This window comes from Lytechinus pictus, chromosome 5 (assembly GCF_037042905.1).
Source record: "Lytechinus pictus isolate F3 Inbred chromosome 5, Lp3.0, whole genome shotgun sequence".
NCBI classification, from domain to species: domain Eukaryota; kingdom Metazoa; phylum Echinodermata; class Echinoidea; order Temnopleuroida; family Toxopneustidae; genus Lytechinus; species Lytechinus pictus.
In genome coordinates, this window is record NC_087249.1 from 21,697,432 (window position 1) to 21,769,520 (window position 72,089).

At 37.2% G+C, this 72,089-nt stretch overlaps 3 protein-coding genes across 4 annotated transcripts in view; 2 read left to right on the forward strand and 1 right to left on the reverse strand.

Annotated features, from left to right (window-relative positions):
• LOC129262278 (stimulated by retinoic acid gene 6 protein-like) overlaps window positions 1–2,376 on the reverse strand; it is a 24,653-nt gene extending 22,277 nt beyond the window's left edge. The window contains exon 1 of one of the 2 annotated variants that reach the window (XM_064100020.1): window positions 2,089–2,376. The gene's annotated coding sequence lies outside the window, so the exon portion shown is untranslated. The remainder of the gene's footprint in view (window positions 1–2,088) is intronic. The other variant, XM_064100021.1, reaches the window with a different exon arrangement.
• Window positions 2,377–12,227: 9,851 nt separating this feature from the next.
• Window positions 12,228–19,956, forward strand: LOC129261669 (methyltransferase-like protein 27). Its single transcript, XM_054899720.2, has 5 exons — window positions 12,228–12,389; window positions 14,537–14,659; window positions 15,884–16,022; window positions 18,741–18,833; window positions 19,766–19,956. Exons 1-5 carry the CDS (start codon window positions 12,228–12,230, stop codon window positions 19,954–19,956), a joined length of 708 nt encoding a protein of 235 aa, XP_054755695.2.
• Window positions 19,957–23,949: 3,993 nt separating this feature from the next.
• On the forward strand, window positions 23,950–45,748 carry LOC129260397 (methyltransferase-like protein 27). Its single transcript, XM_054898381.2, has 6 exons — window positions 23,950–24,107; window positions 30,351–30,517; window positions 32,505–32,627; window positions 38,736–38,874; window positions 39,728–39,820; window positions 44,396–45,748. The coding sequence occupies exons 2-6, from the start codon at window positions 30,362–30,364 to the stop codon at window positions 44,584–44,586; spliced, it is 702 nt and encodes a 233-aa protein (XP_054754356.2). The 5' UTR covers window positions 23,950–24,107; window positions 30,351–30,361; the 3' UTR covers window positions 44,587–45,748.
• Window positions 45,749–72,089: the final 26,341 nt, after the last annotated feature.

Genomic DNA, 72,089 nt, shown 5'->3' on the forward strand with positions numbered 1-72,089 from the left:
GCATTATGGGGTCTGAACTTTGAAATCTACTAAGAATCCGTGGGTATACTGTCTACACTATAACCAGATCGCAAAACCAATTTCGAACCGACTCACTGGGACTCACTGTAAACCGTCAACAAGCTTATTGTTCAATATTTGAAGTGCCCGTTAATTAATATCGAAATAATTAGTAAATTCTTATTACTGCGCATGCGAGGTTAAGAAAGAGTACTTTTAATAATGTCTTCGACTTTAAAAGCTTGCTCATTAAATAAAACATGTGACGTTTTATGAAAGAGTAAAATTCAAATATGGTTAGAAAACTATGCTGTCGCATTTTCGGTTTCATGTTTTTTTTCTGTTCAGAGAGAAGGTCTAACGTGTAAAACCATTCTCGACTTTTCTTAAGAATGGTATTTTAGTAGTAGTAGTCACTGGCCAATCCAGGGGGGGGGGGGCACAGCCGGCCCATGCCGCTCCCCTTGAGAGGCACAATTAAAGTTGTAATGTAAAAAATGCCGCTAAAACAGAAGTGTGCCCCCCCCCCTTTGAAAGTGAAGACCTTTTTTTTTGCTTGTCGATTTTTGGTGTGGACGAAATACCCTTCATTTTCTATTAAAACCCCTTTTTTTGTCAATTTTTTTCTCGGGAAAATGTGCCCCCTTTTTAGGGGAAATCCTGGATACGCCCCTGTTAGTAGCAGTAGTAGTAGTAGTGGTAGTAGTAGTAGAAGAAGAAATAGTAGAAGTAGTAGTAGTAGTAGTAGTAGTAGTAGTAGTAGTAGTAGTAGTAGTAGTAGCAGCAGCAGCAGTAGTAGTAGTAGTAGTAGTAGTAGTAGTAGTAGTAGTAGTAGTAGTAATAGTAGTAGTAGTACACTCTAAAAAATATTGGGTAAAAGTGCTCCATGACGGTAATTATGTGTCCAACGAACATTGGGCATTTTTATTTATCCAGTGTGATGAATATTTTGCCCATTCTAAAGTAATTGCTGCTTATTTTTTTAAACCTTACTGGACAATATGCTTCCTGCATTGGGTAAAATACTGCAAATTGGTTGGACACAATTACCCTCGTGGTGGTAAAATTTGACCCAATATTTTTTTACAGTGTAATAGTAGTAGCAGTATAGTAGTAGCAGCAGCAGCAGCAGCAGCAGCAGCAGCAGTAGTAGTAGTAGCAGCAGTAGTAGTAGCAGCAGTAGTAGCAGTAGTAGTAGCAGCAGCAGCAGTAGTAGCAGTAGTCAGTTACACAGTACTAACTATAAATGTGACCTTCAAAGGCCATTATGAAAATAATATATTAATCTGATGAATCTAAGTGTACATATTGGCCCGTATTCTGAAGTCAGGTTTAACTTAGACCACGGTCTAACTCTGTACTGAAATTCACCCCTCACCTTTCTTTGTTTTTAGGCAGCAACCACACGTAACACCAATTTCATTCCCAATCTGAAACGATGATTTATATTTTATTGTTCAGTTAAAAAAAAAGTTGTAAGTAATCAACCTTTGATTGGCCAATTAATGTAGGATTGTCCATTTTTTAAATATTTTCTTAAAAAATAGAATAATTTATTTGATAGTGTGCTAAGATGCAAACATAAAAATTGACCTGCTGATCACCCTTTTTATCATTCTGATCAATACTTAGTCTATAGGGAAATCGTTCGACCGATTTCGATCTAATTATTTAAAGTGAGAACTGCATGCACGGCCTACAATATAGGCTATTATATGGGGAGGGAATACATCCCCGTTTGGATACAGGGTGGGCAAGTTCCCCGCCAAGTTAACTTTTAAAATCTACTCTTATCAAAATTGCCACAAAATTTCTCATAATGTGCTACAATATCGCTGAATTTTAATTTGAAATAAGAACAGTAATCTCGTTTACCAAGGTGGTTTCGTTCCCTTATGACGTATTTGTTGTGTCCCTTAGAAAAGGATGTGACCTGAATAGTTAAATCATAACATATTGCTGCTGAAGCTTAAATGGGTCTGACAGAAGATTGTTACTATCGGGCTACATGAATCAAACAACACTTCTAATTCCATTGCCAATTTCTTCGAGAATATAAAGTAGAGATCATTCATAATCATTACTTACCGTTTTGTTACGGATAAAAGATCTTTAAAAAAACCGTGACTCTTCTACTTGAGTAGGTCCAATATAGAAATAAGAAATTCTGGCAAAATGGTCACATTGGAAAGACACATACTTAATCTACGTATCTATTAAACAAGGACATGATATCTGTTCCCAAGGGTATGCGCGTGTTAATCTGTATGAATAAGTTAATGAATAACTGAAACAAAACAACTATTTTTTTAATCCTCTGTTTTCGAAATGTTGTAGAGGTCCACGAGTTGGGCTCTATTATGTAATAAAGGTAATGTGTTTTCTCGCACTACATGTAGTTCCGAGTAGTACGTTAAAACTGCCTTTTGCAAACAAAGTGTCTGACGTCAAAGTTGATGAAAGCCTACAGCAGTGCTTCATGTGCCCTTTTTTTCTAGGGGCATGACATGGCGTAGGGCATCTTGGGCAGAACTTCTAAACGTCGCGCAGACGAGCAAAAACTTTGACATGCAAATCTGATTTTGTAATGTATCCCCCTACCCCATAAAAACAATAATTTCATATTTCACCACTTTTCCTATTCCCCTTTTTTCATCTTTTTCTATTGATCATTGAACTTTGGAGGTAAGGGCAAGTGCCCCCCCTCCCATTTATCTATACACTAGGAGGGGAAGGCTGAAGGCGGGGTAGGTTGAGCCACACCCTAAGCTGATTATGAATGAGTCAGACTTTGCGATGGTGCGATATATTGATGACCCATTGCATATCACCTAACCCCACCACACCGATTTCAACGTTGAAACAAAAATAATTTTTCAGAGAAAAATAAAAATTTCAGTCAAAAAAGTATTTTTTTTTAAAGTGTGAAATAGAAAAGCGCCTTTTACCCACATAAATGCATCTTTAAACATAATAAAGGCATAAGAACAATATTGTTAGTCCACGTATGGATCCTCATCAGGAGAGGCGATCCGGGGGGGGGCACAGTGCCCCCCCCCCCACTTTTTGAAGCACTTAAAAAGTGCCCTTTTTACGCAAGAAAAATGCCCCTTACGAACGTGTACTGTGCGTCCCTTTCACCTGACGGGGACCAATTTATTGTACATGTTAACAAGTGCCCCTTTGAAACAAGAAAACAATATTTTCATTTGTATATATTAATACAAAACTTGTAGATAAGCAGATCGAGGCGTACAGATGGGGGGCTCTTGCCCCCTCCCCAAATTTCTCAATACCAATATAAAAAAAGAGAAAAGAATGAAATATGATATCGTTTTTTTAACATTAAAGTTGTCAAAATCTATAACAAAATAGGATTTTCGTTATAAAAAATGTCAACATTTTTGCTCGCTCGCTTCTCTAGCGCACATCTTCTTATAACTTTACGTGATACGACATATCTACCCCCCACAAAATTTTTGCCCCATTACACCACTGTAGATAAGTCATTTTTTCTTTGTTTTAAGAAAGTACCCTTTTCAAAAGAAAAGGTGCCCCTTTTTCCTGTGCTCTCCCCTTTCAACTTTGCTCCGCCGCCCCTGATTCTTGTCATAGTCTTTCACATGATGGATGCATTAGAAAATAGAAATGTGTTGATGTGAAAATATCACATTAAGTTCGGACTGGGGTTGGTTGAGCCAGCCAACATGGGGCAAGTTGAGCCGTGGTAATTCATAATTATGTATATTTTAAAAATCTTGAAAAGCCATTGATATGCAGGCAGAAAGAACCAAATTTCACAAGAAAGTTGTTTTACTTTTAGAGGATGTTAGTATTCATAGAGAATTAGCAAGTGAAAAGACTTTAAATACAAAATTGTCATGCTGGTTGTTGTCCCAGACCTTTGTACATATTTTTGTGGCTCAACTTACCCCATGGGTGGAGCAAGTTGAGCCATTTGACATCTTTTTTTTTCAAAGGCGACAGCGACTTTCAGTGTGGGGGCCAAGAGTTGAATTTTAAGGCAAGGTACTTATTTTTTACAAGATGAATCATATGAGTTCTAACATTAAAAAAATGGCTCAACTTACCCCGCATTCCCCTATAGCCTAGTATGTCCTATATAGGGTTCATAGTTCCGGCTATATGGTATTTGATGGAGCGAGTATTTCACTCCTGCTACACGATTTCATGCATTTCATAGCCAATGTGCGGACAATTTTAGGATTTTCATGAGTAATTTGCATATTTTGGCGGCCATATTGGATTTTGCCTATTTGCGGACAATGCTCAAGGTTACACGAGTGGCATCATCCAGATTCGTAATCAGCACCCTCGAATTAACAAGAAACCATCAAAAATATTGTATATATAAAAAAAACACGGTTTGGTCAAGTTTCTATGGGGCCTATCCTGGGCTATAAATGAACTCAGATTCAATATCGAAATACGTGCATGTGCACATTATGCATGACTAAACACATAAACATGATTACATGGATAAAAGGCTTTAATCTTTGACACAAACCAGACTATTATCAATAAATGCGGAGACAAGCGAAAGGTAAGTTCTTTCATTTCATGATTCTATATCTGTATTGCAATATAACGTTATCAGCATCAATAACCTGAGATACTGCTGAATTTATAAGGGGTAATGCTAGAAACTGTGCGAAAACTTTAATTAAATTACCAGGTATGATATTTATCCATGTTTGCATGGAGGGGATCCAGCCCTTCTTGATTTTCACCTCGCAGCATAAATTTTATTCAGCCCGGAAACGCAAAAATTTTATTGCACATGGCATGAAAGCAAGAAAACTTTTGCAATTAGACAGTGGACATCATCCGTAAAAAAAAATCAGAAAAGGGTGTGTTTTTTCGCGGGCAGGCGCGTAACACGAATTGAGTGTAAAAAACGCTCAACATGAGAAAAAAACCTAAATCACGATGATCTAAAACGTGACTAGAGTATGTAATTTGCAAATCTGGAACATTTACACACAAAAATTATTGTTTAAGAGTGTGCAAATCTGAGAGTTTCTGCACAAAATCTGCGTTTTTAGAGTCCCTTTGAATCCCCGTCAGTTTAGTAACATTTTAAAACACCCACTGAGGCCAATAGGCGTTTCTGCATGCTGTTTATTAAAGCCGCTTTTATTTTCTAGAAAACATTTGGATAGGAAATAGTAGGCTTTACTTTATCAACTATTTAGATAAAAGTGGCTTTAGCAGCATCACCTTTTTGCCTGAGTGGGGGCTCTAAAATGGCAAATTTTCCAGTAAAAAGCAACATAGGCGAAAGAGGGTGGGTGATGTCGGCAGCCCCCACGCCCAGAGGGGTAGATTTCAATGTGCCAGGCTCCTTTATATGCAGCTGGTAGAACAAAGCGTGCCTTTTCCTCTCCAAGTGATTTCATAACATTAAAAATGATTTATGCCTTAACTGGGGCTCAAAAATAACGAATTTTCCAACAGGCAAATAAGTGGGTTGATTTTGGCATCCCCGAGGGGGGGCTACGATCTACCGGTGCTTCTTTATTATGTAGCTGATAGTTAAAGCCTACTCTTTCCTCTCCAAGTGAGTATGAGAAAATAAAGACACAGTCACTTATGTTGAGTTACGTCCGCCGCGGATAGATACGGATTAGTGGACGCGACATGGACGCAACCATCTGCAGTCATTTGCAGGGTCGTAAGTTTGGTGTAGACGAAGCTCTTCGTAGTGAGACGGCGCCAACCCTGCGAAATTTTGAAATGTTCACAATTTCGCAGGGATCGAGTCGCCACGCGGGTGCTGACTTCCGCAAGTCACCGCAAATGAACGTAACAATCCGGAAATATACGTAAATTTCCGTCAATTCGCGTTCATTTGCGTCCACCGCAAGTATTCGCAATAACCCGCACGTACTCGTATCCAAACACTTACGACCGTTTGAAATTGAATTGAAATTGAAATTGAATTGAATTGTTTACGGACAAGTACGGATGCTGCGGACAATCGCGTCCGTTTACGAAAGGGAGCCCCAAACTACTCGTTCTGTCTTCTTCTAGCCCTACCACCTTGCTTCTTCACTCTAAAAAATATTGGGTAAAAATGCTCCGTGAGGGTAATTATGTGTCCAACCAAAATTTGGCATTTCTTTTGGGCATTTTTACTCATCCAGTTGGATGAAAATTTTGCCCATTCTAAAGTAATTGAAAATCGGATTTTCAAACACATTTCGATCCGACAGATGCAACAAAGTATTAATGAAATTTATACAAAAGTTTTATGAATTTATTTATTTATGTGTGTTTTATATACATCTTCATACCTGAAAACATGTGCCTCGACACTTCTGAAGTCAATTTGGAAAATCTTGCATTCATTCCTTCTTGTTCTTCTTGTTCTTCTTCTTCTTCTCCTCCTCCTTCTTCTTCTTCTGTATTTTTTCTGACAAAGATGAGGGACATTTATCTCCAACCCGAAATTCGTAATGATATACCTCTCCCGATTATTACACATGATATAATGTAGCTAAAATGCTCGACAATTTTTTCAAATTGGTAAGGAGCCCACCTCGGATATAGCGTATAATGGGATGGGAGATTAAGAAATACTGTGAGGTGCCTTAATACATGCATACCTTTACAATTTACATTTACTATATTCGATACCACAAAATGAGAATAAACATTGCACCCAATAAAATTCAGCGCGATATAATAGGCCAAGTAGTGGCCTACATTTCTCTTTCTGTAAGTGAACTTTATTATAAATTTCCAATCATGCACATATTCATGAAAGAAGATATTTATTGAATAAACCTGTCCTTTGTATTACATTCAATCGAATCCTAAAAAATGAGGCCTTTCTTCTTTTCCACCCCTTTTCAAGCTTTGCAAACATGAACTATAGCAGCTGCGCATTTTATTTTAAGTGAGTTGTTTTCAAGAGTTTGAAAACGTTATAGGAAAAGAGTGTGTGTTTTGGTGTTTTTTTTAATTGTGCTCGTAATGTAAAACCAGTCAGACTGCAGGTCCCAAGAAAGTGGCTTCTTTCATCCAAGTGATATTCATGACTTGAGATGTTTTGCATATTTAATGAGCTTGATGCGGACCAAAACACCTCTTTTCATTCAGTCATTGCTGCTCTAATTATGCATCGAATTTCATGAATTTGGTACCATTGTAAAGAAGAAGAATCATTCTTTTAGGTCATGTGTTTGGATTTATTCAAAGATTTTGTAATATAGGTCAAAATTTTGATCTAAAATATGCTACAAAATAAATATTTTCACCTGACAAAAGCTGCTATTTTCACACTTTATTTTTGTTTGAGCCCAAATGATTTTTATATCATGATAAAGCTGAATATGTATGCTTTGAAATGATATAGGTTTCAAAATAAGAATTGGTTTAATCGGGTCAAGATCACACTTTTCATTTGCCAAGTACATAAAGCAGCTTGAAAACAAGTATACTGCACTCTGATTGGTCAAAAAGACCACACAATGGCAAATTCCAACGGTTCCAGTGCCTGGGTTCGTGGGAAGGTCACACTTCCCACGTGGTAATCTCCTCAAATACCCCGCGCCTGTTGTTCTGTGAACCTTATCCAGCCAATCAGAACTCTGGATTTCATGCAAGTACAAAATTTCAGAAATCTCGTCTTGTACCTTGGTGGGAAAAGTGTGATCTTGACCCGATTAAAAGGTGCCGCATATCAAGAGTGGCATTGTGAGAAAGTACAGAAGTTCAGCTTTATGGTGATATAGATATCATTGAGGCTCAAAATAAAAAGTTTTGCACAATTTGCAAAAGAAAACAGAGGAAGAAAATTCAGTTTTGAGGCACAATTTCAGGCCAGAAATTTACTTATTTAACAAAATATTGTATACAAAATAAATGACCAATATGAAAGAGTAACTTTTACTCTATCTGATGGTGCAATAATATTTCATTTAACTTGAGGTTAAAACAGGTAAATTCTTAGAGAAAGAAAATCTCACGAATCACGAGATTTTGCAAGGAGGAGGATTCAGCCACGAGATGATTTGGATGAATCTGGCCTTTTTGCTCATTAGCATAGGGACCTGCGGTCTGACTGAAACTGTTTTCCATGGGCCAGTTCGTAGTTCCACTCTGCGCATGATCAGAGGAAGGTCATCGGTAGTATAAAGTGGCATGGTGGTCTAAAGGCCCCCTCAAACCTAACCGAATTGCCTGAAATATGCCTTGCGATGGCCGGCGAAAGGCATTTTTTACAAAATCGTTTTCAATGGTAACTGATAGTAAATCATAATTATTTACCCTTCGTGTTTGGGTTCGCACATCTTCTGAACTAACAGTTGCGATTATTCAGATTCGCGCGGAAATTTTGAACATGTTAAAAATTTCCTGACGAATTGAAAAATCGTTGGTCATCTGTTTGAGTTCGCATCTCTTATTTAGTCTGCGGTAATCGTTCGTTTATCATGTTTATCGTTCGTGTATTATTGTCGCGCACAGTGGCGTAACTACGGGGGGCATGGGGGGCACGTGCCCCCCCCCCAATCGGCTGACCAAAAAAAAAAAAAACGGGGAAAAGGAGAAAAAAGAGGGAGAAAGTAAGAGAAACGTAGTGGGAAAGAAGAAATTATTATTCATTATAATGTTATATTATAATTATGTTATGTTATATTACATAAAAAACATTTTTATCATAACTTTATGAAACATAATTTGCCCAGGGCCTATGTCTTCATTGTTCCTGGTGCTCGCATTGTCTGTTTAACGAGATATATAATCCTGTTGTACTAAAACCTCCCTTTGTCAATAGACACCAAATATATTTCCTCGCACTGCGAGTTATTATTGTTTTATGAAGTGACATATGCTTCTTTTTCATGACTACTTAAAGTGCTTGCCCCATGTTAAGGCCTTAATATAAAACATTTCCTGTTCGTGATTACGTTCGCATTAGTGGATTGGTGAGATATGTCTGCTCTCCATAAATTCATAAAACCAGTCCTTAAAAATAATGTCCCTTTTTCTGAATATCAAAAATTTTCAGCTCGTGCTTCACGCTCGCATCATTTGGTTAGTGAAATACGTATGGTCTTTGTGAATTTCTACAAATAAGTCTTACAATGCCCCCACTTCAAGTCTGAATCATCTAAATTTTCAGCTCGCGCTTCGCGCTCGAAATATTTGATTAGTGAGATGCGTATGATAATCATGATTACAATTACTTCTGGCCAAAAGTGCTTCATGTGTTCAGCTGTAATTCTAATTAAATCAGCAAGCGTTTGACACTCGCATTACATGACTTTGGTGAGATATGTATACTCTTCATGTATTCCTTAAAAATTGTCCTTAAAATATTCCTGTTTGGGGTCAATATATACAAACATTTCAGCTCGCACTTTGCGCTCGCATCATTTGGTTAGTGGAATAAGTATGGTTTCGTGATTCCTACAAACAAGCCTTAAAATGCCCCTCTTCAGGTCCGAATTTCCTAAATTTTCAGCTCGCGCTTCGCGCTCGCAATATTTGCGATGCGTATTTCGATTACAATGTCTACAAGTGCTTCATGTGTTTAAATGCAATTCTAACAAAATCAGCAAGCTCTTGGTACTCGCTTTAGATAAATATGGTGAGATATGTATACTCTTAATTGATTCCTAAATTATAGTCCTTAAAATCTCCCTGTTTGGGGTCAATATATACAAAAAATTCAGCTCGCGCTTCAGCTCGCGAGAGAGGTACGTATCATGATTACAAAAAATTGATTATAATGTCCCTTGTTAGGTCTGAATATCAAAAATTTTCAGCTCGCGCTTCGCGCTCGCATTATTTGATCAGTGAAATACATATCCGTCAAATGGCATTATCCTGAAAATTAGGTCAGAATACCTGGCAACTGAGCGCGCTCACCAAGTGACCAAGTGACTGGTCGCGCATATTCCCTCATCGCGCTTTTGCCAAAGTGGACCGATCTCGAAAGAACCCTTAACCATGTTAACGAAGCAACACGATGACACAAACGTACAAGAACGCCCGATCTATTCCCTCGTCTTCGTTTCTAATCGCTCGCCATATAATAATTACGATTATTATGTTTTATGTATCATTCATGTATACTAAGATTGGGTGCCTTTCACTTTGTACATTTTATTCATGGCACGGCCCCAATGGGATTGTCATTTTTCTTCAAGCAATCTGCTTATGATGACAATCCTTCTCCTGCAAATTGTGAATATCATATAATAATTTGGTAGTTAATCATTTTTGTCTGGAATTATTTTTTTTAGTACACTTTTTTTTATGATTCATGCCAAAAATGCTAACATATTATGTTTATTATGTTATGGAAAATGTATTATACAAATGTTCCATGGATGCAGAAGAAAACAATAGATCAAATCAAATGCAAATCAGACTCTGTATCTGTTTGGGTTTTTTACCGTGTGAAAATAAAATTTATCTATCTATCTATATCAAACAACTGCTCACTGTTCGTTCGTCCTATAGGGTTATATCAACCCTTCGCTCGCCTTCGGCTGCAATTTACTCAAAGAGGTGAACCGAAAAATCGATATCCTTCGCATGTCATATTTATCCTTAGCTTACCGTTCGTTGATAAAATTTGACAATAGTTACTGATCGCATGATTTGACGGAATTTTTTTTTTGAATTCGTTAGATTCGCGTGCATTTGTTCACTTTCCCATTCGTCGCCCTTCGTCCGCCTACATTCGGTCAGGTGTGTAGGGGCTTTCAGATTTAATGAGATAAGCACCAACTTTGATGTCTTGATTATTCATAGAGTCTTTTGACTTGTGTTTTCCATTTACATCCACAAACAAACAACAATACGTCCATGAACGACTGCAACAGATACCTTCATAAAGTGTTCATTGATGTGCTCTTCTAGTCATTCAATTTCTTCATCCTGCTATGTAAGGCAAGCTTACGTGATATCTTGCTTTGATATCTGCCCATTATATCGGAAGAAATAAAAGGTAATTTGACCAAAATTGTCCATGAAGTAACTACGAACTGGTTTATTCAGTGGTTTTATACGAAGAAATAAAGGGTAGTCGAGCAAATTGAGGTGTACTGGAATACCAAAAAATATGAGTGCCAAGAAAAAAAATGTTTAAGTTATTATACCATTATGCGCCCGCTCTGTAAAACATAGGGCGAAAGTTGCTGAAAATGTACTTTTAACCCTATCAGAACATTTAAACTTTTTTTTTTGGGGGGGGAGGGGGTAGGAAAGAAAGTCTGCATGCCTTCAATTCCCTTTTCAATTGTTATAACTTGTGTTTACATGCGTACTTCACCTCTTTTGCTTCTCCTTTTCTTATTCCTCTTCTTCTTCTCCTTTTCTTCTTCTTTTTCTCCTTTTCTTCTTCCTCTTCTTCCTCTTTTCTTCTCCATCTTTTCTTCCTCTTCCTATTTTCTTCTCCTTTTTATTCTTCTTCTTCCTCTTCTTTTCCCCTCCTCTTCTTCACTTCTTCATCACCTCCTCCTCCTCGTCCCGCTCATCCCCTTTGTCGTCCCCTTTCTCCCCCTTTGTCTCTTAAATATTTTTAATGTAGCGATATGAATTTATGCATGAAATATATAGAATGTTCATTAAAGTGTTTACTAATACAATTTTTATGATGGCTATAAAAAATGTTAATTTTTTTTTCTCTCTCTTCCATCCTTTATCCCGTCTCTCTCGACTTTCTCAATCTACATTTCATTTTTATTCCTATCTCTTCCTTGTTTCCTCCCTCTTTCTCTCTTTTATCAATCTCGTTGGGTTATCTAATTGGTTTCCATTATTCACGTAGTCCAATCATCAAACCCCCACAGTTATGTAATTTCATTTTCAGATTATAAAATGGCCCTCTCAGCCTCTGCAGCTGCTCAATATCTATAATGAGGATCAAATTTTATGTTGCAATGCGATTATGGTCACTCCCCCAAAAGAAGGAGGACGATTCGTTTGCATGACCGTTGTTCTATGATGATTATCATAATGTAGACTGAAAATCCGTCTGTTTCGGATGACTTTTCAAAATATTTTCTGATTTTATTTCTCCTCTGTATGGAGGGTGTGATGACGTGAAGCCAGACGAAGTCTCAGCGGAAGATATCCTAACCGAATTGGAGTGATTTTTCGGTCGAAAATAAATCTAAACAAATGTTACTATATATTTTCTGTTTAATTTCATATCCTATATAGGATCGAACATTTTTGCAACCATGATGAATGGGATTGAGAATAAGATGGAGAACAGCGAAGGAGATAGTGCATCAACATCAGTCACTTTAAAATGGGCTACTGATATATTATGTGCATCACGCAATGTAGCCAATATTGAAGCACTCGAGAATATGTACGATGATATGGCCGACAAATATAACGAGGTGAGAAAAACGCACAAATATATGACTGGGGACTTCCGTGTAGCCCCCCCCCCCCCATCCCTCGATGGGACATGAAATAAACCATAAAAAATGATAATGTTGTGAAAGAAAACCTGCTATACTATATCTAATCTCGACCCCCTACCCGATGTTAACTTATACTGTTATAGGTTCGCGTATGCTCGTTCTAGGCATATCCCTTTGCATACACCCCTATCATGCCTATCTCATGGTTGTCAAAATAAAAGTTTTTGCAGTTTTCAGCAGCTTCTTTTTGCCAAAATAAAAGTTCAGAACCCTGTTATTTCGCAGGCTTTCCATGCCTTGGACAACAACCCCCCATAAAGTCTCATTCCAACTTTCTATCCAAGCCCTATACGGCAATGTCTGTTTACAAAGGGCGGTCACTTTGTCAAAAATAATGTTATCATCCACAAGAATGTTAATGGAATACGCCTTCATATACATAACGGTTATCTAGTACAATAGGCTTTTACATACAAAAAAAAATCATGATTGATCGCATCTTCCCGTCGCTTCCAATTCCACAGCTGGTGCCGGTGTTCAGATCATGTTGAGCCGGCAAGAAAAGTTTTGTTAGGCGCTCCTGACTAAACCCGGCGTTTCGGTCTTACCCATGGCCCTGGGAAGCGAGGGTGCTTTTTGCAGGGGGTGATGCGTGCATGTATAATTCTCCATAGGCAGCACCCCCAGGAGTTCTGATAGATGTGGCAAATTGGGAAAAATATAGGGAAAATTACGTACATTTTGTAGTGAAAACCTTTTCTTTTTGGGGGTCAAATTTCTTGGCACCTAAATGGCCCTTTTTTGTCCTTGTCAAATTTACTTCAGCACCCCCAGCAAAAAAAAAAAAAACCCGTTCCCAGTATAATTGGTATAATAATTGCTCTGAATGGTGGCACCGATTACTTATCACCGGCGCGCAGGTGCCGAAATCAATATTGGCGCTTATAGATTTTAACCCGTGCCGGTGTTTGAACTGAGTAGCGCCGGTAAGTATTCATTCACCTGTGTTAAAATCAAGAGGCTTTGATTATTCATCGGCTTGAGATGCAAGCAGCGCCGATTTTTCTTGACCGGCGCCAAATTGATATAAGTGGCGCATATTATTTTTTATTATTATTATTATTAATAATAATGATAATAGTCAATTCTTGTATAGCGCATAATACATTATGAATAACGTCTCTATGCGCTTCCAAAGGACTTGGATATTATTACCCCGGCTTTAGCTAGGCTATACCTAGGCGCTCCAGCATTCAAGGAATTTCTTCCTACCGAGTACCCATTCACCTCACCTGGGTTGAGTGCAGCACAATGTGGACACATTTCTTGTTGGTAGGAAATTACGCCATGGCTGGGATTCGAACCCACGACCCTCTGTCTCAAAGTCAGAAGACTAATCCACTGGGCCACAACGCTCCACATAATCGGTCACGATTTAGGAGAATTATGATGATTATAATTTTTTTTAGCTTTTGGAGGAGGAACGCCCCCCCCCCCGAACTCTGAAAAAAAAATGAAATGTTAAATCAACTTTTCAAAGGTTGGAGGAGTAAAAACCTTTTCTAAATTTTGCATTGACCACTACAATGGTTCAACCCAACACTTAAAATGTGGATTCAGCTTTATGCAAGGTTGTATATAACGTTTGGAAAAGGTTGCCACTACTCCGACCTTCCAGATGTTGCTTTAACATTTAATTAATAATGGTAATGATAATAAAAATGACAATTGAAATAATATCAATAATAATAAAGATGGCAATATAATGATGATAATTATAGGATGGTGAGACTGGTGAGGAGGATAATGTTGACAATGATGATGATGGTGATGATGATGATGATGTTGATGATGATAAAGATGATGGTGATGATGATAATGATGATGATGATGGTGATGATGATGATGATGGTGATGATGATGATGATGATGATGATGGTGATGGTGATGATGATGATGATGATGATGAAGAAATTAATGACATGGATATACAGCAAGGATGATAATAATAATAATAATAATGATGATGATGATGATGATAAAGGAAACATGATGGATTTTTTTTCTTTTTGTATTATCGTTCTGGAATCTACTGATGAATGCTCAACAATGAAATTCAGATGACTAAGGTATTGAAATACGATGGAAATAGGCTGACTGCTAACACCCTTATCAGTCTGCTACCGAATCGAGACATAAGAGTACTCGACGTAGGATGCGGAAATGGCCTGTTTGGAAAAGAGGTCAGTTTTCATTTGTGCTTGTAGTCACATAAGTACGCATGGTGTCAGGCCGCTCACGCGCTTCACCTTAATATACAGACAAATAATGCGAAGATATCACGGAGGCTGACACAACATGAATCTTAATACCTGCAGAGAATTCTTGCGTTTGCTTTTCCTTGGGCGTGCATGTTGCTTTTTCTCTCTCGATATGTAAGGTTCCTGTCGTGTTTCGTTCGGGAATTTTTGCTCAACGACGTACGGAGGATTCAAGAACAAAGTAAATGCCGTCAAACGACAAAGAATGGGTGGAAGGTCTTTGTCAAAATTGGTGTAAAAGGGAACAGCAGTTTCGTCCTGGTTTCAGAGTAGATGAAAATTGCAAAATGTATCATTTGTCCAAAATGGCGGACTATTTAAACTGCTGTTTCCATTCACCGGTTTTCAACAAGGACTCCTGAGTTATTTTGTCTTGGCTAGGCCAACGCAGAAATCTTAAAAGCTGGACCACCGCTGCGGTGATTAAACGTTGCACAAACTTTGGTAGAGCGGTTGTATGCGTTTTACAAGCGTACACGGTATTGCTAAAACGATGTCGGGCGTTGAAGCAGCGATCCATTTCGGTGATGAACTTTGGTTTGGAGTTGGTATGGAGGTGTCACCGCTAGGCCAACGCTCGCTACCGTTAAACCAACGCAAAAGCAGCGCCGGCTATAGAGGCGAACCGCTGAGGTAACGCCCGTGTTTTCGATTTTTTTTTCATTTTCCGCGGTGACGAACGTTGTCGAAATTTGACCCCCTCTCCCTACCGTTGAAGGACCGCCCTATGAAAGTTCTGACGGTGTGACCACTACTTAATATACGTTGCATGCGAGAGAATTTGCATTAAGAATATACATTCAGCGTTCTAGGGGACGTTCCCGTTCTGAATCTTTAGTTCTCTATAATAAGTCAAATGCTATTTTCCACGATATCTAGTACATGACAATGACAATGACAATGATTTTATTTCTTTGACGGCCCCTCCTGGGGGCATAGAAGAAATATAACAACTTACAACAATGGCAATAATAGGCATAAGAAAAAAATACCAAGGTAACAAGAATCAAACATGATGATAATAAACATATGTACAATACAAGAGCAGTAATAGAAATAGAAACGGGATTTTGTCAAGCCATAGCGAATTTGACGGAATCTCTCTCTCTCTCTCTTTCTGTCCTCTTGTCTCTACAACCGTTGTAGCTTTTTGATAAAGGATACCGCGATATACACGGTGTAGACATGTCGACTAGATTTCTCAAGGTTCTTGAAAAGAAACAGATATACACCAAGCTTGTGAAAGCGAGATTTGATCCAACCACACCTCTTGAATATACAGATGGTAAGTGTTTGATGTAGCAATTAATTTATGAACGAAACGGAGTACTTAATAATATAAATGACATCATTTGAGTACAACAGAACAATACATGATTTCTCCAGAAACCGAAGAAGTCAAACCAAGACAGTCATTCTATTTCAGACATATTTTGAAAAGTAAAGAAACAAGAAATATTGTGGATCTTCTTGAAAAACATTCACATACGTTGGAATATTGCTTGCAGATTTTCCTCACCTTTCAACAATACTGTATGTATCCCATATGTTGATTAGAAAGTTATATGAAATAAAATTTAATTCCAACCTGATACTGGAGATGAAGATTTCATTTTCAGGGTAAGAAAGGAGGATTTACTCTCTGCAGAACAAATTCTAAATACGGGTATCCCACAGGGTTTTGCATTTTCGCCAATGCTTTTTACACTTTTTATAAGTAATACAGATAACCAGACCACAGTAACACAGAACACAGAAAACCTGGAAACTATGGAGATGACACTACGAATCAAAATGGATTTGTGTTCAGAAATTAGGGGGGGGCGCCTGGCATGGTATTGGTTCAGCATTGTATGTTTGCTGTTCGACATCAGTGTTGTCAATGTGAAAGATGTGTGTGGTTTGATGAATTATGTTGTGTATTTTAGTGATGTGGTGCGTGGTGGTCTTTTTTTTTTTGGGGGGGGGGTGTGCATGGTGTTTGTATAATATTATATATTATATATATATATATATATATATATATATATATATATATATATATATATATATATATATCTTGCTATCTATTGATTCCCCTTTCTTGTTTTATTTCTTTCTTTCTTTCCTTCTTTCTCTTGTCCTTCCTTTTGTTTTTTATCTATTTTCTCTTACCGGTACTTCTTTCTCCCTAGCTGTCCTCTATTTTTGCCCTCCCCCTTCTCTGTCTTTTTTCTTGTTTTTCTTTTCTCTGTTTTCTCGATCTCTTCTCTTTGTCTCCCGGCTTTGTCTTGTTTTCTTTGTTGCTCCTTCCCCCTTTACCCCCTTTTCTTCCTTTCTTTCTTTCATTCATTCTTTTTTACTCTCTCCCCTCCCCCCTCTCTTTCTCTTCCTTTTGTACTGTTGCGATTCGCGTTTTACCCATTAGCGCGTTGCCTTTTACGCTTTGCGGTTTGCGCACTGCATTTCTTGATGCTTCTTGACTAATAAATACCGTGTTTACACTTAATCGGCTTTTGCATCGGCTTTTTCATAGGGTGTAAACGCGATTAACTTGCATCGGCTCGCGGTTCAAAACCGGCAATTTTGCACCACCAAAGGAGTAGATTTAGAACCGCGAGCCGATGCAGAATCGGCTTTTTTACTACGTGTAAACAGAAAGCCGATTCTGCATCGGCAATTGGTGCGCATTTTCATTTACTTTACCATTGTGACGTAATTGTAAGCGCACGGATCCAGCGTTGTCTTTATTATGACGTATATTGTTGGTGTGTGTATCATTTCAGGTTTTTGCATCGGCTCGCGGTTCTGAACCGCGAGCTGTAACAGCGTGTAAACGCAGTGCAAGATAAACCACTAAGCCGATTCAGAATCGGCTTTTGGTTCTGAACCAAAAGCCGATTAAATGTAAACACGGTAATGTGATCGGCTTTTGCATCGGCTCGCGGTTCTGAACCGCGAGCCGATGCAGAATCGGCTTTTTTACTACGTGTAAACAGAAAGCCGATTCTGCATCGGCAATTGGCGCGCATTTCATTTACTTTACCATTATTACCGTGTTTACACTTAATCGGCATTTTACTACGTGTAAACAGAAAGCCGATTCTGCATCGGCAATTGGCAATTGGCGCGCATTTCATTTACTTTATTATTACCGTGTTTACACTTAATCGGCATTTGAATCGGCTCGCGGTTCTGAACCGCGAGCCGATTCAGCATCGGCTTTTTCATAGCGTGTAAACGCGAGTAACTTGAATCGGCTCGCGGTTCAGAACCGGCAATTTGCACCACCAAAGTAGTAGGTTCTGAACCGCGAGCCGATGCAGAATCGGCTTTTTTACTACGTGTAAACAGAAAGCCGATTCTGCATCGGCAATTTGTGCGCATTTCATTTACTTTACCATTGTGACGTAATTGTAAGCGCACTGATCCAGCGTTGTCTTTATTAATATGACGTATATTGTTGGTGTGCGTATCATTTCAGGTTTTTGCATCGGCTCGCGGTTCTGAACCGCGAGCTGAAACAACGTGTAAACGCAAACCAAAAGCCGATTCTGCATCGGCTCGCGGTTCTGAACCAAAAGCCGATCACATGTAAACACGGTAAAATTCATCATTTCCTGATGAAGCTCTATGGGCGAACATTTGATCTAATTTTTTTCTATCCTACGGTTGTTTTATTCACCTTGCATTTTGTTTTATATAATATGTATTTAAATAATATATTTTTGTATATTAACAGCAAGAATATAATATTTATGACAATGTTGATTAATTTTTCCTTATGCATGACAATAACTATCAAATACCTGATTATCTGAAAACCAAAAATTTGGTAAAAATCGTTTCTTCGTTTTCTTCTTCCTCCCCATTTTCTTCTTCCCGTCCCTTTTTTTTTTTCGCCGTCTCATTTCTTATACTTTCTTTCTACCTCCTCTTCTTAAAATTGACTCCTCCCTACCACCATACTTCTTGAAATCCGTAATCTCATCTTACTTCATTGCAATTTTCTTGTTATTTTCAGGTTATTTTGATGTGATAGTTAGTTGTGGTGTTTTTCTACCTGCCCATCTCACTCACACCTGTCTACCAGAGATTTTCCGTCTTCTTAAACCTGGTAATTTCAATCTACTTTATTTTAAAATCTTGCATTTTTAAGTGGTTCTTTTTTAAAAGAAATTATGAATTGCACCATACCTCCTCTTCTTAAAATTGACTCCTCCCTACCACCATACTTCTTGAAATCCGTAATCTCATCTTACTTCATTGCAATTTTCTTGTTATTTTCAGGTTATTTTGATGTGATAGTTAGTTGTGGTGTTTTTCTACCTGCCCATCTCACTCACACCTGTCTACCAGAGATTTTCCGTCTTCTTAAACCTGGTAATTTCAATCTACTTTATTTTAAAATCTTGCATTTTTAAGTGGTTCTTTTTTAAAAGAAATTATGAATTGCACCATACAGATCTGAAAAAAGGAAGAAAGAACTTTGTTATTTAAGTTTTACACAGAGACTTTGTGTTATCTTGTCCCTTTTCTTTATTTTCCAATTTAGATTTTGGCTCATTCCATTCTACCTTAATTTCCCGCCTTTGTTTGCCTTGTCATCTTTAATTTATTTCCCTGTCTTACTAATCATGCTAATGTAAACTTGTATATCGGGGAGAATTGTTCTTTCTCATATGATCTTCTTTCCTTCTTTCCCCCGTTTTTTTTTCCCGGTGAACTCCGCCAGAGAGGCAGCTTCCCCCTGCCCCCCCCCCCCCCCCCGCCTGCTACGCCACTGACGTTTAGGTGGATGATCGGAATCCCAAGCATGTTCTGCAACAGCAGAGCTATCACGGCGATGTTCCTCCATGCGTTCCCCAACAGGTCTATACCAGCCTCACCAATGTAGACTTTGTCGCAGGTCGAGCATGGGATCTTATATCTTATTCTGGGACGCACTGCATTATGCACAAGAGTTGCCAAAGCTGTTGTACATGTATATTTCTAACATTATATTATATTGTTTAACATCCTTAGAATCACGCTCGATTTTATTTTCAGGTGGAGTTTTTATCATCACTACCAGGAAGAACGTTTTTGATGAAGAGATTGGGGGCGTCAAACTAAAGTCTACCTTTGCTGATCTGACAGACAAGGGTAAACTCCAGAAGATATCTCACAAGGAGATAGAGTATCTCACTGATAGTGAAAAAGAAGTTCCGGGCTTGATATTAACCTACAAAATGTTGTGAAAAGGTTTTTTTTTCATGAACATTTGTCGATTTCTAAAAAAGAGAAGATTTAAGGTCGTAAAGCATGGCCCTGGGAACGATTTTTTAAGTGGTGATGCTGATGTAAATTTGAAAAGCAAAAAATACAAATAAGGGTTATGATACAAAATGGAGGTCAAATTGGTCCAGAGAAATTTGAAAAAAACGTTTTTAATAAAATATGGAAGTCAAGTTGGTCTCCAGAAATTTGAAAAGGAAAGAAAAAGGGGGTTTTACTACAAAATGAAGGTCATTTTACACTTTTACACATCTTACATTATCTTCCTGGGGGTATGTGCTGCCTGTGGAGAATAATACACGCAGCACCCCCAAGGATAGTTTTTAGGGGTGCTTTAGCACCACCATGACCACCAGCACCCCCACTTCCCAGGGCCATGTCGTAAAGTATATACAGTCCACAAACGAGTAAGCTAGTTGATTATTATGATAATGGTATTATATTATATGCATTTACAGAGTGCCGCGGCCATAATTACACGTAGTATTATATAAATACCCAATTTGTAACCCTGCTGAACTGCCATATTGACTCTAAAAGCAGTCAACGAATAAAAAGTTTTGTTTATACAGATATATAGAGAGAGAGAGGGGGGGGGGAGAGGGGATAACGGTAAAAAAAAACTGGGTATGTTTTGTTATTTTTGTTTTTCATTTGGGATAGTACACATTGAAATAAAATTAAGATTGCCTTGATAATTCGACAAATTTCTTTAATTTACATAATTCACTTGCACTCACGTGATTATAGATTAACGAACAGCAGAAATTTAGCTAGTAAGACTTTTTGTAAAATAGTATTTCTAACATGTCTATAGGGGTTTGTGAGAAATCGTGATAATTCACAATCGTTTGGAGTTTTGAGGATTATTAATGTTCAGGTAACGATAATTGTTTGCGATTGTGAGGATATTTATAATGGATGAAACGATCGACACCGTGTTACATGTACTCCATATTTTAGCAGTTTATTCTTCAGTAAATAAATAAAAGATATTTTGTCTGGATCTCAGTATTTCATCCATGGGTATCGAACGGGGGGGGGGGGGTAATATATCAGCCAAATGTTTCAGATGGAGGATGGCCTGTGGTATCATCCCCCAATATCTTACGACAGAGCATAGGAGAAGTAGAAAGTAATGATTTCCTTGGTGATGGTAGCGATGATTACCTTTTATACGTATATTCACCGTCACATTTTTTCTTTCGTATCTGTCCTGATTATTGTTATTGAATTGAACCATACCTTCGGAACCTGTTAAAAATAGAGGAATGGAGAAAGAAAAATAGTCAAGGATGAAAAGGAATAAAATGCTTAAGTTCATATTCTTATTGATGACATAATGTTTTCAAAATTTACCCCATCCCGCCACCAATCGCAATGGGTGTGTCCCGTATATTACCCCACCCCGATGGCAATGGGTGTGTCCCGTTTATTTCACTAACAATTGAAATATTTTTTTTCAGTATTTTCTTTTCAGCTTTATGATGTAAAATAATAGGAATGGAACATAAAAATTGAGGATTGAAATTTTAGAAAGAAAGTTTGAAAGGGGGGAAATATGAAAATCGACATATGTACTTCAAATTGACAATTTTAGGATACTAGATGAAAATATCGGCCCGCGCTTCGCGCTCCTATCAGTCCGTACGGGTTACCCAGTCTTCTTGTAATACAACAAAAAAGTCCACCCCAGAAAAATGTTAATTTGAATATATAAAGAAAAATCAAACGAGCATAACACTGAAAATTTCATCAAAATCGGATGTAAAATAAGAAAGTTATGGCATTTTCAAGTTTCGCTTGATTTCACAAAACAGTTACATGCACATACTGGTCGGTATCAAATGAGGAGACTGATGACGTCATTCACTCACTATTTATTTTGTATTTAATTATATGAAATATTCTAATTTTCTCCTCATTGGCATGTGAAACAACAATTAATACCTCCCTAAACATATGAAATAAGCATGTTTTAATACTATAAGGTTCTTACTGTAAAACCTGAAAAAAAATGAAATATTGTATAATTCAAACAATAAAGAACAGAAGATATAGTGAGTGAGGGACATCATCAACTGTCTCATTTTGCATGTCACTGAGTTGTGCATATCACTGCTTTGTGAGAAATACGCAAAAATTTAAAATGTCATAACTTTTTTTATGATTTTACATCCAATTTTGATGAAATTTTAAGCGTTGTGCTAGTTTGATTTTTCTCTATTTATTCAAATCAACATTTTTCAGGGGTGGATTTGTCCTTTAAATGACACCAAAAAGCAACCTCCGTATCTGGCTGGTACATACTAGTGATTCCGACTACAATGCGATCGTTTGCATTCCTTTCAAGAGAGTACAATAGTCTAAACCATATGCATTCTGGCATCGCCTTTGTTGGTGTGACAAACACGTATGAAATGTGCGTAGTGATGCAAGGTATGGGTATACGAGGGCAAAGGGCGTTTTCTACATGTATATTTTAATGAAATCTCTTGGAAAAGTTGGAGGAAGCATTGCTCTGCATGTTGCATGCAATTACGTTCGGGCACCTTAAAACACTGTTCCGTAAGAGCCTGTCGAGCGTATACCCCATCCATATCTATAGTTTCACTATAAAAATATCGTGTTATTTGGAGCCCCCAATGTGGCAAAATGGTGTTTCGGCTATGCAAAAAAAATAATCTTAAAACCATTTGGAGGCAAAAGGGTAAAAAATACGATGTGGAATCGCACATGTATATTCCTCAATGAAGTACTATGATAAAAACTCGGCGTTGGCAGTATAGCCTCCTAGCCTCTCGAAAAAAATTGTTCATTATAGAATGTTAGAACATCATAATCTGTTTTTTAAAGTCTACTTGACAATAAAAATGAAAAAGAAAATAGTTGGTTTCTAATCTATGTGGGTTTCGTTCTGAGAAATGTTATCAAATTAGGACAATGCAATTAGAGGACAATCACAAAAACAAAGCAAAACATCTGGGGCCCATATGGGTTTTATCTGGGCTGACTGGGGCCCATATGCCCCACATGAATACCATATAGGACCCAATATGGTCGATTTAAATAGATATTATCCCAGACACACCAATATGGGCCCCATAGGGGTCCCATATATGTTATTGCAGGCAATTCTGAGCAGAAGGCTTCCCAGAGAAACACATGTGGGCTTCACATGGGCCATATATGTGCTGTTCTGGGCAAGCTGAATAGAAATCATCCCATAACAACACATTTTGGCCTCACTTGGGCCCTATATTTGTTGTTCTGGGCAATATCATGAGTCACTAAATGAAGTCATTAACAGATGTCTTTTCAGGTCAGTACAAAGTCCTTTTTCGTGATAATAAAAGCTGCTGTGAATTTGTAATTTTCATGTCTAAATAATTATATAGGCCTACATGAAATGTAAAATAAAAACGATCTCACGCTTTGTGCTCGTAATATTGATGTAGGTCTTATGATTATGTTTGTAAGAATAAAGCTAAGATGTAATTAAAACTTAAGTCTTTAGGAGTTATAGGACTACCCCTGAAAAACCAGCAACAAAAATTAACTTTAAGTGGCCGATCGGGGGAAATGTGGATTAAATGTTTCTTCCTGCCTGCCCTTCCCCTATTGGCAAAAACTACATCAGCCTATGCATAGTTTATGTTCTCTTAAAGTAATAAAAAGAATTGTCACCAGTCTCTATCTATTCAACATACCATTTCAAGGGAAATGATGCCTTATCGACAGCAATTAGCGCCAAAATTGACCAAAAAATGAGTTTTACATCTAACAGTCATAACTTTCTTATTTTACATCCGATTTTGATGAATTTTTTAGCGTTTTGCTCGTTGGATTTTTTTTCTATTTATTCAAATCATCATTTTTCTGGGGTGGACTTGACCTTTAATAGTTAGAAGCAGACGACATAATGTTATTTAAGTCAACAAAGCGGGAACTCAACATCACATCACACAGTACAGTACATGCACCTGTGACACAAACCATTCTCCACTACAACCCCCGGCGAGAACAGACGTGCGTGCAAAAGTGAAAGGAGATCTCACCTCTAGGACCCTCCACACTATAAGGCTTATAATCAAGACACATGCACCTGTGATAGGTAAGCGATCAGGTGATTTACTTCATTTAATTATTCTATTTCATATTCCAATAAAATTTTATCATCATGTTTTCATCATTGATCTCACCCATTCAATGAACAAGGTTATGATATAACCTTGTTCTCAGTTATATCTCCATGTGTGGCAAAATAAGGATGGCAATGTTTGGCTTATTTTCTCTTTTTCTTTGGGACAAATGCTTGATTTTTTTCACTGACAGTTTTCATTACAGCTATTCGTCATACAACTTGGCCCTTAAGTAAATTTGATTCTTTGAATTATTTTTTTCTTAATTAAAAATAAAGATTAAAAAATGAAAATTTTCTTGCCATATTATTTTCCACCAATAGAGGGCGTACACAAAAATATGCACAAAATTCAAATTTTTGAGCGCTCTAGTGAATACAAAAATTATTCCCAAGTTACTTATGAAAATAAATTGCAACTGTATGGAAATTAGTAATTTTGGTCACAAAAATGATATTTTAATGATTTTTTAAAGTGTGTACTCTGTACAGCATTGGCATGCCATAGTCCTACCTATAGATTCCCCACAGGCAGGGTGGTTGCAATGAACAAGTGATTGATCTGAGATACTGCAAAATTTCGAAGGGGTAAAAGAACTAGGAACTGCCTTAAAACGTTATTTTATTCATCTTTGCATGGAGTGTGTCCGCGCTTCTTGAGTTTTGCCTCGCAGAATATATTATTATACAAAGAATTGACCATATGCCATGGAGGCCAAAACAAAAAGAAGGAGTGTAATTATGTCAGCTAGGCATGCATGTGTTTCATTGGCGTTCTTGCAGATTGTAGACAATCCTACCTTACAAACTACTACAGACTTTCTGACCAGATACGACAGGAAATATGCTTTTTGTAATGATATAATGGTGTCGATCCTCAGAAAGTTCTGTTCATATGGGGGGATAATACCAATACAAAGCGCCATCCTGATGAATAGAAAGCGTGAGCGGATCGACACCCATGAATTACTTTTCGCTGCCTCTGGTCGGATATTATCAGCAGACACATTGACAACATAAATGTCGAAATTTTCATTGAACCATGGAGCTCCATAATTGACCTATGATTTGAAAGTATTCTACTTGGCGCGTGTGGGCGCCAATTCTGAGATTTTTGTCTCACCTGCATAGCAGAGTGAGACCATATAGGCGCCGCTTTTCCGACGGCGGCGGTGGCGACGGCGGCGGCGTCAACACCAAATCTTAACCGAAGGTTAAGTTTTTTGAAATGACAGCATAACTTAGAAAGTATAAGGTTAATCAAGTATTACTGAACATCCTGCCAGAGTTTCATGTCACATGACCAAGGTCAAAGGTCATTTAGGGTCAATGAACTTTGGCCAAATTGGGGGTATTTGTTGAATTACCATCATAACTTTGAAAGTATATTGGTCTAGTTCATAAAACTTGGACATTACAGTAATCAAGTATCACTGAACATCCTGTCCGCATTTCAGGTCACATGACCAAGGTCAAAGGTCAATGAACTTTGGCCATAATGGGGGCATTTGTTGAATTACCATCATTACTCTGTAAGTATATTGGTCTAGTTCATAAAACTTGGACATAAGAGTCGTCAAGTATCACTGAACATCTCATGCGAGTTTCAAGTCACATGACAAAAGTCAAAGGTCATTGAACTTTGGCCATTTTAGAGGTAATTATTAGATTGCTGTCATAACTTTCAAAGTTTATAGATATTGGCCCGAATTCTCGAAGGGTGGCTAAATTAGCCCACGGGTGATAGTTAGCCCAGTGGGCTAAGTTAGCACGGGCTAAGTTAGCCACCCTTTGAGAATTCGGGCCATTGTGTATAAAATGTGGATGTAGGGGTAATCAAGTATCACTGACAAGTTTTAGGTCACATTATCAAGGTCAAATGTCAATGAACGTAGTATTGTATCATATGAATGGTGTTTTTTGTGAATAATTATTAAAAGGTTGTTTTTCAAAGTCAGCACTGCTGCTATATTGAATCGCGTGATGCAGGTGAGACCGCCAAGGTCAAATGTCAATGAACGTAGTATTGTATCATATGAATGGTGTTTTTTGTGAATAATTATTAAAAGGTTGTTTTTCAAAGTCAGCACTGCTGCTATATTGAATCGCGTGATGCAGGTGAGACCGCCAGAGGCATTCCACTTGTTTACATTTTGAAACTGTTATCATACAATTTATTTCGCCCAATTTCAGGATATAATAAGGCTGAGAGATGGACATTTTGTGATTAAAAAAATGAAAATGTTAGCAATTATCTAATTTTAATACAGGGCAACTCATGAGTATGTGACCAAGTCTTTCTCATATCATTTTGAGTAGTTCAGAAAACATTATTATAATAATTCTTCTTACTTTGACGAACAAGATTAGTCAATAAAGATTTAAAATCAATATACCTTTTCCGATTAATCTCATTTATATTTTTGGTATATGCATAATAAAGTTTATGCTTTGTATGAATGGTTTTCAGCAGGAGTGGTGTAATTCATGGTTTCCTACATTTATTCTTGCCACTCCATTCAAATGAAGGAAAATATTCATTATACAACTTTGAAAAAACGTCACTAAAATAATTAAAAAAAAAACATATTAGCGTCAAACAAACCGTGCAAAATAGACAAATCTGTGTTAAGTAAATCTTGTCTTAAGTTATTCATTCTTACTTCAATAATATAATTACACGTCTAAACATTTTTCTATTTTCTTTACTAGAAGTAATAGCATTTTGCCTCTGTTGATGCTACAAATTGGCATGTGATCAGAGAAATCAGAACAAATATCCCAGACCAAAATTGCGGGTAATGAACACAGCTTGTACATCAATTAAGATTGCTGAAGATGATGTTATGCGAGTAGGTTTAGCGATTAGGGAAAACAAGCCGAATGAATCCATGAAATTAACAAAATCTCGACCTTCTCATCTGTATTAACATTTAACAAGTAAATGTTATAATCACCCACGATATTAATCTCTTTATTTTCTTTATTCAATATTTGCATTTATTTATCAAAGTCATCAATAAACGGTCGAATTTCATTACCAGGGGTTCTTTACACACAACCAACAATTTACTTTTTGAGTTGAAGAAATAGCCAGTTGTCTCACGATGTATCAAACGTCGCTTTCCAACTACGTTTGATACATCGTGAGACAACTGGTTATTTCTTCTACTCAATCCTTCACCACGATCTTCCACATCAATTGACTTTTGGTTTGCATTATGTCGATACAGACTCATAATAAGTATTTGGCGTTGCTAAATCATTACGTAATTTGTAATCAAGCCCCTCCCTGACCTAACATCCTACACTGTAATGTTCTGAAATGTACATGAATACAGATGACACAGAGCCTAGTATTAGTGTTGCAGTCAACCGACCAGCCAACGTGGCGTGTCGATTATATAAGATTCGTATCACATTCATGTGGTATGTGGTGTGTGTATGGTCAGAGGTGATTGATTACCCCTATATCCAAATTTTATATAGGCTATATAAAATGTGGATATAGGGGTAATCAAGTTTCACTGACAAGTTTTAGGTCACATGACCAAGGTCAAATGTCAATGAACGTAGTATTGTATCATTATATGAATGGTGTTTTTTGTGAATAATTATTTTATAGTAGTTTTCAAAGTCAGCACTGCTGCTATATTGAATCGCGTGATGCAGGTGAGACCGCCAGAGGCATTCCACTTGTTGAAAATTAATTTCGGCCTATTGCATCAAGACCATGATGGAAAATAGTTATGCTGATGATATCTTGTATAAACAATGGTAAATGAATGCTAAAAAGCGCCGTGTACTTGCGCTGCCGCTGAGAAAAAGGTGAAAAAGGCTTGGGTAGAAAAAGACGCGAAGAAGAAGGAATAAAAAAGTATGGGCTGGCAAGCCTAGTTGACACTTTCACGATTTTCGGTTCCCGCATAGTTCACGCACTGATATTGCGTCATGCGTGCCAATGCGTCGACACTTGCGGGAAGGGGCGGGACGATGAGCGGCAATGCGCAGCAATGCGTGAAGAGCGAAAAAAAAATTTCAACATGTTGAAAATTTTGCCACGCACTTCCCGCATTGCAGCAGTGCGTGAACTGTGCGCAAACTATGCGCAAACAAGTCGTGCCAGTGCGTGCCAGTGCGTAGTCTAGTTCTAGACGATTTTAAACGAATCTATTTGCACCACGATATAATACGTTCTATTCCGTGCGTACGCCCAGCCGAGTGTGCGCGCAAAACCGAGAACCTGTACTCCTTTTCCTCGGAGTACAGGTTCTCGGTTTTGCGCGCACACTCGGCTGGGCGTACGCACGGAATAGAACGTATTATATCGTGGTGCAAATAGATTCGTTTAAAATCGTCTAGAACTAGACTAGCCAGTGCGTGGCGTAAAAACAGTGGGTACCCCACCCCCGGGGTAGTGGCACGCAGTTCGCAACTAGTTCACGACAGGGTCGCGCATACTTTGCGCATAGGTCAAGCATACTTCACGCATAGTTCGCGAATGACATGCGCAAAATTGTGAGAAGAGGGTGTCAACACCAGAACGTTGAATATTTGAATTTGCGCTAGATACGTCACAGAAATAGGGTGTCGAGAATATTTGCTGAAAGCACGTCGGGACAGTGCGTGAACACTGTGTGAACTATGCGCGAACTATGCGCAAACAATGCGCAAACATGTCGTGAACGTGTCGGGACATTGCGTGAACTGATATAGCCAAGTCGTGCCATAAAGTGTCCCGCACTGGCACGCATCAATGCGGGGCAATGCGGGCACCACAATGCGTGCAAGTGTCAACCGGGCATGGTTGCACGTATTTGGGTTCCCGCATAATTTGCGCATGGGCACGCACTCATGCGGGCCAGTGCACGAACTACGCATGCCAGCTTGCAGATAGATGCGTGGCAGTGCATGAAATGCGTGCCAAAATTTTCAACATGTTTAGTTGAAACTTTTGGTTTCCCCTGAAATTCTGGTAGGTGTGGAAAATTTTTAAAATGTAATGAAAATGACGTAGCCTACGATCTGTAGTAAACCCATCTTATTTTTTGCTTTTCGAATTCATCTGGACCGAAATAACCTTCATTTTGCAGTGAAACTTCTTTTTTACATCAGCACCCCCACCCCCCGTAAAAAAAATGTTCCCAGGGCCTTACAGGATAATTGCATCACCGATTGTACGATTGAATATCAGGGGCGGCGGAACGTATTTTCATTTGGGGGGCGCGAAGCCAAAAAAAGACACTTTTATGCCGAAAATTTTGTTGCAAACGAATATTTTCACCATTTGATTATCATCTATTTGAAGAAGTTTGTAGTAATTAAGTTGAGTAAAGTTTTTTTAAAGTGATTTCTGATTGATTAGATTGATAAGATCTATATTCATTTTTTTACTTTTATGGGAAAGGAATTAGGAAAATAATCAAATCTTAGGTTGTAAAACTCGCTTTTTGGTCAATTATGGACCTACTTACTGTTAAAAGGGCATCCTTGTGAGATGTTGCGAGCGCGAATCACGAGCTCAAACTTTTGGAAATTTCATGTAATAAGACATGAAAAGTAAACATTCCGAGCAGTTTTTGTAATTACGAAAGAGGGATATGAATCTAACTAAAGAATTAAAGCGAAATATACTGACCAGAAAAGGAACCTTTTGAAGACTGCATTTAATGACTCATCATGAATAGGATACGGGCTGCATATCTCACCAATTGAATAATGCGAGCGCGAAGCCCGAGCTGAAAATTTGTGATATTCTACCTAGAAAACTGGACATTCTAGGCATTTCATTTAACCAGGAACAGAATAACTACCCCAATAAAAAAAAATTGGTGAGAGCGCAAAACACGCGCCAAAAAAAATGTGCGATATTCCAATCTGAAAACTGGACATTGTATGCATTTTTGTAACCATAAAGAGGACGAATACCTTATACTAAACAATTGATGCAAGCGCGAAGCTCGAACCCCAAAAATGTGATTTTTATAACCTAAAATGTATTGTTTTACTTCAAAAAGCGTATTTCATTTAAAAAAGGGCACATTTCATTTTTTGAAAAAAGGCATTTCCCATTTTCATAAAAGGGATTTTTTTCCCAACGGGGATTATTTTTTGCCCCCCCCCCCTCGCGATTCCGCCGCCCCTGTTGAATATAAGTACAACATCAAAAGTGTAGAACACGTTACTATACCTTTTTTTTTGTTTCCTATCCTTAAGGATCAACCATAATGAATGGGAATGGAAATGAGATGGCAACCAGCGAAGAAGGAAGTACATCATACACTTTAAAATGGGCAACTGATAAAGCAGGCGAATTACATAAAGCAGCCAATACTCTGGCACTCGAGAATATGTACGATGATATGGCCGACAAATATGATGAGGTAAGGACAACGCACGTGTATTTTCTATGAACGTGTATTGAAAATAGTCTAGGAGTTGCAAAGGCGGATCCCGGGGGGCTCGAGGAGCCCGCCCAACCCTCCCCTATCTGCCTATTGGCGGAGCCAAAACAGGGGATAATGAAGGGGAAAAAAGAGAGGAGAAAAAGAATAGGGGTGAAAGTGTAGGTAGACGAGTGAATAAAATAAGATGAGGAGAAGCCTTGGAAAATAAAAGATATGTTAATGAAATGTTCGTTCGCGCTTGCATCGCATGTTCGATGAAATATAAATCTTGCTCAATAAGCTGATATTGAGCCTAAAAAAATTGCAGTAAATATACAAACACTTAAGCTCTGAAATCGAGCTTTCATTTTTTTTTATTTACGAATTAATGTTGATAAAGTGTTTTGTAAAAGGTCCGTTTTATAGTCTGAGTATCAACAGTTTCAGCTCGCGCTGCGCGCTCGCAATGTTTGATTTGTTAGATGCATATTCTCTTCGTGTGTTCCATAAAGTTCTCAAAATATCCCTTTTCCTTTTCAGTTCTGATAGTCAAAGCCTATAAGCTAGCGCTGCACGCTCGCATTTTGAATGTTGATATATGTATACCTCTATATCAATTCTATACATCCCCTTTTCATGACAGTTTATTAAACAAATTTCACTGAGCTCGCGATTTGCCATCGCATTAATTGTTATAAATGTACTAACCCATGCATCCCATTCATAAATTACAAAAGTGCTTAAAATGGCAATTTTTAGGCCTTAATATCAACCAATTCTGCGCTCTCATTGGGCTTATTAGATTAATAAATAAGATAGAATTTTCATGAATTTCTTATACCTAAATTGTCCCCTTTTCAGAATTGAATATCGACAAGTTTCATTTTCCGCTAAGGAAGAGGAATCTTTAAAATAAAAGAAGTTCCCTGCAGCAGAGTCTCGAGAACACCTGTAATCTTACCAGATTGCGTAATCTTACAGAAAATTGGAATTTGGTGTATGGAACCTTACAAATTTCCTTTAATAAAACACCCTTTTCCAATCTTAAAACAGACCTGTTCTGTTAAATTGCCGAAAATTCCTGTTTTATGAATTTACACAATTGCTTTCTGCAAAATCTTTTTTCTGTAAAATCATGTTTTTTTTAACAGTGTACGTAAATCTATGAAAATAAAAAAATAAAATCCTTCAAACGCGCATCAGGGGCCCGTCTTACACAGAGTTACGATTGATCGGATTAACCTGAGCAGTGGATATCCATTGATGGCGTATTTTTTTTAACGAAAACTTTTGCACAATGTCCTTTGTAATCAAAGAGAAGCACTCTGAATTTTAAATAAATCAAATGTATGAATTTACACCATATCTAGAAAATATTTCGAGCATACATTGATCTTTAGGTGTTGCTGTTGCCGGCTTTCCATAGTTATGGTTGATCGGATCAATCGCAACTCTTTTTAAGACGGGGACCTGGGGAGCGTTTCATCAATATTTTCATCCGACAAGTTGTCAGATCTGACATCTTTCCATGATTTTGATTGGCTGAGAGGCACTGTTCCTATGGTAACTGTCGGGATAAAATGGGACTTGTCGGATAAAACGTCCGACAAGTCCTTTCATGAAACGCCCCCCTGATCTGCAGCAACAATGCACATTTCAGCCGGTATATACGCGTTTTTCAATTGCATTTTCTCAGCGCATGCAATTAGTATATATCTCTATGGTTGAATCATATTTTATAGTGACGTCACCTTTTCCTGACCCATGCATGCATCGGTACATTATGGAATGGTACGAATGTTTGACATTCAGCATTTCAGCCTCCCTATTTGCTCGCGTACGACAAGCTATATAGCATTAGATGTTGTACAATGATAGTGATAACAATTAAAATAATGATAAAGAAAACATTTTTGATTAATTTTTTCTTTACATATTATTGTTCCGGAATCTATACTGATGACTGACCCGTTATGAAATTTAGATGGCTAATGCTCTGGAATACAATGGAGATAGGCTGACTGCTAACGCCCTGATCGGTCTGATACCGAATCGAGATATGAGAATACTCGACGTAGGATGTGGAAGTGGCCTGCTTGGAAAAGAGGTAAGTTGTCGTTTGTTTCTTTTGTCACGTATCACGCATGGTGTCAGGCCATTCACCCGCTTCACCTTTAAAGGTTTTTTTTTTTTTTTAAACAAGTGCACACCTAGTTACCAATAATGCATATAGCATTTCCATTTATTTGAAAGCAGGATAAAAGAGCATTGTAGATTAAATGCCTTGCTCATGGGCATAGGTGCCGCGGCCGGGGATCGAACCCCGGAATTTCCATGTATAGCCAGGCGCCTTAGACCACTCGGCCACGGCACCTACAATTGTTGATTTGAATCGATAGAGAAAAATCAAACAAACATAACGCTGCAAGTTTCATCGAAGTCGGATGTAAAATAAGAAAGTCATGACATTTTTAAGTTTCGCTTATTTTTCACAAAACAGTTAAACTCAGCGATATATGCAAATGAGAGAGTCGATGATGTCCAACACTCACAATTTCTTTAGCTTTTTTTATTGTTTGAATAATACAATATTTCAATTTTTACAAATTTGACAATAAGGACCAACTTAACTTAACCATAAACTGTTAAAATAATGGTAATTCCACGTGTTCAGGGAGAAATAAAACTTTGTTTCCTTGACAAGTAGGAGAAAATTAGAATATTTCATATTTCATATGATAAAATACAAAAGATATAGTGAGTGGGTGACGTCATCAGTCTGCCAATTTGCATACCGACCAGGATGTGCTTATAACTGTTTTTTTTTTTTTTTTTTTTTTTTTTTTTTTTTTTTTTTTTTTTTTTTTTTTTTTGTGCGCCTCCATAGAGGTAGCCTCTTTCATTTAGGGCTCTGTTCATTTTGTTGATTTTTTTGCCTTATTTTGAGGTTATCTTGAATTTAGTTGTTAACACTGCATTCTGTATATGTCAAGGATCTTGCTAGACCTTTTTTATTCAATATTTTGGTGAGTAAGCTCAGTATTGAGAAGTTGTATTTTATGTACCATATCTGAACTTGCTCAACACTGCCATTTTCAGTGTCCTGTGTTACACTCATGCCTCTATTCACTGTCTATTTTACTTATTGTTCAGGCAGTTCAGTTTGTACTTCACTTCTGCCTCTTTAATCACAGACAGTAGTGACATTCCATCTACAATGGAGGGGATTAAGTTCCTTAGGTTCTTCTTTTGTGTATCATTGATTGTATTTCTTTTGAATATTAACCATGTCACTCTGCCTTCTGATGCCAGAGTTACCTATTCATGTTCTGTTATTCCTGTATACAGGCATCTGAAGTACTGTAGTAGGCCTATTGCTTACTATAGCAATACAAGTGCCTGTTTTCAGTTAGCCATTTTACTATCAGGTGATATTCATATGAATCCAGGCCCACGCTATGATGTTGATTCATTTAAATCTACTAATGAATATTGTAACAGTTCACAGTCAGATCGTATTCAATATGATGTTCTCACTCTCCATCAGTTAGATAGGAAGCCTTCTCATCATCTTCCTCTGACTGTTTGGAAAAGGATTTGTGACCTTGGTATCCGCCGACATGGTCCTACTCATCGCGGACACAGGCGTATGGTCTCAAGGCCGCATCCCCTTCCTTCGAGGCCTACTGGTACTCGTTTAGGTTTATGGAATGCACGATCCTTGACAAACAAGATTGATGTAGTGACTTCTTTGATCATAGATAATGATATTGATGTATTAGTTATCACTGAGTCTTGGTTTTCAGGTGATCACAGAGATGACCCTACTATTGCGCAGTTGAAATTGTCCCTTCCAAATTACAACATTATCAATCGTCCCAGGAAGACTAGGGGAGGAGGTATATGTGTCCTCTACAGGTCCACAGCACGCTGTGTTGTAAATGAAACCTTCAATTGTTCCTCATTTGAATTTTTGGATCTAACCGTCCATCTTACCCCATCATCTCCTGTTAAACTGTATTGCATTTACCGCCCACCCCAATCCTCCCGGCACACTTTTTCAAGTGGTGATTTTCTTGAAGAGTTTCTCACTCTTCTGGAAAGTGCTGCTGTGGATGTTCATCCTCCTATTCTTCTTGGTGACTTTAATATTCACGTGGATGATTCTTCAGACAATTTTGCTAGATCTTTTCTTAATGGAGTGGAAGCCCTTGGATTCAAACAACACATCAACGGGCCTACACACAAGGCTGGTCATACACTCGACCTTATCCTTAGTTGAAATTCGGAAGATATTATCTCCCAGCATAGCATTTTACCATCTCTGCCATCTGATCACTCTGCTATTATATGTACTATTAATCTCAAAGGGCCCCAAAACCCCAAGAAGAAAGTGACTTTCAGGAAACTTTCTAACATTGACCCTAAATCTTTTAGTCTGGATGTTAAAGATGTCTTAGATTCCATTCAATTTCCCTCTTGCCCATCTGAGGCTGCTTATCTGTATAACGACTGTCTTGGTAAACTGATGGACAAGCACGCCCCTCTGCAGACTGTGACTGTTACAGTTAGACCAAAAGCTCCCTGGTTCTCTGCTGAAATTAGGGAGGCACGGCGACTGAGGCGACGCGCAGAACGTCGAATGATGAAGTCTGGCCTGCAGGTTGATAAGACATTATATCGTCAAGAATGCGAAACTTACTACAATCTCCTCACTGATGCCAAATCAAAATACTTTAGATCTGAAATCGCTAACGCCGACTCCAAACAGCTATTTAGTATTGTACAGAAACTCACCACCCCCTCTCAGTCCTCCATTTATCCTGAACACTCATCTGCTTCTGATCTCGCCAACAAATTCAGTGAATTCTTTAGCAAGAGGATCAGTGATATTGTGTCCTCTTTTGCACCTGACGTTCCTAGTGATCAACAACATCCTGTGGGCTCTTTGAATTGCAAACTGAGTGAGTTTACTCCAGTGACTGAAGTTCAACTTCGCCATCTCATCAAGTCATTACCACCGAAGTTCTGCAGTCTTGATCCTCTTCCAACTTGGTTGCTCAAAGACTGTATTGATGAACTTCTACCGCTTCTCATAAACATTATCCATTCATCACTCACAACAGGTGTTGTCCCTGAATCATTCAAATCATCACTAGTTCTTCCTCTGTTGAAAAAGCCCAATCTTGATCCGAATGACTTTGGCAATTATCGCCCTATCGCCAACCTGCCATTTGTTAGCAAGGTTTTGGAGAGAATCGTCGCATCCCAGCTCATGTGCTATGTGGACAGTCATCATTTACTTCCTGAGAAGCAGTCAGCATATCGCAACTTTCATTCAACAGAAACGGCTCTCTTGAAAGTACTCAACGATCTACTGCTTACCGTCGACAGGGGTAACGAAGCTGCACTCCTTCTACTGGACTATTCTGCGGCGTTTGACACTTTAGACCACTCAGTGTTGCTCCAGCGTCTTGCACATGACTACTCCATTACCGGAACGGCTCAAAATTGGATTGAGTCATACCTGCAAGATCGTACTCAGCGGGTGATTATCAATGGAACTTTCTCAGCACCTTTCGCTTTGAGCTGCGGAGTCCCCCAAGGTTCTGTTGTGGGCCCTCTCCTATTTCTTCTGTACACTGGTCCTCTTGCAAAAATTATCACTAGCCATCGGGGTGTGAGTTATGCCATGTATGCAGATGACACGCAAATCTACGTATCCATGGCATCCGACCAGAAGACATATGCTGTTAATCTACTGAGTGACTGCCTCAAGGACATCAAGGTCTGGTCAGCGAAGAACAGACTCCGTCTCAACGAAGCCAAATCAGAACTGGTACATCTTTCTTCGCAATTTAGAGCTACGGAGCCTCTGCCAGACTTCAATATGGGAGAGGGCATACTTAAGATGTCTGACTCTGTCAAAGACCTTGGTGTCACTTTAGACAAGCACCTTACCCTCCAGCCACATATCAGGAACATCTGCAAATCAGCATCATGGGGTTTATTTAGGATTGGTAAGGTCAGGCGACTACTCGACCAAGCCTCTACTGAAAAACTCATTCATGCCTTCGTCTCATCCCATCTAGACTATTGCAACTCCCTCTTTGCCGGCCTCCCAATTTCTTCCATCTCTCCCCTCCAGCGAATCCTCAACACTGCAGCGAGAATGGTAACCTTGAGCAAGAAACACGAACACATCACCCCTATTCTCCGATCACTTCATTGGCTTCCGGTTCACTCTCGCATAACGTTCAAAATTCTACTCATTGTATACAAAATTACCCATAATATGTCACCCAAATATCTCCAAGACCTTATTTCCCTTCGTTCTTCCTCTTCTGTCAGATCCTTACGTTCATCATATTCCAATAATTTAATTCATGGCCCTCGCACTAAGACCCGATATGGTGATCGTGCATTTTCTGTAATTGCTCCCACCCTCTGGAATAAACTCCCAATTCATATCCAAAATGCTCCCTCCGTAGAAATTTTCAAATCGTCACTTAAAGCTCACCTTTTCTCATAACTTAACTTTTTTTTTTTTTTTTTTTTTTTTTTTTTTGACCGATTGACTGTATACTATTATAATCTGCCAACCTGTGCGCTTTGAAACACCAGTATAAAGCGCCCTACAAATGTTATTATTATTATTATTATTATTATTATGAAATTAAGCGAAACTTTAAAATGTCATAACTTTCTTATTTTACATCCAATTTTTATGAAGTTTTCAGTGTTTTGCTTGTTGGATTTTTCTCCTTTTTTTCAAATCAACATTTTGTTGGGGTGGACTTGTCCTTTAATGGTCTTCATGATATTAGACAAAATAGCGTCGGTTAATGCAAATAACGCGAGAGAATGAGGCTAAAATCACATGTATCATGATGCCAGCGGGGAATTCTTGCATTTGCACATTTGGGACGTGGTCAGTGGCGTACACTTTTCCACGACCATGCAAGAAACAAAAAGAGAAAATGAACGAAAAGGAAAGGGAAAATGGTGTATTATATCTTTTAAAAAATATATCAAAATCTATCACAAAATTTGATTTTGGTAATAATTATGTCGATATTTTTGCTCGCTTGTTTCTATTTATGAATATGAAATACGCCATATCTAGCACCCTCAGAACATCGGGCTCTTTTCGCCACTGGGCATGGTGCTAGAATTTTTCTATTTTGATATAAGGTTCCTATCATGTTTCGTTCGTGATTTTTCGTTCATTGACGTACCGAGGATTTAAGAACAGAACATGTATTGAAAATGTCAGTCAAACGACCAAAAAAAAACCAACTGGAAAGTCTTTTTGTTTTATTGTAACCTAGAACACCAATTTCGTCCTGGTTTCAGAGTAAATTAAAAATACTAAATGTATCGAATGTAACGAAGGACTAAACTGCTGTTTCCATTTACCACAAGAAAGGATCAGCAATCGTTCTTAAAGTCGCTCTTAATTTACGAACAGCTTTATGAAACACCCACCAGGGATGATATCAGCAGTGTTATCAAAAGTTTCGTCATCTAAAGATGTCTTGATACTATCATGAAGTTTCACTATCTTATAATTTGGATTAAGCTCAGACATATTCAACAAAGACTTGGTGACATTGAAAAGATTTCTTTGATCTGAACTGTTTTCTTCTATCTTTAGAATAATATTTGGTACGTTGTGCTCTATTCATGACAAACAATGTCGTGTTACGAGCAGCTTTGAACAGTTCATGAAAAGCCAAAATTAAGGGTTTTCACAAGATTTAAAAAATTGTAGGTCAATTTGGTCCCCATAATTTTTTAAAGCAAAAAAAAAAGAGTTTCACTTCAAAATGAAGGTCATTTTGTTTACATTTCTCTGTTTTTGTACACCTTCCAGAATTCCAGGGGTCCCGTTTCCCAGGGTCATAATACACGCAGCACCCCCGGGAAAATCTTGGTACCCCCGTTTCCCAGGGTCATAATACATTTGTCCTGTATTATGTATAATAAACTACAGTATAAATTTTAGTATTTAGCGTTCCCTGGAACGTCCCTGTTGTGAATCGTTCTCTGTAAAAAGTCAATTATAAGTTTTAAGTGTTCTTATAGCTTTTCCATGGTACATAATAACGGAAATTTGTTAAGCCATAGCTAATTTCACAGAATTTATCTCCCCCATCCCGCATCCTCCCTCCCTCTCTCTCTTTCTATCGTCTTCTCCCTACAAACGTTGTAGCTTTTTGATAAAGGATACCGCGATATACACGGTGTAGACATGTCAGCTGGATTACTCAAGGTTCTTGAAAAGAAACAGATATACACCAAGCTTGTGAAAGCGAGATTTGATCCAACCACACCTCTTGAATATGCAGATGGTAAGTGTTGATGGTTTTAGCGAACGATACAGAGCCTTAGAAGTGTAGAACTAAAAAGAAAGTGATTGTCCTGAATCCGAAGTAGCCAAACCAAGACAGTCAAACTATTTCAGGCCTAAAGAATGTACACCTGTCATTAAATGTTTTGAAAAAGGTTGTTAGAGATACATTTAAGAAAAAACAAACATGTGTATTTTCTCTAATCTATCGGCGTATCAACATAACAGGCCAGGGGTGTTGAGGATGCATGTGCTTTTCTGACTTACACTAGATTGAAGCATCTTGAAAACCATTCACGTACGTTGGAATATTGTTTGCAGATTTTACGTCGGCTTTCGACACTATTGTACCCCCAAATGCTGATTAGAAAGTTGTACGACATGAATGTCAACCCCAACCTTATTCTATGGATAGGGTATTTTATGATAAGCAGGCCCCAAAGGGTAAGAATGGGGATGTGCCCTCTGTAATTCTCAATACGCTTACCCCACAAGGCTGTGTATTGTCGCCAATGCTATTTATTCTTTTCACAAATGATACAGATAACCAGGGTAACACTGGAAAATGGCTGAATATCCAGATAACACGTGCTTTATTGAACTAGTTACGAACAACAATGAAGTTGTGTACAGGAATAAGGTAGCCGATTTTATTGCAAGTTGCAAACAGATGTCACTGTAAAACACCAATAAACAAAATAAATGATAGTGGATTGCGGAAATAATAATGGTACACCCCCACCTGTCATTGATTAAAATGCAATTGAGATGGTTTCAGAGTACAGATATCTTGGTACTTACGCTTACAGCGCTCACAGTAAGGATCTTTAATGCAATACTCTTGTTATTTTCAGGTTATTTCGATGTGATAGTTAGTTGTGGTGTTTTTATACCAGCCCATCTCACTCACACCTGTCTACCAGAGATTTTCCGTCTTCTTAAACCTGGTAATTTCAATTTACTTTATCCTCAAGTCATTTATCAAAATAAAATCTTGCATTCAACTACTATGGCGTCAGTTTGATTGATTTTATCTCGATGTATTATGTCTTGTACATTTTTAGAGTTGTGAAATAACTAAATTTGAATTTGAATTTTTTTTTAAAGAAATAATGAATTGCACTATAAAGATTGAATTTTCGAGAAAACTCAATCATCTAAAATGGGGAAAAGAACTTTCTAGTTTAACATTGAGAAATTGCATGTTTCTTCTAGAACTTTCTAGTTCAACATTGAGAGATTGCATGTTCTATTTTTAATGTATTCATCTTTGTATTCCATCTGGCATAGCTAAGATGATACCCCATTCACGCATGATCGAGTAAAAGCAATCCGACAAAATATACCCAAAAAATCACTTGTCGGGTGGTATTTGAATTTCAAATAGAAAATCACATGTATAATACAGTGCGTATCAATAAAAACGGGACAGTTTTTAAAAGTCTATACAAATTTTGTTTGATATTATGATGTCTTTTTTTTAAATGCCATTATAAAAACAAGTTTCGTTCATGCTTGAGCGAACACAAAACGTTTTTGTCAGGGGATCAAAAAAAGGCTTGCGCCAAATGGCAAAATATCATCACACTTTTAGCTAATCAACAGCCTCGTCTTAACACTTTCATTTTCTTTGCCGTGATTTTTTAATTATGCTGTCAAAATTTATTTACAAATCTACATGTATTGATTTATTAAGCCAGGGAAGGAATAATGTTTTATTCTTAGGGGCTATTTCTGCCATATTGGAGCGATGGCTAAATTTTGGGGGTATTTGTTTAATTTCAAGGGGTACTTTTTTCCCGATGAGTAATTATGCTCTGAAAGCATATCTCATTACTCGGATGTATGTAGAATATTGATTATCTTAATTTTCTTGAATATTGATGGGGCAGATATTGCGGCAACTTTAGAAAAGGCGGTCGCCCCAACGCCTTCCATTTTGCACATTTTAGGGCGATTTCGGCTGTCATGAGGGCGAAATCGCCCGTCGCCCTCATGTTTTACCTAAACTGACCAGAATTGTTTTGCGTTTTCATGTACATAGGTTTATCTTTTAGCATTGAATATTCCTTCATAAGTAAGAAAAAAAGTTTTCGTCATCCCAAGCTAGGAGATTTGAATTGTCAACGGGGAGAGCTTGTACATAATAAAAAAATCATTTCATTATGTGCAACAAAGAGTATGATACCTTTGAAAGACATGAATCCTGTTGTCAAGGGGACATTGATTCCTTGAACAAGTTTAATTGTGTGCTTGACAGGACAATATTAATTAACAGGAAAGGATTAATGTTTTTCAAAGGCACCATAACCTCTGTAGCACAAAATGAAATGATTTTGATAAATTGCAAGCCATTCCAATAACAAAGCAAATCCCCTTACCTAGGTTAACAATTTTATGAAGGAATGTTCAGTATTAAAATATATCATATTTAAAAAATAATGATAATTCAAGTAAATCAATAGTTTTGTGAATGAATTTTGACAGAATAATTAAAAAATGATGACAAAGATAATGAAAAGGTTAAGAGAAGTCTGCTGAATAGCAAGAAGTCTGATGATCGATATTTTCTCATATTCTGACATTTTGGCGCAAGCCTTTTTTGAACCCCTTGACAAAATCGATCCGTGTTCGCTCAAGCATGAACGAAACTTATTTTTCTCATGGCATTTGGAAGATAAGACTAAAGAGTATCTGTTTACAACAAAATAGAGACATTATGATTTCAAACAAAATTTTGATACTCTTCAAAACTGTCCCGTTTTTATTGATACATACTGTATAGATTAATATCATCTGTCCTTTAATAAAACCTAAATCACAGAAAATGGTCTGTCTCTTTGAAATAATGATTGTATTTCCATAATTCCAATAAACGTGTTTTCACAGATTCCCTGCCGTAACTATCGCATGGTTTACATTAGCATGATAATGATTAGACTTTGTTTTGCGTGGCTGGTCGTCAACATATAAATGAGTGTTGAGTAAGCCCGAAAGCTAGCCTGTAAAAACGTCAGATTCATTTTGCTAAATAATTGAATTTCAATCATTATTTTAAAGAAACTAAACTAGTTATTTCTTTTCCATTTTCTTTGATTCAGTTATCGAATGAAATCTGAGCAAGTAATAGGGATTTTCGTTTTTGTCTCACCTGCATAGCAGAGTGAGACTATAGGCGGCGCTTTTCCGACGGCGACTGCGGCGGCGGCGTCAACACCAAAACTTAACCGAAGGTTAAAGACCCTGACCGGTGTAAAAACAATCATATATCAAAATAAAGGTAATGATTCATACAATACGAATATACCAAAAATATTACATATATCTCCTTCCAATAGTTAAAAATATATAATAAAAATCAAAGAAACTGCTCCTCCAAAGTACGCTTCGATTGAGCACCCCCACGTCGCCTGGAAATGATGACGTCACGTTGTGTCAGGAATGTTGTGATTCCATAGGTTTGTGTACAAAAGCATTGGGTATTTTCTTCCATTTCCATGTTATGAATCCATTTTTTTTTTCGTTTTCAGATGAAAATGGCACTCAAAATTATTCACTGTTCAAATTGTTGTAAACCTACAACTATTCACTACCTTTTTTGTGATTTCTTTGTTTGGCTCTTATTGGGCCTAAATTGCTATGTCAGGAAAAGTTGTTATACATAATCTAAATGCAGATAGAATTGAAATCTGCGCCAAATAAGCAGGAAATAAAATATGGCAAAAACTAGTTCAAAACTGCAGATTTCATAAATTCAAGCTTGTGGGTAAAAATATATGTGATATCCCTCTGTGATAGAAGTGAAGAGAATGAAATGCGTTATCTGGAAAGCAAAAAAATCACCCAGTTTTTCTGTGTACAAACCTATGGAATCACGACGCTTCTTACACAACGTGACGTCACGGTCTCGAGGCAGGTGAAAAGCACAATAAAGCCTATTTTCTAAGCGGGGTTCGAAACCCGATAATTGGAATATTCTTAAGCAAAATACTCAGCTGGGAAGCGGTGAAAATGCATAAAGCATACCTTGGTGTATTTAGTAGCTTGTTGACATGCTTGAACTACCTTCCATTTCTAATGTTAATTAATGCACATGCCTTAGCTAGACAAATGTCACTCAAGCTCTTTATACATGTACCAATGTTACGTAATTGCGACCAGTTTACTCTATTATTCAAATGAACTTATCTTCTAATGCCTACATTTCTTCTCCATCTGTGTTTCCTTTTCTACTCTTAACTTTCTTATTTATATGCAATTACATATGATGTCATTACAGTACGTAACTTGTTATTTATTTGTATCTGGCGACCCCAACTCAAGCTCTGCTTTCCGGGTTTTCGCCTCCTTCAAAATTGTGTCGAAATATATACTGTATTCGTTACTATGTCAAATATTATTTTGTATCTGTTTGAAGGAAATAAATGTGATTTTCAATCAATCAATCAATCAATAAGCTTTCGATTGGTATATAATTTATCAATTTCATTTTCGGGTCCGGTCTGGATCTTTAAGTTTTTGAAATGACAGCATAACTTAGAAAGTATATGGACCTAGTTCATAAAACTTGGCCATAAGGTTAATTTAGTAATACTGAACATCCTGCCTGAGTTTCAGGTCACATGACCAAGGTCAAAGGTCATTTAGGGTCAATGAACTTTGGCCAAAATGGGGGTACAGGTAATTGTTGAATTACCATCATAACTTTGAAACTTTATTGGTCTAGTTCATAAAACTTGGACATGAGAGTATAATCAAATATCACTGAACATCCTTTGCGAATTTCAGGTCACATGACCAACGTCAAAGGTCAATGAATTTTGGCAATATGGGGGGGGGGTATCTGTTGAATTACCATAATAACTTTGAAAAATTATGGATCTGATTCATGAAACTTGGACATAAGAGTAATCAAGATCCCGTAAAAGTTTCAGGTCACATGACCAATGTCAAAGGTCATTTAAGTTCATTGAACTTTGGCCATTTTAGAGGTAATCATTAGATTGCTGTCATAACTTTCAAAGTTTATAGATATAGTGTATAAAATGTGGATATAGGGGTAATCAAGAATCACTGACAAGTTTTAGTTCACATGATCAAGGTCAAATGTCAATGTACATAGTATTGTATCATTATGTGAATGGTGTTTTTTTTTAATAATTATTTCATAGTAGTTTTCAAAGTCAGCACTGCTACTATATTGAATCGCGTGATGCAGTTGAGACCGCCAGAGGCATTCCACTTGTTATTCATGTACCCCCCCCCCCCCCGCCCAAGTGACTTTTTGGTTTCCTTTCTTCAATCGTTTTGCTCACTCATGCGTGAATGAGAAATCTTTTAAGTCATACAAATAAAGAGATTCGAAGCTTTACAGTGTTAGGTCATTTGTCGAATGGATTCATGATTTAGTTAAATCATCAATAATTCCCGGTTTCGTTTTTTTTTCAGGGACGCATTGTAAATGAAATCATATGACATCGTTTTACATCTTCAGATTCGCGCATATATATATTTTTTTTCAGGTGGAGTTTTTATCACCACCACCAGGAAGAATGTTTTTGATGAAGAGCTTGGGGGCATCAAACTGAAGTCTACCTTTGCTGATCTGATAGAAAAGGGTAAACTCCAGAAGATATCTCATGAGGAGATAGAGTATCTCACTGATAGTGAAAAAGAAGTTCCGGGCTTGATATTAACCTACAAAATGTTGTGAAAAAGGTTCTTTTATAGGAGCGTTTGTCGATTAGATTGAAGTACAATCCACAAATGAGTCATGTACGTTAATTATAATAGTGGTATTATAGATGCACTTATAAACCTCAGCTGCCATTGCATTATATTAATACACCAGTTCTAACTAACCATGTTGAAACGCCATATTGGCGCTAAAGCAGTCAACGAATAAATCGATATGCATGTGTATATGTAATAGCTATAACGGTTAAAAACTTGGAAATTATGATAAAATGCTTTGTTATTTTTGCAATTTGAGATACAACTCATTAAAATAGAATTAAGATTACCTTGATTACCTGATATTCAGCTAAGACAATCTTTGTGTTTAGGATAGTATTTTAGGGATTTGTGAGAAATCGTGATAAATCAGCGTCGTTAAAACGCCGGATTTTCGAGGATTATTTATACACAGGATGAATTTTAGCATAAGTGTCGTTAAATTGTCTTAAGTAGTAGGGATATTCTTAATGGGTGAAGTGCTCGCAGACGTGCAATTATGTACTCCATACTTAACACGAATTTCAGAAGTTTATTTTGAAGATATTAAATGAAATGAATTTTCTCAGGACTTCAGTGTCATCCTTGGGTGTCGATATATATCCACCCAATGGCTTTACACTTTGAGCTTTAAAGAATGAAATACAGTAATTATGATGAAATGTCCACGTTTTTTTTGTGTAAATGACAATAATCGTTTTAGAATTTTCCCCTCCCTATAACTAAGCGCTTTGTGTGTGCAATGTCTATTTTACCACCCTTTTGAATATAATTTTTTAGTAATCTTTATTCAGCTATATGATTAAAAAAAATATCTAACAGTCTTAAGAAGGTACTGAACATTTTCCACTTTAAGGTGAGTATATTAAAATGAAATTGCTGCATTTTTTCTATTTATCTAATTTTCAACGAATATGAATAAATAAAAGTTCGGGGTTCGAATCCCAGCACTTGCACCTACGTCCAAGAGTAATGCATTTTTTAAATCTGCGTAACTGTTTTATCTAAAATCCTAAAAGCCTAAAATCAAATAAAAGTGCAGGATTTGATAACATTGATAACAACCTTTTACAGAAAACTATGAATTATATAATTGACCCTCTTATTTATATATTCAATTTGTCATTATCATCGGGAAATATTCCAAAATCAATGAAAATTTCTAAGATAATACCAATCTTCAAAAAAGGTGATAGTTCTTTAGCAAGTAACTACAGACCGATTTCATTGCTTACAAACTTATCTAAAATTCTTGAAAAATTGGTTCACATACGAACCATATATATGGTTTTTTTTAAAGCACAACATCCTATCCGATACTCAATTTGGTTTCCGGGAAAAGAGTAGCACTTCCCATGCAATACTTTCTTTAGTTCAAACAGTTGCCAAAGCTTATGACAAGTCTTCGAATACGATTGGTTTGTTTATAAAAATTTTCAAAAGCATTCGATACAGTTGATCATAACATTCTCCTTTATAAACTTTCTCATTATGGAATAAGAGGGGAACCACTTCAAGAATTATCTAACCGGGCGTTCACAGTTCGTTTCACTTGATTGTAATATTTCTGAACGTAAACCTGTCCTTTGTGGAGTTCCACATTATTGGCCCACTTTTGTTCATTACTTATATAAATGATATTGATATGTCATCTAGATTGCTTCAATTTATACTTTTCGCTGATGACTCTAATATATTTCTGTCGCACCCCGACCCAGAGCAATTGACGCAAATATTCAATGCCGAACTAAAAAATGTTTCTAATCAGTCAGACTGCAGGTCCCAAGAAAGTGGCTTCTTTCATCCAAGTGATATTCATGACTTGAGATGTTTTGCATATTTAATGAGCTTGATGCGGACCAAAACACCTCTTTTCATTCGGTCATTGCTGCTCTAATTGTGCATCGAATTTCATGAATTTGGTACCATTGTAAAGAAGAAGAATCATTCTTCCAGGTCATGTGTTTGGATTTATTCAAAGATTTTGTAATATAGGTTAAAATTTTAATCTAAAATATGCTACAAAATAAATATTTTCACCTGACAAAAGCTGCTATTTTCACATTTTATTTTTGTTTGAGCCCAAATGATTTTTTATCATGATAAAGCTGAATATGTATGCTTTAAAATGATATAGGTTTCAAAATAAGAATTGGTTTAATCGGGTCAAGATCACACTTTTCATTTGCCAGGTACATAAAGCAGCTTGAAAACAAGAATACTGCTCTCTGATTGGTCAAAGAGACCACACAATGGCAAATTCCAACGGTTCCATGCAGTGCCTGGGTTCGTGGGAAGGTCACACTTCCCATGTGATAATCTCCTCAAATACCCCGCGCCTGTTGTTCTGTAGTCTAGTTCTAGACGATTTTAAACGAATCTATTTGCACCACGATATAATACGTTCTATTCCGTGCGTACGCCCAGCCGAGTGTGCGCGCAAAACCGAGAACCTGTACTCCAAGGAAAAATCGTCTAGACCAGTTGCTCTGCGGTGACGTCAGAGGTCAAAGGACGAGTGCTTCATAAATATGCATGAGTTACTTGTCAATCTCGCCGCGCCGAACAACAGTGCAACGTTGTTTACGTTTTGCACGTGTTATCAGCTGTGTGCATGCATTGTACACATGGGATTGATGTAATACTCAGTAGATCTATGTGATATGAATACATGAACACGTATCATACGAAAGTTTGAGATAGTTCATTATTTTTAAGGCTACAAATAGACATTTCATTGTTGGGAAATTACTGTAACATGCATAGGCCTATAGTTATTTCACTCAATGTGCATATCTTGGTTAAATCTGTGGGTATGATGTTACCATCATGATATATGAAAGAAGGTGCTAATGTACCAAATTTCAAACTTCAAAACAATACAGACTAGTTTTTCCACTTTATTCAGATGGAATAATTGGATGGAATAATTAATAAAGTTTGAATGATATATTTTATATTCTTCTTCATCTACACATGTAATTACATAGAGGTAATTTGTCTTAGTATGGGTATTGAAAATTAAGACTCATAAATGTAAACTCTCATTCTTGTGAATGGATCACATCACGGTACATTTTACTGTGGGCACTTGTAAATATATCATTTTCAATGTCTTCTTCACATATTTCACTGTCAGAGAGTATGACAAAAAGGGTTGAGAAGTACATGTACTTTGTACAGATTAGTACAGAGCTGTGAAAGGGATAAGGAAAACAGAATAAAAATCATTAATGATTTTTAAAAGTAGATTAATCTCAGGCTCACAAAAATTTTGTATGCGGATTTTGATGCGTGCAGTGCATCAGATTTTGGAAGAAAATCTTTGCAGTTGTCCTTGGAACTTTTAGTTTATTTATTTACTTTACATGGACATCTAGATAATGCGTACAATTATTGTTGTTGTTCAGCTACATTATAATCTAGCTACATGTAGCCAGGAAATGATATTGCCAATGATGTACATGAAGCCTCTTCGATAAATAAAGGCACCTTTTCTCATTACATTTGAAGTACAGTATTTATGAAATATAGTGCAGCCATTATGAAAGAACATTGTGTTCAGATCTACATGTAACTTGCCAGTTAATTAAATTGCTAGTAACTATTCCATTGCAGTGTAAGTTTTACATGTAGTTTGCATAGCGCGGATCCAGCTTTTGGCGAAAGGGGGGGGCACACTGCCGAGCGGCGCACATAATTATTTTTGCACTTCACCGGCGCCATAAAAGAAAATGTTGAAAAAGGGGTAAAGTCTGACCCTGTCAAATGCTCTTTTCAAAATGTAGGATTTTCAGTCATGCCATTTTGCATGACCACACGCAGATAATATTTCCGGGGGGGGGGGGGGAAACTCGAACATATTTTTGAAAAAAATAAAATAAAAACGATAGAGTAAACGGACCGAGCTGCTCAATGGGGCGATTATTTTTTTTTACAAGTGTAATAAAAGTATTTGGTGCACATCTCACATTTGCACATTTTTCATAGTTTTCATGAAATAAGGGAAAAAATGTGTTTTCACAACAACTGATCGGGAATTTGCCCCCCCCCCTTCCCCCTTGCTGCGTACGAACATTCCCTGAAGTCCACTTAAACATATATCATTATAACAGAAAATATACATGAATATAAACATATAATCTTTCTAAGACATATATAGAGAGAGATTGAAAAACTTATTAAAGAAAGAAACAAACAAATTATGCATGTTATGTGCGATTTCAAAATCTCGTGTACTAACCCTTTTATTGCGATGAGGCAAATACTTGTGTATATTAATTGAGATACAAGGTTTTTTTTACTATATATACAAAGGGGCGTCGATCCTTTTTTCAGATTGGGGGGGGGGGGCAAAATCATGAATCAACTTTCCAAAGGCGCTCGATCACACAAAACAAACTCACACACACTCATATGTATATATATATATTTCAGCGCGAGCTGAAATTTTTTAGTATACTGACCTGAAAACAGGAAAAAGGTGCCTTTTAAAGACTGTTTGTAGTAACTCATGAGGAGAATACATATCTCACTACACAGATAATGCGAGTGCCGAGGGCGAGCTGAAATTTCTTTATATTCTGACCAGAAAGCTTGATATCTTATATGCATTTTGGTACCAATGATTAAGATGGGTATCTAAAAAAGACAATAGATGCGAGCGCGAAGCGCGAGCTTAAAATTTTAATATTTCGATCTGAAAAAAATGAGTTTAATGGACGTTTTTAAAAAAGAACAAGATTATATCCAACAAAAGATTATTGCAAATCGAAGCGGGACTTCTTTTGAGGTTTAGAACTGAGAACGGGACATTCTATTCACCTATGTAATCATGAAAAGTATGGGGTTTTGCTACAGAAATGGTGCAAGCGCGAAGCGCGAGCTGAAAATTTTTATATTGCAATCTGAAAAGCGGACAATTTGAGCACGATTTTAAACAAAGAACGAGTTGTGTAGCTCAATCTTGCTTGCTGATTTCTGTGTAACATTACCATCTTATTTTATTTTTGTACATGCGGAATTATTGGGGGAGGAGGGGGTGGGCAAAACGATATATGATCGACGCCTCTGTATATACAATGATACTACATCATGAATCATTCGGAATACATCACCAATCCAGGTTTATATATTATCATTAAATTTTCATGTACATGATGTATACATCATGTACAGAATTTAGTATATATTGTGATGCTTTTCACTAAATCTAATGCAATTTGTAATGATGAGTAATTTTATCTAATTAATTTGATGAAACTGGATATGATGGTTATGACCTGAATTCAGAAAGAGATCCTTCAAGACAGAGCTTTGGAAATAGTTCTCCTGTTTTACAGGTATCGTTATCTTTGTTTTTAACTTCTTCCTGAGTGATCAGATGAATAATATTTAACTTAATGGAAGATGAAAATAAATCAAATTTTGTGGCGTAAACATTTAAACGTTAAAACAAAGATATTGACAAACTGTATTAATACATTGAAAATGATATTTAGTGGTTTAAGGTCTAACGAATATACGTCTGGTTGCGTAATTATACACTCCCTGTAATAGCAACGGGTTTTAGCAAAGTTTTGGACTAAAATATCGAATCATCTTCATAAAACACTTTAGTAGCTGTCTTACACTAAAGGCCATACAGGTGGCACAACGTGGAATGTGTAAAGAAGAAAAGTGACTGACCTTTTTTTATTAAAGCATTGGAAAATAAGATCAAAATTAAAGGATTTGCTCTACGCTTTTGTATGATTCTGGGATATTTTTCAATAACAAAAGTTTAGATTTTATGACATCTGTGTCAAACTCCCCCGCCACAGTCCACTCTGTAAGGGCATGTGATAAGCTTTGTTATGACCATTCAACAATAAAATGTATAACCAGGTGCCGCTGACCATTCTTGACCGGCGCCGATCTAGATTTGGTTGGCAATAGGCCCTTCTTCATTATTCTACCGGCGCCTAATTATTGGAACCAGGGGACGCTGATTATTCTTGACCGGCGCCGATTTAAATTTAGGTGGCGCCGGTTAAGACAAAGGCAGCGCCGATTTGTCTTGACCGGCGCCGATTTAGAACAAGTAGTGCTGATTATTTTTACCGACGTCCAGACGTCACGTAAGATTCAGGCAGCGGCAAATGATCGACTGGCGCCGATTTAGAACCAGGAGGCGCCGATTATTCTTGTCCGGCGCCGATTTATATTTAGGTGGAGCTGATTATTCTTGATCGGCGCCGGTTAAGACTCAGGCAGTGCCGATTTATATTTAGATGGCGCTGATTATTCTTGACCAGCCCCGATTTAGAATGGCGCTGATTATCCTTGATCGGCGCCGGTTAAGAACTCAGGCAGCGCCGATTTTTCTTTACCAGCGCCGATTAACCAGATGGCGCCGATTATTCTTGCCCGGCGCCGATTTAGATTTAGGTGGAGCTGATTATTCTTGTCCGGCCCTGATTTAGATTTAGGTGGCGCTGATTATCATTGATTGGCGCCGGTTAAGAACACAGGTAGCGTCGATTTTTCTTGGCGCCGATTTATAACCAAATGGCGGTGATTATTCTTGTCCGGCGCCGATTTAGATTTAGGTAGCGCTGATTATTCTTGATTGGTGCCAGTTATATGCTGGCAGCGCACAGCTGATAATTTTTTACCGGCGAAGTTGTTGGGAAAAGGGTAGTTAAAAGAAAAGATAAGGAAGATGATATGACATTATTGTGCTTTGCTGGGGGATAGTATTTCCTTTACTGTCGCTAATATTATATCAGTGTATATTTTTTTTTAAGCGGCGCCTTTTCTTTTCTTTCCTTTATTTTTATTTTTTCAAGCAGCGCCTTTTCTTTCTTTTATTTTTCTTTTATTTTTTTAGGGGGGGGGGGGCGTGCCCCCTGCGCCATCCCCCTGGATCCGCCACTGGTTTGTGATTTTTTTTATTTAGAAGCTGTAGTATTAAGAAGTAAATATCTTAAAGTCACTATAGCGTATCTAAGGGGGGGGGGGGGCAGTCTGCCCCCCTGACGAGCCACAACCCATGCAAAGGACGTATCCTGGCCCCCTGACGAGATTGAAAGGCCTTTTTTGCCCCCCCCCCCTGACGAGCTTGAAGACCTTTATTGCCCCCCCCCCCTGACGAGCTTGAGCTTGAAGACCCTTTTTTTTTGCTTGTCAATTTTTTTTTTCAGGTACGAAGTTCTTTATTTCACGGTGATTGAATACTTTTTTTTTTTGCCCCCCCCCCCCCCTGTGGAAAATTCTAGGTACGCCACTGTTTCAATTCAATTCAAATTTATTTATTTCACTTCCATCAAACAAAAACAAATTGTGTACCATATATAAACATAAATTTTTGTATCCGTTGTAAACAAAATTAATGATACATCTGTTGTGAAAAAAACACTTAGACAATTTGGGCAACACATTGTAGGTTTTAAATATGTATACTATTTTTCAATAAAAATTAAATTAAGATGGAAATGGAGGGACCCACTAAAAAGCGATGCTTGTACATTGTGGGCCCCTCAAGAAATAGATAACACAACAAATAACAAAATAACAAAGTATAAATACAGATAATCAAATGAGAAAAAAATGAATAAATGAGAGGGAAACACTCACAAAATAAATACAAAGTTGTCAAAAATATATAGTTTGATAAAGGACAAAACAACCCGTCCTCAATATCTACCCTTCCCCACCCCCCCCCCCCAGAAAAAAGAGAAGAAAAAAGGGGAGAATGCCCTGAGAAGATGGATGGGTGCTGCTGTACGTATAGAACACATGCCTCAAGCAAACTGGATTCAATTATGTGTATAAAAGGAGAAAAAATATATAAAATAACCTGGAAAGAATATAATGCACAAAAAATATGATTGATGCCGTAAACAAATAACCGGTAGGAAGGCGGATAAGCGGACAGGAGATGAGAAAATAGAGGAGAGGATATACACAATAATGAGCACATCTGAGAAGGACTTGTGTCAGATTTTTTTTTAAAAATAAAAAAAGGATAATAATTATTTTATGTTTTAATTGTAGTTTAAAGTAATAATGATGACTTGACAGAGATGATGAATTAAACTTAATTTGGGAGTATATTATAAGGTTTTAATAGAGATAATTTGAATTTAGTCTTAAAAGAGTTCAAAGATTTTGCATTTGTTATATCATTATGAAGTGAGTTCCATAACTTTGGTCCATCATATATAAATGTGTTCTGAGCCCGCAACGTTCTTAAAAGTGGTAAATGAAATTCACCCAATCGCCTTGTTGGATAGTTGTGAATGGATTGATTTTTTGGAAACATTGAATTAAATACATTTGGGAGGTTGTTGTTGTTATAGTTATACATAAACTGACCGAGATTAAAGTGATTAAAGTGATATACTGTACGTACAAATATGACCGACTTGTTTCGAGTTTTGTTTTACCGCATTCAGGTCATGGTTCTTTATGATTTTTTTTGTTCCAGAGAGAGTTTACTCAGTCCACTTCAACATATGCAAAATGGAGACAATTACTGTATTCTTGTTCTACTGCAAATGCCAATTATTGTTTGGTCAGCCATACTATGAAAAAACTGTACATTTCAGATCAAACTTGCCAGTTAAAGGACAAGTCCACCTAAAAAAAAAGCTGACTTGAATAGATAAAGAAAAATCAAACAAACATAACTCTGAAAATTTCATCAAAATCGGATGTAAAATAAGAAAGTTATAACATTTTTAAGTTTCGCTTAATTTTTCAAAACAGTTATATGCACATCTTAGTCAGTATGCAAATGAGGGGACCGATGACATCATTCACTCACTATTTCTTTTGTATTTTATTTTATGAAATATGAAATATTTTGATTTTCTCGTCATTGTCTGTGAAACAAAGTTGTCTGTGAAACAAAGTTTCATTCCTCCCTGAACACATGTAATTCCATTATTCTCACATTTTGTGGTTCGAGCAAAGGGGTACTAATTGTCGAATTCGTACAAATTGAAATATTGTATTATTCAAACAATAAAAAACACAAGAAATAGTGAGTGAGTGACATCATCGACTCTCTCATTTGCAAATCACTGAGTTGAGTATAGAACTGTTTTGTGAAAAATAAGCAAAACTTTAAAATGTCATAACTTTCCTATTTTACGTCCGATTTTGATGAAATTTTCAGCATAATTCATGTTTGATTTTTCTCTATTTATTAAAATCAATTTTTTTCTTTGCCATATTACTGCCATGTGAACAAAGGAAGCAACTCTGTGGAACAAGTTTATGCGGAGGAAATGAGTAAAATTGTCATTGTCATTTTACATGTGGAAATATAGAATTTCTTGTTTTTTTAAAGAAACTTGGGGCCATGTGACTTCAATTAAACTGGCATCATGAAGAGCTTACATAATTAACCCAAATCAAGGGGGATGGTCAATTTTGAAGGATAAAAAGTTGCTACCCTCCCAGTAGGAACACTCAAGAAGACATCGTGGCCTCGGAGGAAACTTTTTAATTCGAGAGAACTTTGTTCTGTTGGATCTTCAAAGTCGTTGTTCCCAACTGTTTGGACATAGGCCTATGTATGCAGGATTGAATCTCTGATAGAATGACGTTCATTTTCCGTCGCCATCACACCATATAAAAAAAAACGAAGATAAGTGATCAAGACCTGTATGCACGCTATAGCTGATTTGGTAAACAAGCAAGAAACTGAATTTGGAAACCGCGCGCAGTATACAATATCATACACAATACAACCAGGGAGTCTCCCTGATACAACAGCACGATACAGTACACAAATCTATGGCTTATGTTGTGCTGCTTTGTGCGATCCGATTGATTATGTAATCCATATACGATAGTCTACGCTTATAAACCCTATTGTAGGTATCAGGGGAAACATACACGATACGATTCATTTCTGATGTTTTTGTGTGTTTAATTTGATTTCTTTTATCAATTATTTATAACAAAAAGTCCTTTCTTAGGTAATTGATATTCATTTTATCGGTAGATCACACCATATTTCTCAACCGAGTAATCTTCCCTGCTGTTAACAAAGACTAGCGGCTGAACGGGAGGCGTGTCCACTTTTAACGACTTTCCCTCAAAAATCTGAGGGAGTGACGTCACCGCAGAGCAACTGGTCTAGACGATTTTTCCTCGGAGTACAGGTTCTCGGTTTTGCGCGCACACTCGGCTGGGCGTACGCACGGAATAGAACGTATTATATCGTGGTGCAAATAGATTCGTTTAAAATCGTCTAGAACTAGACTAGTTGTTCTGTGAACCTTATCCAGCCAATCAGAACTCTGGATTTCTTGCAAGTGCAAAATTTCAGAAATCTCGTCTTGTACCTTGGTGGGAAAAGTGTGATCTTGACCCGATTAAAAGGTGCCGTATATCAAGATTGGCATTGTGAGAAAGTACAGAAGTTCAGCTTTATGGTGATATAGATATCATTGAGGCTCAAAATAAAAAGTTTTGCACAATTTGCAAAAGAAAACAGAGGAAGAAAATTCAGTTTTAAGGCACATTTTCAGGCCAGAAATTTACTTATTTAACAAAATATTGTATACAAAATAAATGACCAATATGAAAGAGTAACTTTTACTCTATCTGATGGTGTAATAATATTTCATTTAACTTGAGATTAAAACAGGTAAATTCTTAGAGAAAGAAAATCTCACGAATCACGAGATTTTGCAAGGAGGAGGATTCAGCCACGAGATGATTTGGATGAATCTGGCCTTTTTGCTCATTAGCATAGGGACCTGCGGTCTGACTGTAATTGGATAACAGCTAACAAACTCTCTCTTAACCTAGAAAAAACTAGCTACATGCTATTTAGCAACAAGATTACGACTGTACCAAAAGATGTAATTTTAAATGATACTGTCATTCAAAGAGTGCGATCTACTAAATTTTTGGGACTGTTCATTGATGATAAACTTTCTTGGAAAGCACATATTGATAATATTTGTAAAATCATTGCTCGCAACATTGGTGTCATTAGAAAATTAAGTTACTTCTTACCCCATTATATTTTGTTATTAATTTTACCTTACTTGAATTACGGAGATGTTGCGTGGGGGTAATGCAGCGAATTCTCAAATTAATAGACTTTTTATTTTACAAAAAAGAGTGATTCGTATTATTAGTCATGCAGAATTGAGGGCACATACAAATATTCTGTTTTTGAGAAATAATGTCTTGAAGGTTAAAGATTTATATTCTTTTCAACTCGGACAGTTAATGTACAAGTTTATCAATAAACAATTACCGTTACCTTTTAATAATATGTTTTAAAAAAATGATACAATTCATAAGCACTTCACTCGCCAGGCGAGTTCCTTTCATTTACCTCTGAATAGAACATCGTTTGCACAGAAGATATTTGTTTTTACTGGTCCAAAATTATGGAATTCTTTTTCAAAGGATATTATACAATGTAATTCAATACAAAATTTCAAAGGAAAACTTAAAAAATGTCTTCTGAATTCATATTAGATTATCGTTTTTTCCCAAAGTAATGTAATTCAGAACTTAATATGTAAATGTGTTTATTAATTTCTCTTTGTATATATGTTTAATCGTTTTATGATGTCTGTATACAGTGTATACTGAATCATTTATTTTTATTATTATTTATTTAGTTTTATTTGTTTATTTCTTATCCATTATATATATATATATATATATATATATATATTGTTTATTTCTTTATTTTATCTTATTTTCTATTCATAAAATTTACTTATAAAAGGGGGCCTTCACCTTACAAGCTCTGCTTTTTAGTTGGTCTCCTTCCCTTTCGATTTCATGGTATTATTGTATTATAAAAAATGATTTAAATGTTATATTTTGTAAATATGTACATTGAACTATCATTGTAAATGTAAAAAGATTGAAAGAGATAATAAATGAATTGAATTGAATTGAATTGAATCTAGTCCGATGAGCATAATGAGTGGGAAAGAAACAGTTTTTTACAAACTTATGCACATGCGAGGGTGTGGGGGTGTGTGATGGTGTGTGTGGGTGTGTAGGAGGGAGAGGGTGGAATTAAGAGAGAGAGAGAGAGGGAGAGAGAGGGGGAGGGAGTTTCGGTGGGTAAAAGGTATGAAACACGTATGCAGTGAGTACATGACAGATTCAGAGCGTTTTCCAACAGATTGCATTTTTTTTTACGTTTCACATCCTCTTTGCATCCGTAAAGTGCAGTGGGACCGGACCTTTATCGTATCTACAGTTGGTTGGTCATTTGCATAGAAGTGAATGAGGCTTGCTAGATATTTCTTTTCTCAAATTTAAATGGGCGCGTCGTGGTCTAGTGGTTCTGACTCTCACCTTTCAAACAGAGGGTCGTGGGTTCGAATCCTAGCCATGACGTGTTTTCCTTCAGCAAGAAATCTATCCACGCTGTGCTGCACTCGACCCAGGTGAGGTAAATGGGTACCGGCAGGAAGTAATTCCTCAAAAAGCTGTGCGCACCAGAATCGGTAAACTAGCTTAGCCGGGGTAATATAGGAGCGCCTTGAGCACCTAGCAAGGTGGATACGTGCGTTATACAAATCATATTATTATTTGATAGCGCCAGATATACAGATTCGAATTTAATAAAAATAGACAGATGGATGAGTAAAGATTATTTCTCGCGAGAGAAATGTATATGTATCTGTATATAGAACAGATGAGTTGATTTAGGATCTTGATTAGACAACAGGTGCATCAGGGGCGTCGATCCATTTTTCAGATTGGGGGGGGGCAAAATCATGAATCATTTCCAAAGGCGCTCGATCACACAAAACAAACTCACCCACACACACACACATTGGCCGATATATATATAATATATGATTCATAAAAAAGAGACACATATCTCACCAACAAATTAATGCTAGAAAACTAGCGCGAAGCACGAGCTGAATTTTGTTAGTATACTGACCTGAAAACATGAAAAAGCTACCTGTTTAGCCTGTTTGTAGTAACTCATGAGGAGGATACATATCTTACAACACACATAATGCGAGTGCCGAGAGCGAGCTGAAATTTCTTTATAATCTGACCTGAAAGCTTGACATTCTAAGCATTTTTGGTAGCAATGATTAAGATGGGTATCTAAAAGAACAATAGATGCAAAGCGCGAGCTGAAAATTTTGGTATTTCGATCTGAAAAAATTACAGTTTAATGGACGTTTTAATAAAGAACAAGATATATATATCCAACAAAAGATAATTGCAAATCGAAGCGGGAGTTCTTTTGAGGTTTAGAACTGAAAACGGGACATTCTATTCACCTATTTAACCATGAAAAGTTAAGGGTTTTCGTTTCAGAAATGATGCGAGCGCGTAGCGCGAGCCGAAAATTTTTATATTCCAATCTGAAAAGCGGACATTTTGATCACGATTTTAAATAAAGAACGAGTTGTGTATCTCAATCTCGCTTGCTGATTTGTGTTACATTACCATCTAATTTTATCTTTGCACATGCGGAATTATTGGGAGGCAAAAAGATATGTTTGCCCCCCCCAATATTTTCATATTCATATCGACGCCTCTGGGTGCATGAGCGATCAGAGCCATTAATGCTCTGTCTGCAAGTAAAACAGGGGCGCCATCTCTTGTCCATTCATTGAGATAAATATACTCTATATCAAAAAGAAGTAGCAAACACTTTAAAGTTGTCAGGGCGTACACAATCTCTTGTCCATTGAATAAGATTAATATACACAAACCCCTCACAATTCAATAACCCTTTCCTCCTGTGTCATTTCGTATCACGTGTAAAAAATTAATATGCCAGCTTTCCAAAATGAAATCCACTGTCGTGATCATTCTTGACATAATTGGACTATCATGGAAGGGATATTCGCACATTTGCACAGACGGTCCAAACTCTTGACGAAGGGAGGTAAGAGGGCATAAAACTGTCATTGAACAAAAACAATAATTTTGGTACGTTTTATATTTTTGTTTAAAGCTTTATGCAACCTTTTTGAATGAATGGAAATGGAATCTCACATGGACCTTCTAAACAGATGGAGGTTTTCTATTCTTAACCCTGATAAGACTGGGGCTGATTCAGCCCCCCCCCCCTTCGACATTTTTCGCGTTAAATCCGCCGCGCAAAATTTTTGACGGCGTCGCTTGCTGACTTTTATACTTTCAAGTCTCGCACAACTTTTGAGACCTAAATTGTGACCCCCGGGTACGCGGTTCCGAAATTACGCAACATTTCGTAAATGCATGCAGACCCAAAATTGCTCAAAAACGTGAATTCGTGTACAAATCCAATGCAAATAGTGCTTTAAGCCAAAATTCATAAATGTGTCATTATTTTTCTTTAACTGATTGATATCAATTAGTTTTATTGTGTTTATGGCCTCAAATTAAAGTCCCTGACAATTTTCATTGAAAAAACAATGAAAAACAAAAAGTCGAAAAACAGATAAATACATAAGAAATTTAGAAAACAATGAAATGCATAAAAAAATAAATGTTTTTAAGGTAAATTTAGATTCCTATAAAGAGTCTGTGAACCAAAAATTAGCAATCTAGGGGCATTATTTAATTATTAGAGCAATTTTGTTATTTTGTGCATAAATTAACATAATTAATTAGCAATGAGATTTTTTGCAGAATATGATCTCATAGTTTAGTCTTTTATGCCATGGGTAACGTGCGTGCCACGTTTCATCGCCGGCCGAGATCATAAGGGGTAATCAGCCCCCCCCCCCGTCTTCTTAGGCGTCGAATAGCCTAGTCTATAAGGGTTGAACATGTTGAAAGAGGACGGATTCTTTGTTAGAAAGAAATAATAATAAAAAGTGATTTTACAGAAAGAAATACCCAAAATCATTCTCTAAATTGTAATAGCAGGAAGGGTTTTTTTACAATTTCTTTTTCTACAATTGTACAGAAAGTCAGAAAATGCATGTTTTTTAAATGGGGAAGAACGTTTTATTACAATATAAATTGGTAAGAATACATACACCAAATACCAATATTTCTGTAATTTTGCACAAATTCGTGTGAGATTACACAGTGCAGTAATATTATAAGTGTTCTCGAGACTCTGCGGCAGGAATTTTTGCTTTTTAAGTAGAATGTCTTTTTTAGTGTATCACACTACTAAAAGTTGGTCATTATGACGTTTCAGGCAATGCAAAAAATGTTGTTAAAATGTTCCCCGATGCTTCATGCATGGGAACCCCAAATAATAGCCCACTGGTACTTTTCTGGAAAATTGTGATCCAAATGTTGAATTTTAAATATCCCGAAGACGTTCAAAATGTGCATATGCTAGGATCAGAAATGCTATGATTAATACTTGAAGTAGTGTTTACGTCTCCAATTGTGTTTTTAAGTCAATTCAGGTCAAGTTCAGCCTGCATACTTCCTGTTTTGTCACCCTGAACATTTATTTGACACTCTTAGGCCTGTGACCTTCCCCCCAGACACCAGATGGGGACAAGCCATGTAAGTCGGGGAGTCCATTAAGGCAGGGACTGCGTATTACAGAATTACTGAGAGAGAAAAGGAAATAAAAGGAGAAATTAAGAAACAGGAGGAGAAAATGGCTACTTGTAAGAAGTATAAAAGAGTATTGAAATAAATGAAACGTCTGGGCCGTGCAAATTTATTATGTTAACAAAATCCTTACAAAACAAAACTTCAACCAGCAGAGCAGTGGCGTACCTAGGATTTTCCACAGGGGGGGGGGGCAAAACCGTCCGCCAAAAAATTTGACAAGCAAAAAAAAAAAAAAAAAAAAGTCTTCAATCACAAATAAAGGATTTTGTACCAGAAAAAAATTTGACAAGCAAAAAAAAAAAAAAAAAAAAAAAAGGTCTTCAAGCTCGTCAGGGGGGGGGGGCAAAAAAGGTCTTTCAAGCTCGTCAGGGGGGCAGGGATACGTCCTTTGCGTGGGTTGTGGCTCATCAGGGGGGGGGCAGACTGCCCCCCCCCCCCCCCGTAGGTACGCTAGTGCAGCAGAGTCTCTAGAAAACTACTATACTGTTGTCTAAAATTACCCCGAACTGGTGTGTGAACATTTACAACATTTCTGCAATAAAGCCTTTTTTCCATTTTTTAAATAAACATGTTCTGGTAAATTGCAAAACATCCTGTTATAACAATTTACAAAATGATTCTGTATTTTGGAAGAGTGGAAGTGGACGTGGAAGAGCCGTGGTGTAGTGGTTCTGACTCTCGCCTTGTTCACAGAGGGTCGTGTGTTCGAATCCCACTGCGGTCTAGCGTCCTTTGGCAAGGCGTTAATCCACACTTTGCCACTCTCGACCCAGGTGCTAAATGGGTACCCGGTAGGATGCGAAAGATATTGTATGTTTGATTTTGCCAGCGCCATAATGAGGCTGTGATGAAAGCAAGGAATGCTCCCCAGGGAGTGGAAATTGTGCACTTTTCGTGCGCGATTGAAATGAATCCAATGACCGGGGTAATAATAGGCTGTAACGCGCTTTGAGCCATTCTGGGAAAAGCGCTTTATAAAAATTGGCCATTATTATTATTTTTCATGTAAAATATTTAAGTTTTTTTTCTATTCATAATCTTCAAACAGTTGATCATGATATCCCTATCACTCAGCTGAGAGAGAGAGAGGGGGGGGGGGCGAGGATGACTTCACCTTGATGTCATCTTTCACATTTACCTTCCCCTTATCAAAAGGGCGCCACCTCGACACGAAGCTATCAAAACATGTTGTTGTTTTTTTGCTTCGTAAAAAGCCCCGGGCAAATATATATATATTTTTTTTTTGGTTGAAAGCTGCATAATCTATAAATTATTAAAAAACGACATGAACAAGAAGCTCTCTGACGATTGATTTTTTTTTTCTGGCCAGACCCCAGTCTCCCTTTTACCTTCACATCAATTTCAAAATTCTTATAATATTATCCTGAATTGTTTTTACTCTCGGCTTAAACATATCCATATAAGTACGTTTATTTTACCGGCTCGGAGAGATATCTTTTTTGTCTTAGTTATCCGTATAATATACCGAGACGGTGATATCTGTGTTAAAAAAAGAGAATCCAAGATTTGTAATGAAAGGTGAGAAAAAATAGAAAAAAAGTCAATGGTGAAAGTTTGAAAAGATATCGGAATGGGAATAAGAAGAGGTTATACCTGTTTTAAAGTGAAATCATCAAGACTCTCAGTCACTAAAACATGTTGAATTAGATATTAGGAATATGGGTAATCAAATTGTGACAAAAGGTAGGGACAGTCACACATGCAAATACACATCCACGTACACTGTGTTTTCCCCACCAGCCGACCCAGCCAAGATTCCTAATAATTGTCCAACCGACATGACCAATATTTCACCCCTTGAATCAGTGGCGTACCTGGGATTCTTCACAGGGGGGGCAAAACCGTCCGCCAAAAAATTTGAAAAGCCCCCCCCAAAAAAAAAAAAGGTCTTCAATCACAAATGAAGGATTTCGTACCAGAAAAAAATTTGATAAGCAAAAAAAAAAAAAAAAAGATCTTCAATCACAAATGAAGGATTTCGTATCAGAAAAAAATTTGACAAGCAAAAAAAAAAAAAAAAAAAAAAAAAAAAAAGGTTCTTCAAGCTCGTCAGGGGGGCAATAAAGGTCTTCAAGCTCGTCAGGGGGGCAGGGATACGTGTTTTGCATGGGTTGTGGCTCGTCAGGGGGGGCAGACTGCCCCCGCTGCCCCCCCCCCCCCCCCCCCCGTAGGTACGCTAGTGCCTTGAATGATTTCCATGGCCATGATAGTATGCGACAATGCTTCAGCACATGCGGCATTGTCATTCTCGTTTGAATGTATAATCAGGTGATCCGCATACGGTGATTAATGCTGACATCCTATCCCCGCAGGGAAAGTGCATCATCTCCTCTTGTCATTTTCAAAACAGTGTAAAGTACTAAATGAGACGAGAAGAAAATTTACCAAAATGTGATTTTTGGGGGACCTATACAATCAATGTTGTCACCCTTCCCACTTTATAACTAGGGGTTTGGGGTATACAGAAGTAAATAATGATAACCACTTCGAATCTAACCAATAAGATATTGACCAAAAATGTGAACCTTCGGGAACAACAATCAATGTGAGTCTAAATGATTTGTGATAACTATGTGAGTTGGGAGCGCAGAGCAGGAGGTGGGGTGCAACCATTGCCTCATCCGTGGTCACCTATTTAAAGGTCAAGTCCACCCCCAGAAAAAGTTGATTTAAGTAAATAGAGAAAAATCAAACATGGTTAGATTTAGACCTAGATAGAATCTGGACATTCTAATTACATTTTTATTATAATTTGATATTCCGATCTGAAAAAATATGGATTTAAGCGCTATTTCGAGCACTGTGTAGGAAAATTCTGAAGTGGATATGGATCGCACTTAATAAATCATGCGAGTGCGAAGCGCAAGCTGATATTTTTTATTATTACATGTATATTTACGTGCGACCGGGACATTTCAAGGATATTTTGTCATCATATGACTAGCATAAATATCTTCCTATACGTCTTATTAAGCGCGAGATGAAACTTGTCGATATTCCATTATGATAAAAAGGACAATATGATTATTAGGAAATCATGAAAATAAATTTTACTTATTAATCTAATGAGCCTAATGGGAGCGCGAAATTGATATTAAGGCCAGAAAACTGGACATTTTGTAATTATGCACCGGATGCATGGGTTGATAAATTTTTATCAAAAATAATGCGAGCGCAAATTGCGAGCCGAAACTTTTGATAAACTGTCATGAAAGAGAGATTTAAAATAATTGGTTAGAATTGATATAGGTATACATAACTCCCCATTCAAAATGCAAGAGCGCAGCGCTAGCTGATACTATTCATAATGAGACCAGCCTGAAAAGGGATATTTTTCACAACTTTATGGAATACACGATAAAATAGTTACTTGACAAATCAAATAATGCTCGCGTGCAGCGCGAGTTGTATTTGTTGATATTTAGACCATAAAACTGTCATTTTACATAAAAATTAACAAAAATCAATTTGTAAATCAAACAAATAATGAAAGCTCGAAGTCCGAGAAAGGTTTTGTATATTTACTTCAAAACTTTATATTCTAAGCTCCATTATATGTAGTTATGTATCTCATAGTTTAGGCAATGTGAGCACGAAGCGTGAGCGAAAGTTTTATGCTGTGACATGAAAGATGCTTTCCCCTCATCTTAATTAATTTACTCGTCTTTCTCTTTTTTTCTCTTCTCTCTTCCCTTCTTTTTCTTTTTCCTTTTTTCCCCCTATTTTTCTTTTTTGCTCCCACCAAAAAAGTGTGTGTGTGCGTGGGGGGGGGGGGGGGGATATTTGATATTGTGCCCCCTCCCTTTCCAAAAAGTGAGAGGATGCGTCCCCTATCCCCCTGGGATTTCAAACCATGGATGAAATTTGATTTGAAAGAAAAGAAAATCCTATATAGTCTTTGTAATCGAAAAATGTGTAAAAGTAGCGAATTTTCATGACGGATTTCTTTATTCTTGCCTGCTCCCGACTCGGACTTAATAGCAAAATCAAGGTTTCTTTAAAAAAAACACCCAAAACCAAATAGTACCCGTAAATTTATAGAAAATGTAATTATGAATTATATTTTTTCTCGGAATATTCGCAGGTTGTCCTAAAGTTACCCTAATTGTCCTAGTCCTTGAATTTACCACTCGTGACGTTGTCCTAAATGTGTCCGGTTATGTCCTAATACGATCTGCATGCTGTCCGTGCCAAACGCCTATAAATCTATTCAGATAATCCTGTCCTAGGACAGTCCTAAGAATGTCCTAGGACAATACGCGCCCTAGTGGAAAACCGCCTTTAAGAAGCATATGTCACAGTGGCGGATCCAGGGGGGTGGCGCAGGGGGCGCGCCCCCCCCCCTAATATTTGAGCGGCGCCGAAAAATTAAAGAAAAGTAAAAGAAAGAAAAGGCGCTGCTTGAAAAAATAAAGAAAAGAAAAGAAAAGGCGCCGCTTAAAAAAATTATACACTGATATAATATTAGCAACAATAAGGAAAGACTATCCCCCAGCAAAGCACAATCATATCATCTTCCTTATCTTTTCTTTTAACTACCCTTTTCCCAACAACTTCACCGGTTAAAAATAATCAGCAGTGCGCTGCCTGCATATAATTAACTGGCGCCAATCAAGAATAATGAGCGCCACCTTAATCTAAATCGGCGCCGGACAAGAATAATCAGCGCTATTTGGGTATAAATCGGCGCCAGTCGAGAAATATCGGCACTTCCAGAGTCTTAACCGGCGCCGATCAAGGATAATCTGCGCCACCTGGTTCCAATAAATAGGCTCCGGTAGAATAATGAAGAAGGGCCTATTGCCAACCAAATCTAGATCGGCACCGGTCAAGAATGATCAGCGGCACCTGGTTATACATTTTATTGTTGAATGGTCATAACAAAGCTTATCGCATGCCCTTACAGAGTGGACTGGGGCGGGGCAGTTGCCCACAGAATGACAGATGTCATGAAATCTTTAATTTATTAAAAAATCCCAGAATCATACAAAAGCGTAGAGCAAATCCTTTAATTTTGATCTTATTTTCCAATGCTTTAATAAAAAGAAGGTCAGTCATTTTCTTCTTTACACATTCCACATTGTGCCACATCTATGGCCTTTAGTTTAAGACAGCTACTATAGTGTTTTATGAAGATGATTCGATATTTTAGCCCAAAACTTTGCTAAAACCCGTTGCTAGTACCGGGAGTGTATAATTACGCAACCAGTCGTATATTGAGATTGAGCTACACAACTCGTTCTTTTTTTTAAATCGCGCTTAAATTATCCGCTTCTCAGATTGGAATATAAAAATTTTCAGCTCGCGCTTCGCGCTCGCATCATTTCTGTATCAAAACCCCATACTTTTCATGATTAAATAAGTGAATAGAATGTCCCTTTTTCAGGACTAAACGTCATAAGAACTCCCGCTTCGATTTGCAATAATATTTTGCTGGATATAATCTTGTTCTTTATTACAAACGTCCATTAAACTGTCATTTTTTCAGATCGAAATATCAAATTTTTAAGCTCGCGCTTCGCGCTCGCATCTATTGTTTTTTTAGATACCCATCTTAATCATTGGTACCAAAAATGCATAGAATATCAAGCTTTCTGGTGAGAATATAAAGAAATTTCAGCTCGCCCTCGGCACTCGCATTATCTGTTTAGTGACATATGTATCCTCCTCATGAGTTACTACAAACAGTCCTAAACAGGCACCTTTTTCCTGTTTTCAGGTCAGTATACTAAAAAATTTCAGCTCGCGCTTTGCGCTCGCATTAATTTGTTGGTGAGATATGTGTTTCTATCTCATGAGTCATATAAATTTATATATATATATATATATATATATATGCATATGTGTGTGTGTGTTTGTGTGAGTTTGTCTGTTTTGTGTGATATCGAGCGCCTTTGGAAAGTTGATTCATGATTTTGCCTCCCAAATCTTAAAAAAAGGATCGACGCCCCTGTGTATATATATATATACATATAGTAAAAAAAAACTTGTATCTCTATTAATATACAAAAGTATTGGCCTCATCGCAATAAAAGGGTTAATACACGAGATTTTGAAATCGCACATAACATGCATAATTTGTGTTACTTTTTGCTTGTTTCTTTCTTTAATAAGTTTTTCAATCTCTCTCTATATAATATGTTTTAGAAAGATTATATGTTTAAATTGATGTATATTTTCTGTTATAATGAGATATGTTTAAGTGGACTTCAGGGAATGATCGTACGCAGCAAAGTGGAAGGGGGGGGGCTTATTCGCGATCTGCTGTTGTGAAAAACATTTTTTTGTCCCTTAACATTTCATGAAAACTATGAAAAATGTGCAAATGTGAGCTGTGCACCGAATTTTCGAGTCTTGCCCCCCCCCCCGGAAATATTATATGCGTGTGGTCATGAAAAATGGCATGACTGGAAATCTTACATTCTTTTATGGCGCCGGTGAAGTGCTAAAATATGTGCGCCGCTCGGCAGTGCGCCCCCCCCCCCCCCTTTCGCCCAAAGCTGGATCCGCCTATGTGTCACTACATAAAACAAACGGGGAAAACGGGAGGTTTTAGTATGTACTAAAACCTCCCGTTTTCAAGTCAATATACACCCAATATATTTCCTCGCACTTCGAATTATTATTGTTTTATGTAGTGACATATGCTTCTTTTTCATGACTAAAAACTACTTATTAAGTGATTGTCCCATTTTAAGGTCTTAATATAGAGCATTTCCTGTCCGTGCTTACATTCGCATTAGTGGATTGGTGAAATATATCTGCTCTTCATGAATTCCTAAAATCAGTCCTTAAAATGTCCCTTTTTTATCTGAATATCAACAATTTTCAGCTTACGCTTCGCGCTCGCATCATTTGGTTAGTGAAATACGCATGGTATTCGTGAATTCCTACAAACAAGCCTCAGAATGCTACTATTCAGGTCTGAATTTCCTAAATTCGCGCTCGCAATATTTGATTAGTGAGATGCGTATAATAATCATGATTACATTGACTACAAAGAGTGATTCATGTAATTCTAACAAAATCAGCATGCGCTTGGCGCTCGCATCACTTGGTTAATGAAATATGTATGGTCTTCGTGAATTCCTACAAACAAGCAATATTTGATTAGTAAGATGCGTATGTTAATCATGATTACAAGACAAGTGATTCATGTGTTTAGATGTATATAATTCTGACAAAATCAGTAAGCGCTTGGCACACGCATTAGATGAATATGGTGAGATATGTCCGTTTGGGCCTTTGGGGTCATTAAAGCAAGGTTTCCACTTTGGCGAGTTGGAGTTGCGAGTCATACGCGAGCTGCGCGAGCTCTAACTCGCCTTAGCTCGCACAAGCTCGCGTGAAATTTACATTTTTCCCTGGAATTTGCTTGAGTGACAAACGACTCAACATCGAGTTCACTACGCTCGTTGTACGAGTGAACCGAGCGCGAAACGAGTCAGGCCGAGCTTAGTATGAGTTGCGGTGACCTTTATACGACTTAAAGCGAGCTATGAACGAGTTATAAAGATTTTGTTACGAGTGATAAGAGTTTCATACGACCTAGGGGTGGGAAATGCACATTTTTGGCACTCAAAGATGGATGCCGGCGGAGGGGGCGTCAACACCAAATCTTAACCGAAGGTTAAGTTTTTGAAATGCATGGCATCATAACTGAGAAAGTATTTGGACCTAGTTCATGAAACTTGACCATAAGGTTTATCAAGCATTACAAAATATTCTTTTCGAGTTTCAGGTCACAAGACCAAGGTCAGAGGTCATTTATGGTCAATGAACGTAGACCATGTTTAGGGAATCAACATCAAAGTCTTAACCTACGGTTAAGTTTTTGAAATGTCATCATAACTTAGAAAATATATGAACCTAGTTCATGAAACGTGGACATAAGGTTATTAAAGTATATAAACATCCTGCTTGAGTTTCAAGTCACATGACTAAGGTCAATTAGGGTCAATGGACTTTGGCCAATTGGGGTATTTGTTAAATTAACATTATAACTTTGAAAGTTTATGAATCTGATTCATGAAACTTGAACATAAGAGTAATCAGGTATCACTAAACATCCTGTGCGGATATCAGGTCACATGTCCAAGGTCAAAGGTCAATGAACTTTAGTGATGTTCGGGTGATCTGTTGAATTACCATCATAACTTTAAAAGTTTATAGATCTGATTCATGAATCTTAGATATAAGAGTAATCAAGTATTCCTGAACATCCTGTGCGAGTTTCAGGTCACATGACGAAGGTCAAAGGTCATTTATGGTCAATAAACTTTGGCCATGTTGGGGGTATTTGTTGAATTACCATCATAACTTTGAAAGCTTATGGATATGATTCATCAACTTGGATATTAGAGTAGTCAAGTATCACCGAACATTTCATGTCAGTTTCAGGTCACATGACCAAAGTCAAAGGTCATTTAAGGTTATTGAACTTTGGCCATTTTGGAGATTAATACTATATTACTGTCATAACTTTCAAAGTTTAGATACAGTTTATAAAATGTGGATATAGGGGTAATCTAGTATCACTGACAAGTCTTAGGTCAAATGATAAAGGTCAAATGTCATTTATTGTAAATGAACGTAGTATTGTATCAATGTATGAATGGTGTTTTTGTGAATAATTATTTTACAATAGTTTTCAGAGTCAGCACTACTTCTATATTGGATAGCGTGATGCAGAGGCGCTCCACTTGGACCTTAATTGTCCAGTTTGATGTCTTGTTTTTTTACCTTGGCTCTGCTCGTCATTGACCTCCTCTTCCGTTTCAATTGTCTCTTCCTGCACTTCTTCTACCCTTGTTTGAATGTCATCTTCTTTCGCTGTTTCCCTATCTGAATGGCCACAACTCTTGGATCTTTTGGATCGAGGCATATTTCTCTCCTTATTTGTTGAAAGTTGTAATAATGCAGTGGAAACAGCCTTTTTAAAAGTACGTGTACATTGCGTGGGTCAGTTAAAATGTGCTCTCACTTTAAAATAACTCCTCAAAAAAAGTTTGGAAATCCGACTTTAATCAAAACTCCCTCCTCAGTTTTAGTAAATATCAATTGTTATTAATATCAATGAATAGATCATTTAAGTGTCTTTAAATGATACCCTACATGATATGATTATGGTTCACATGGAGGTGCAGTGCCTTGAAATGTAGGGCAAGGTCAAAAATCAAAATTAAGTTGCAAAGAGACACAGTATTGAAAGTCACTGTTCCTTTGATGAGTGAGTATTTTAAGCGGTTTCTTTTGAGTTTGATCGGTAATCCCGCCTCGGTTTTAGTAAATATCAAGTTGAATTAATATCAATGAATAGATCATTTAAGTGTCTTTAAATGATACCCTACATGATATGATTATGGCTCACATGGAGGTGCAGTGCCTTGAAATGCGGGGCAAGGTCAAAATTCAAAATTTGCAAAATGACACAATATTGAAAGTCACTGTTCTTTTCTTCCATGATGATGAGTGAGATTCTCAGCAATTGTTTTCATGCACCTTAATATCAACATTCAAATGGAATCAAACACACCTCTGCACAAGCAAACACACAACAAACAAACATAAACCACAACAAAACATTATGAAATGAAAAAGCAGGGGTTTGATTTGAATGGATTTTCATCTTTATTGACACAGACAAAAACATCATGTTCTGTATTGACCCTTCATGATTACTTATGCTCGTTTTGCAGCTTTTTACTTGAGACCTCATCCAACACTTATTAATTTTGTTCTTTTTTGATGGCATGATCATAACAAGCATGGGATCATTTAAAAGAGAATCAAATGATCTTTTGAAAGATATCAAATATGCATTGTGTAAAATTCGGAGTCGGGATAAATTAATGGCCAAACTCAGATTGCTTAAAGCAAGGTTTCCACTTTGGCGAGTTAACATCGCGAGTTATGGCGAGTTATAGCGAGTTGCCAAAATGAGGCACTCGCGATAACTCGCATAAAGCTCACCATGAAACTCGGGATAACTCGCGACAACTCGGCAGAGCTCGGCGGAGCTCGTTCAAGCTCGGGACAACTCTCCTTGAAGTCGTGAGCTGTTTCAAAATTTTTGAACATGTTCAAAAATTTTGCTAACTCGCTGTAACTCGTGCTGAACTCACCTAAACTCGTTATATACTCGCAGCACTCGCAATAACTCGTAAGAAGCTCGAGATAAACTCACAATAACTCGTAATAACTCGCCACATCTGAGTATACGCGAGTGCGTTCCGAGTTTTCAAGAGCGATATACGAGCATTGCGATCGTTTTACGAGTCAAATGGAGGTGCCCACGAGATTAGCGCGACTTTAGATCGAGCACCCCGAGTTACAGCGAGTTTCGTATGAGTTTATTCCGAGTGCGTTGCAATAGCTCAGAGGCATGCCAGGCTGAATGATAAATGTCCAGTGATCTATATTTTCCCCACATATAAACCCCTCAAAAAAAGTTTGAAATCTGAGTTTGGCCATTAATTTCTCCCAACTCCAAAATTTACACATTGCATATTTGACATCATTTAAAAGGTCATTCAATTTTCTTTACAATGATACCATGCTTGTTATGATCATGCCATCACGAAAAGAGCAGGATTCAAAAGTGTTGGATAAAGTCTGAATTGAAAAGCTGCAAAACGAGCAAAAAAGTTTGGAAATCTGAGTTTGGCCATTAATTTATCCCGACTCCGAATTTTACACAATGCATATTTGATATCTTTCAAAAGATCATTTGATTCTCTTTTAAATGATCCCATGCTTGTTATGATCATGCCATCAAAAAAGAACAAAATTAATAAGTGTTGGATGAGGTCTCAAGTAAAAAGCTGCAAAACGAGCATAAGTAATCATGAAGGGTCAATACAGAACATGATGTTTTTGTCTGTGTCAATAAAGATGAAAATCCATTCAAATCAAACCCCTGCTTTTTCATTTCATAATGTTTTGTTGTGGTTTATGTTTGTTTGTTGTGTGTTTGCTTGTGCAGAGGTGTGTTTGATTCCATTTGAATGTTGATATTAAGGTGCATGAAAACAATTGCTGAGAATCTCACTCATCATCATGGAAGAAAAGAACAGTGACTTTCAATATTGTGTCATTTTGCAAATTTTGAATTTTGACCTTGCCCCGCATTTCAAGGCACTGCACCTCCATGTGAGCCATAATCATATCATGTAGGGTATCATTTAAAGACACTTAAATGATCTATTCATTGATATTAATTCAACTTGATATTTACTAAAACCGAGGCGGGATTACCGATCAAACTCAAAAGAAACCGCTTAAAATACTCACTCATCAAAGGAACAGTGACTTTCAATACTGTGTCTCTTTGCAACTTAATTTTGATTTTTGACCTTGCCCTACATTTCAAGGCACTGCACCTCCATGTGAACCATAATCATATCATGTAGGGTATCATTTAAAGACACTTAAATGATCTATTCATTGATATTAATAACAATTGATATTTACTAAAACTGAGGAGGGAGTTTTGATTAAAGTCGGATTTCCAAACTTTTTTTGAGGAGTTATTTTAAAGTGAGAGCACATTTTAACTGACCCACGCAATGTACACGTACTTTTAAAAAGGCTGTTTCCACTGCATTATTACAACTTTCAACAAATAAGGAGAGAAATATGCCTCGATCCAAAAGATCCAAGAGTTGTGGCCATTCAGATAGGGAAACAGCGAAAGAAGATGACATTCAAACAAGGGTAGAAGAAGTGCAGGAAGAGACAATTGAAACGGAAGAGGAGGTCAATGACGAGCAGAGCCAAGGTAAAAAAACAAGACATCAAACTGGACAATTAAGGTCCAAGTGGAGCGCCTCTGCATCACGCTATCCAATATAGAAGTAGTGCTGACTCTGAAAACTATTGTAAAATAATTATTCACAAAAACACCATTCATACATTGATACAATACTACGTTCATTTACAATA

What these genes read in the sequence shown, in the direction of transcription:
- LOC129261669 (XM_054899720.2), top strand. Translation starts at nt 12,228, where the DNA reads ATGAATGGGATTGAGAATAAGATGGAGAACAGCGAAGGAGATAGTGCA. An exon ending in TGGCCGACAAATATAACGAG is followed by an intron (nt 12,390 to 14,536) that starts GTGAGAAAAACG and finishes AATGAAATTCAG; the next exon opens with ATGACTAAGGTATTGAAATA. An exon ending in ATGGCCTGTTTGGAAAAGAG is followed by an intron (nt 14,660 to 15,883) that starts GTCAGTTTTCAT and finishes CAACCGTTGTAG; the next exon opens with CTTTTTGATAAAGGATACCG.
- LOC129260397 (XM_054898381.2), top strand. Translation starts at nt 30,362, where the DNA reads ATGAATGGGAATGGAAATGAGATGGCAACCAGCGAAGAAGGAAGTACA. An exon ending in ACCTCTTGAATATGCAGATG is followed by an intron (nt 38,875 to 39,727) that starts GTAAGTGTTGAT and finishes TGTTATTTTCAG; the next exon opens with GTTATTTCGATGTGATAGTT. An exon ending in TTTCCGTCTTCTTAAACCTG is followed by an intron (nt 39,821 to 44,395) that starts GTAATTTCAATT and finishes ATTTTTTTTCAG; the next exon opens with GTGGAGTTTTTATCACCACC.